At 38.3% G+C, this 59,017-nt stretch overlaps 3 pseudogenes; 1 reads left to right on the forward strand and 2 right to left on the reverse strand.

The window, feature by feature from the left end:
- LOC122423167 overlaps nt 1-1,706 on the reverse strand; it is a 5,875-nt pseudogene extending 4,169 nt beyond the window's left edge.
- A 17,930-nt stretch (nt 1,707-19,636) lies between these two features.
- LOC122423168 lies at nt 19,637-20,560 on the forward strand (annotated as a pseudogene).
- A 17,181-nt stretch (nt 20,561-37,741) lies between these two features.
- Nucleotides 37,742-38,686, reverse strand: LOC122423041 (annotated as a pseudogene).
- Nucleotides 38,687-59,017: the final 20,331 nt, after the last annotated feature.

Genomic DNA, 59,017 nt, shown 5'->3' on the forward strand with positions numbered 1-59,017 from the left:
CTAAATATCTTGAAAAATAAATTGACACTGTTGTCTTACTGATACCTATTGCTTTTCCTGCCTGTTAGAGAACTGAACATTTTAAAGAGTGTAAGAATATTAATCATACCAGCAGATAATTTCAAATTCAAGGCTGCTTCTAGAAGTCCTTCAGTACACCCATTTTTAAGTTGCCTGCTATTTAATAGTGCAAAACTCAGTGTGAGGCTGCCAGGGTTAATACCATGATGGGCGGCCTGGACCTAAGTGTTAGCTTCCCCTGAAATGGTAAGATTCCCTACCCCCATCAGGTAACCTGGAGCCAGCCAATCAATATGCGCCCAGTAAGAACAAAGGGAGAGCTGAAAAGCCCGCGAAAGTCTGTACCGATAGAATTACTTTGCAAACATGTAACCAATCTGCTTAAGCCAGCTACTAACCGCTTTTGCATATCTTATAAATCTGTGTAACAAGCTTGAGCTCGGCGCTTTCTGACTCTGCACCACTGTGATGTTTGTGGCAGAAAGCCCTGGCTCGAGACAGTAATAAACTTCCCTTTTTGCGAGTTGCATTGTCTTGGAAGCCTTCTCTCTCTTCCCGCTCGGGGATTCAGACATCGGGCATAACATTTGGGGGCTCGTCCGGGATCCCTTGACCGGGAGAAGAGAACGCTTACAGGACAAAGGGGAAGGGTAAATAATAACACCGGTGCTCAGGAAGCAGGGAGGTATCTGGCACAGAAAGAAGGCTTTTTATAAAGGGGGAGCCAGACGGCGTAAGGCCGGGGCCAGCGGACGTGCTGGGCGGCAGCCGACTCCGCGAGAAGGCTTTTTATAAAGGGGGAGCCAGACGGCGTAAGGCCGGGGCCAGCGGACGCGCTGGGAGGCAGCCGACTCCATGGGAAAAAAAGTTCCTCTCCCGACCCCGAGTCTGGTGAACAGCGGACGCCATTCGGTAAGGTGAATCTGCTACCGGGAGGCAAGAAAATTCAGGGGGCCCGAAAACCCAGCGCTGTGTCATCGGCCGACGTTTGTTTGTCCGTGTGTTTGTCTTTGGCTCTCCGTGTTTTTCTGTGTGCCGGCATTGTCTCTAGTCTCGTTCTCTTCTGGTGCATCGTTCTTTCTCACTTCTGACTTATTCTCTCTCTCTTCCTTACCGTTTATTCTTTGACCATGGGGCAGAGAGAATCTACCCCACTTTCTCTCATGACTGACCATTTTTTGGATGTCAGGGCCAGGGCCCATGACTTGTCTTTGCTAGTCAAAAAAGTAAATTAATAACTTTTTGTTCTGCAGAGTGGCCCACCTTTCAGGTTGGATGGCCTCCGGAAGGCACCTTTCAACCGTCCATCATACAGGCTGTAAAAGAAAAGATTATGGCTCCTGATCCCTGGGGCCATCCGAGTCAAGTCCCCTATGTCATGGTCTGGCAGGATCTAGTGGAAAATCCGCCTAAATGGTTAAAACCTTTTGTTTACAAACTTCCTAGTTCCTCCAGTTCACAGGTCCTGGTGATGGAGACCCCCCCGGAGGAAACCAAAAAGAAAGAGGACCCAAAACCAGTCCTTCAGGAATCATCTTATCCAAACCTGATAGATCTAGAAACGGAGATAAGGCCTCCGCCATATGTGCCCTCCTTGCAATCCCCTCCGAGGAGAGAAGCTCCCACAGGTGAACCGAGAGGATTAAGAGGGCCAACAGGAACCGACCATGAGGGGGGACCGGCATTGGGGACCCGGGGGAAAACTAAGGGAGATAGGGGTAAGCAAGACCCTGGGGACCCAGAGTTACCTTCATCCACTGTTCAGGCGCTCCCCGTCCGAGTGAGACCAACTAACCCGGATGGAGAGCGAACCTATCAGTACTGGCCCTTTTCCACGAGTGACCTGTACAATTGGAAGACCCAAAACCTCCTTTCTCAGAGAAGCCCCAAGGCCTCATTGACCTCTTAGATTCCATTTTGTTTACTCATAATCCCACCTGGGATGATTGTCAGCAGCTGCTGCAGGTGCTCTTCACCACAGAAGAACGGGAGCGAATTCTGGCAGAGGCGCGGAAACGGGTACCAGGGGTCGACGGGAGGCCAACCGCCCAGCCTCATCTTGTGGACGAGGGGTTTCCTCTGTTGCGGCCTAACTGGGATTTTGAGCGGGTGAAAGGTAGGGAGCGTCTCCGAATGTACCGCCAGACTCTAATGGCTGGCCTGCAGGCTGCAGCAAGAAAGCCGACAAATCTGGCAAAGGTAAATTTAGTAAGGCAAGAGCCCACTGAAAGCCCGGCAGCCTTCCTAGAGAGGCTGATGGAAGCTTTCAGGCAATATACACCTATGGACCCCCAGGCTGAGGAGTCATGCGCTGCAGTTTTGTTAGCGTTTGTGAATCAGGCAGCCCCAGATATTAGGAAGAAATTACAAAAGGTAGAGGGATTGGGAGAACAGACAATACAGGATTTACTGAAAGTAGCTGAAAAGGTATTTAATAATAGGGAGACCCCAGAAGAAAGGGAAGAGCGAATTCGGAGGGAGGAAAGGGAATTAGCGGAAAAGATCAGGAAAGAAAAGAGGGAACATAGGGCGAGGGAAAACCGGAAGAACCAGAAGGAGCTAGCCCAAATTCTTTTTGCGGGGTTAAAGCCTGGAACAGAATTGAGGGAACCTCGAGACCCCCGGACGGGAGAAAAAAAAAAAACTAAAAAGGCAGGCTCTAAAGAAGGATCAGTGTGCCTACTGCAAAGAACAGGGGCACTGGAAAAACGAGTGCCCTAAGAGGGACTCAAGGAGAGGAATGACCCAGAGAGAGAAAATCCCGCCTGGAACTCGAGTTCTATATGCGGGGGAAGACAGTGACTAGGGGAGTCGAGACTCGGCACCCCTCCCCGAGTCCTGGGTAACCATACATGTGGAGGGGAAACCCGTTGGCTTCATGGTAGATACTGGCGCCCAACACTCTGTTTTAAATAAAAAAACTGGGACCAATGTCTAAGAAAGCCAGCTTAGTACAAGGAGCCACGGGGACAAAAAGATATTGTTGGACCACAGAACAAAAAGTAAATCTGGGGACCCACCAGGTGTCCCATTCGTTTTTGGTGATACCAGAATGCCCAGCCCCTCTACTTAGAAGAGACTTGTTGACTAAAGTTAATGCTCAGATCCATTTTGACCCCGGGGGAATGTCAGTCACGGATGGACTTGGACAACCGATACATGTCTTGTCCCTAGCCTTAAGGGATGAATACAGACTTTTTGTGCCTAAGTCCTCAGAGACCATAGCACTAGATGTACAACCGTGGGTCCATAAATATCCCTTGGCCTGGGCAGAAACAGCAAGAATGGGACTAGCTAAACAGAGACATCCGGTCGTCATCGAGCTAAAGGCCGAAGCAATTCCTGTGAGGGTGAAACAGTACCCTATGAGCCAAGAAGCTCGGCGGGGGATCACTCCCCACATTCGACGGCTCATGGAGGCCGGAATTCTCAGGCGATGCCAATCCCCTTGGAACACCCCCTTACTGCCAGTGAAGAAGCCAGGGGGGACAGATTACAGACCTGTCCAAGACCTGCGAAAAGTCAACAAACGGGTGAGTGACATACACCCAACTGTCCCTAACCCGTATACCCTCCTGAGCAGTTTACTGCCTGAGTACACTTGGTACACTGTGCTGGACCTAAAGGATGCCTTTTTCAGCCTACCCCTGGCAGTCCAGAGCCAGGAGATATTTGCCTTTGAGTGGACTGAGGGGGAGGGCCAACGGGTGGTACAATTAACTTGGACCTGCCTCCCGCAGGGGTTCAAGAACTCCCCTACCTTGTTTAATGAGGCTCTGAGTGAGGACCTCTACGAATATCGGGCTTGCCACCCAGAGGTCATTCTGCTACAATATGTAGATGACCTTATGTTGGCTGGAACCACAGAAGAAGCTTGCAGCCGTGCCACTGGGGACCTATTACAGACCCTAGGCATCTTGGGGTATCGCGCTAGCGCAAAGAAGGCACAAATAGCCCGGCAAGAGGTCACCTATTTGGGGTATAAGATCAGGCAGGGGCAAAGGTGGCTAACCCAGGCCATGAAACAAACAATATTGCAGATACCAGAGCCCAAAAACCCCCGCCAGGTGAGAGAGTTTCTGGGGACTGTTGGATATTGCAGACTGTGGATTATGGGGTTTGCTGAGAAGGCCCGGCCCTTATATGAGGAAAGTAAAGAGACCCCAAAGTGGACTTGGACTGAGCCAATGAAACAGGCTTTCCAGACACTGAGACGGGCCCTACTAGAAGCCCCAGCCCTTGCCCTGCCTAACCCAAATAAGCCATTCCAGCTGTTTGTAGATGAAAAGCAAGAAATAAGAAAGGGGGTCTTGACTCAACAATGGGGACCATGGAAGCGGCCGGTAGCATACCTTTTGAAGCGATTAGACCCAGTGGCCGCTGGGTGGCCCCCTTGCCTTCGCATCATTGCAGCTACAGCCCTCCTCGTCCGCGACGCTGACAAGTTGACGTATGGACAGCAACTCTCGGTTTACACCCCCCACGCCATGGAAGGGGTTTTAAAGCAGCCGCCGGGTAAGTGGATCTCCAATGCCCACTTGACACACTACCAGGCCTTGCTGCTCGATGCCCCACGGGTGCGTTTTCAGACCCCTTGCTTCCTAAATCCGGCCACGCTCCTACCCAACCCAGAGAAGGAGAGCCCTCTCCATGATTGCAGTGAGATACTGGCTGAGGCCCTGGCGGCACAAAAAGACTTAACTGATGTACCCCTAAGCAACAGTGAGCTAGTATGGTTCACCGATGGGAGCAGTTATGTAAAAGATGGGCAAAGGAAGGCGGGAGCCGCCATAGTTGATGATTCAGGGCAGACGATATGGGCTGAGACACTACCCCCAAACACTTCTGCACAAAAGGCAGAATTGATTGCCCTAATACAGGCTCTGGAGCAAGCCAAAGGGAAAAGAGTCACCATTTTTACTGACAGCCGATATGCTTTCAGCACTGCCCATATTCAAGGTCCCATGTACCAAGAGAGGGGATTTCAGACAGCTGAGGGAAAAGAGGTCAAAAATCTGCCTGAGATTCGCAGGCTCTTAGAAGCTGTCCAACTACCCCGGGCAGTAGCTATAGTACATGTCCCCAGTCACCAGAAGGGAGAAGACCCTAAGGCGCGGGGCAATTGTGCTGCTGATGCGGCCGCTCGAGAAGAGGCTAGCCGGGACTATGCCGCCCCCATATTAGCCGTGGGACTTCCACCCCTGGTATGGGGACCTTGCCACCAGTTCCCGAATATTCCCTCCCTGATCTCACCTGGATCAACAAGGATACCACCCTCCAGAAGGATGACCAAGATGGATGGTACCGAGACCAAAACAACAACCTGATCTTGCCTGCCACCCTGGGTCGTCACCTGTGTGAACACCTGCACACAACTACACACTTGGGAAAAAAAAAAAAGACCCTAACACTTCTCCAGATGGCCTGCCTGAGGTTCCCTCGACAAAATGCAACTGTACGAGAGATAATTCAAGCCTGCAAAGCGTGTCAGCTGATGAGGGCAGAGAAGAAGCAGCACTCGGGAATGAGGTACCGAGGGGAAAAGCCAGGGCAACATTGGGAGATAGATTTCACCGAGGTAAGGCCAGGCAAGCATGGGTACCGCTATCTGTTGGTACTGGTAAATACCTTCTCGGGGTGGGTAGAAGCTTTCCCCACTAAGGGAGAGACAGCAATAGTGGTTGCTAAAAAGATCTTAGAGGAAATAGTGCCTAGGTATGGGCTGCCAGTGACTATGGGCTCTGATAATGGACCTGCCTTTGTGAGCCAGATTGTACAAGGGCTGGCCCAAGCTCTGGGGACGAAATGGAAGTTACATTGCGAATATAATCCCCAGAGCTCAGGACAGGTTGAGAGAATGAATCGGACCCTAAAAGAAACTTTGACAAAGTTGACAATAGAGACTGGCGGGGACTGGGTGACCCTCCTCCCTTTTGCACTCTTTCGGGCACGTAACACCCCTTATAAGCTGAATCTTACTCCTTTTGAGATTCTGTATGGAAGACCCCCTCCTGTGTATCCTATTTTCGAAGGAAAATGTCTGCCACCCCCTACTCTGGGACAATTCCAGCAAACTCTGATAGCATTAAGTAAGGTGCATAACCATGTTTAAAAATTGATTCGAGAGATACATGAGGGCCAAAACAAGAGGCCCTCCCCTCACATAATATTGGCCCAGGTGATTGGGTTTGGGTAAAACGACACCAATCTAAAGTATTAAAACCTAAATAAAAAGGCCCTTATGTTGTTCTCCTTACCACTCCTACCGCTGTCAAGGTCGACGGGATTGGACCCTGGGTTCACTGCAATCACGTGCGGCAAGCCACATCGGAAGAACAGGAAAAAGCGCGAGCAGAATGAAAGGCGAGTCCTCACCCGTCAAATCCTTTGAAACTGAAACTCGTCCGCTGGGAGGCCTCCTAATTCTCCTGCTGATGGCAGCTCTCATCGACCCAGGAGAGACCAGTCATAACCCCCATCAACCTGCTAAGATCACATGGAAACTCAACGACGGGCAAACTCATGAGCTGCTCAATGAGACCTCAGGAATCCACCCTCCAAACACCTGGTGGCCGGACCTAAACTTCGACCTCTCAAGCCTCTTCGCAAAGCAGGACGGTCTCTATGATAAGTACTATAGGGATGGGATAAAAAACCATAGGTTGGGGTTTTGGGCTTGCCTGGGCTATGTAAAAAATAACTGGAAAACCTGTGGTGGCATAGAAAGCTATTATTGCAGGAGCTGGAGTTGTGTGACCTCTTGTGATGGACCCCAGAGGTGGGATGTCGAAAACAGAGATCTAGTTAGCTTCACCTTCAAGGACCGTAGACACCAGGGGCCTCAGGTACGAGTACGATTTAACCAGGAACGGGCGAAAAAAGAAAACCGCTGGACCTCAGGACTGACTTGGGGTTTTCAGCTCCACGTAAATTGGCCCGGCCCCTACCCAGGCGAGCTTTTAATCATTAAACAGGTTATTGAGCCGGTGCAGGTACATAGTTTAGGTCCCAATCTGGTCAAAGCATTACAGGGGCACAAGGCGACCCCCAAGCCAACCCCCTTCTGACCAAGCTTGCCAGGAACATTTAACATCTCCTCTACCCCGAGCCTCAGAGGCAAACTGACAGAAACTCCTGGCCCTCTGGCTGTTACCATTAGCTCAGCAATTCAGGACCCCCTATGGGCCTTAGTGAATGCAGCCTTTACGGTCTTAAACCATACCAACCCTAATGCAACCCAGTCCTGTTGGCTTTGTTATAATCTTCACCCACCCTTTTATGAGGCCATAGGCCTCAATGTCTCTTACCACTTATCTTCAGGCCAGAACCCACCCCCATGCCGATGGGAAGAACGCAAGGTTGGCCTCACAATGAACGAAGTTTGGGGACAGGGACTCTGTTTGGGCACAGTGCCACGTGATAAAACTTCCCTCTGTGCTCGGACTATTAGTAACCTACGCTTATATGGCAAAAATTGGATTGTGCCAGAGGTTGGGGGCTGGTGGATTTGTTCACATACTGGGCTAACCCCATGTTTAAATGTGAAGGTTTTTAACCAGAGTCAAGAATTCTGTGTCCTGGTTGCTGTAATGCCAAAAATCTTATACCACTCTGAAGAGGTTATGTACTCACATTGGGACCGGGAATTGCTAAGACAAAAGAGAGAGCCAATCAGTGCGATTACCATGGCACCCTTGTTCAGTCTTGGGCTGGCAGGAGCAGGGACAGAAATAGCTTCACTATCTCTGCAAAGCCAAGGGTTTTCTTCCCTATGAGCCGCCATAGATGAAGATTTAACTCGCATAGAAGAATCAATCAGCCACTTAGAAAAATCTCTGACTTCCTTGTCTGAGGTGGTCTTGCAGAATAAGAGAGGATTAGACTTGATTTTTCTCCAACAGGGTGGGGTCTGCACAGCTCTGGGAGAAGAATGTTGTTTCTATGCAGACCATACAAGAGTGGTAAAAAAAAAAAAAAAAAAAATCTATGGCAAAAGTAAGAGAAGGGCTAGCACAACGAAAGAGGGAACGGGAGGCCCAACAGGGATGGTTTGAGTCTTAGTTTCAACGCTCCCCCTGGCTGACCACCTTAGTTTCCACCCCCCTGGGCCCGCTTATAGTGCTATTATTAACACTTACATTTGGCCCTTGTATTTTAAACCGGCTAATGTCATTTATTAAAGAACGTCTAAATACCATTCAGATTATGGTATTGAGGCAGCAATATCAGATGGTAGCCCAGGATGAAGAGAAAGATTCCTCTACAGGAACAAGAAGACAGGGGGGAATGTGAGGCTGCCAGGGTTAATACCATGACGGGCGGCCTGGACCTAAGTTTTAGCTTCCCCCGAAATGGTAAGATTCCCTACCCCCATCAGGTAACCTGGAGCCAGCCAATCAATATGCGTCCAGTAAGAACAAAGGGAGAGCTGAAAAGCCCGCGAAAGTCTGTACCGATAGAATTACTTTGCAAACATGTAACCAATCCGCTTAAGCCAGCTACTAACCGCTTTTGCATATCTTATAAATCTGTGTAACAAGCTTGAGCTCGGCGCTTTCTGACTCTGCACCACTGTGATGTTTGTGGCAGAAAGCCCTGGCTCGAGACAGTAATAAACTTCCCTTTTTGCGAGTTGCATTGTCTTGGAAGCCTTCTCTCTCTTCCCGCTTGGGGATTCGGACATCGGGCATAACACTCAGCCTCATCAGTATCCTCGACCAATTCAAAATTATAAGCTCTTTTTTTAATTAAAATTCAAATAGCTATTCATATCTCTCTCATTTTGGCAAGACATATCAAACTGTTTATAAGAGATAATAATTTTCTTTTGAAGACTGCAGATGTAGTGGTTTCAGTTGGTTATCTATCCCTGGACATCCTGAGGGTGAGAACAATGAAGAAGAGTATTTTTGCATAAACTTGTAACTGGACTTCTGGTCACTCTTACTCATGGACCCACACACCTCACAGGCAGCTCTGAGATGGCTCTGATTTGTCTGATCCTTTCATGTCTAAAATGTTGCCAAGAATTTCCTACCAAGGCATTTGTGTTCCTTTCAAAGGTATTTGCTACTCCATGGTCTGGGGGAATATCAGGTACTCACACTAGTTTGGATAATCATGACATTCAAATCTTTCTAGACAAAGTGCGAATTTCTGACAGTATTAGACTGATATTTGCTTTTATGCGCCAAACAGAAAGCAAGTGAATAAACACAAGTCCTAGGTGAATTAGGTTTTAAAGTCAGTAATGAATGTTTTGTGTATTCTTCTGGCAAAGATCCTGAAACAAACAGCAGTAGGGACAGTGTCCTCAGAGAAGTGAAGAATCTACAATGACATTTTAACAAAGAACTTTTACATAAAATAAAAATAAAATGATAAAGCTCAAGCCTATTGAAAGGTTGTTGCTGAACGATAAGACGCCGGGATTCTTGGCCACCGGAGGAGACGAATTCAATCCGAGGCCAGAGACGAGGCTGGATCACTCAGAGCTTTTGTGTAATAAAGTTTTATTAAAGTATAAAGGAGTTAGAGAAAGCTTCTGACATAGGCATCAGAAGGGGGGCAGAAAGAGCACCCCCTCCTAGTCTTTAGCTGTATGTTATATACTCACTCAAAGTCCGTTAATGAAAAGAAAGGAATGTCTGAAAATTCAGAATGGCACCAGGCCCCTCATCCATAAATTGCATTTTGTGATAATTTTGGCACCAGATAATTCATCCCAGGCCATAAAATGATTGATTTGAATCTTGTAGAAGGGCAGATTACCACACAAATAGTTTCATTTACATAGATTAGGGGAACAATATCTGAGTATAACATACTGGTTTGTCAAGTAGTTTGAGCCTTTTGGCGGAACCAACTTGAAGACAGAGTCTGGGGTACATTAACATCGCTTAAGACAAACATTTCCATAAGAAAAAAATGTATTGGCTAACTCAAGGTTTGAGAATAGTTAGTTTCAGGTGAAACCAGGTGTCATGGCAACACAGCATTTTAAGAGAAACCTCCTTTTAAATCTGTATAGAGAAGGAAAAAAAAAAATCGCTTTGTTTCCTCCTGCCGCTTAAGAGAGATAAAAATGTCTGCCCTTAAGAGATAAAAATCTTTGTTTCCTCCTGCCGCTTAAGAGAGAAAAATGCAGCCTATTTCCTCCGTTTGGAGACTCCTGGCCTTCCTGCCTGTTACCCTCTCACTATCTTTCCTTCATCTTGTTTAATAACATCTATAGTTGTTAAGTGCTGCTCTCAGGATATAATTACCCTTAACTTAATTTTACCTTTGTTGCTGTTGTTTAGTCAATAAGTCACGTACAACACTTTTGAGAGGCCCCATGGGCTGTAGCCTATCAGGCTCCTCTGTCCATGGGTTTACCCAGGCAAGAATACTAGAATGGGTTGCCATTTACTTCTCCAGGGGATCTTCCTGACCCAGGGACTGAACCCTGCATTGGCAGGTGGATTCTTTACCACTGGGCCACCAGGGATGCCCTAATTTTATCTTAAGTAATTGTTATTTATTACAAACTAGATACAAACTTATTTTATTTGTGATTATTCTCAGCAAATATTTTGGGTTTTGTTTATGCTTTTTCATTTCCCTTTTTGTAATTTTGACAAAATACATATAACACAAAATTTACCAATTCAGCTCCATTAAGGGTACATTTCAGCAGTATTAAGTACATTTCTGTTGTTCTGTATTACATATATTGTGGCTTCCATTTTGTCTGCCCTCTGATGGATAAGGATAAGAGGCTTGTATAATCAAAATGGACTACAGACCTAGATCGAAGGCCAGGCACTGTAAAACTCTTAGACGTAATCAAAGGCAGAACACTCTTTGACATAAATCACAAAAGATCATTTTTGACCCATCTCCTTGAATAATAAAAATTACAATAAAACAAAAATAAATAAATGGAATCTAATGAAACTTAAAATCCTTTGGATAATAATGAAAACCATAAATAGAACAAATATACAGCAGTCAGAATTGGAGAAAATATTTGCAAACAAAGCAACTGAGAAGGGATTGATCTCCAAAATATAGAAACAGTGCATGCAGCACCTTACGAATACAAACAAACATCCCATGCAAAAATGGCCAAAAGAGCTAAATAGACATTTCTCCAATGAAGAGATACAGAAGGTCAACAAACATACGAAAATATGCTCCCCATTGTGAACTACTATAGATGTGCAAATCAAAACTACAGTGAGGTATCACCTCACAGCAGTCAGAAAAGTGAAAGTGAAAGTCAATCAGTCGTGTCTGACTCTTTGTGACCCCATGGACTGTACAGTCCAGGGAATTCTCCAGGCCAGAATACTTGAGTGGGTAGCCTTTTCCTTTTCCAGGGGATCTTCCCAACCCAGGGATCAAATCCAGCTCTCCTGCATTGCAGGTGGATTCTTTACAGCTGAGCCACAAGGGAAGCCCAAGGATACTGGAGTGGATAGCCTATCACTCCTCCAGTGGATCATCTCAACCCAGTAATCGAACCAGGGACTTCTGCATTGCAGGTGGATTCTTTACCAACTGAGCTCTGACGTGAGTTACAATGCTCACAATAAAAAAATTCTACAAATCTTATATGCTGGAGAGAGTGTGGAGAAAACAGAATACGCCTACACTATTGGTGGGAATGCAAATTGATATAGTCACTATGGAGAACAATATGGAGGTTCCTCAAAAAGCTAAAAATAAAACTAACTTATGATCCAGCAATTCCACTCCTGGGCACATACTTGGAGAAAATCATAACTAAAGAAGATATGTGCACCTGAATGTTCACTGCACACTATTTACAACAGCCAGGGCACGGAAGTGACCCAAATGTCCATCAAGAGAGGATTGGAAAAAGAAGATATGATGTATATATACAATGGAATATTACTCAGGCCAAAAGAGAAACAAAACAGTGACATTTGCAAAGACATAGATGGACCTAGAGACTGTCATACAAAGTGAAGTATGTCAGAAAGAGAAAAACGAATGTTAATGTCACTTGTATATGGAATCTAGAAAAATGTTACAGATGAAATTATTCACAAAGCAGAAATAGAGACATAGATGTAGAACACAAATATATAGATATCACAGGAGGAAGGGGTGGTGGGATTAATTAAGATATTGGGATCAACATATATACACATTATGAATAAAATAAATAACTAATGAGAACCTACTGCATAGCACAGGGAACTCTATTCAATAACAGGAGTAGTGTGTTAAAAAGATGAATAACACTTATTCTTAAATCTGAACTAATGCTGATAATAAAAGGAAAGCATTAGCATTCAACAGAAGACACAGTCAATAGTACCCTTCAAATTAGTCCAAAACAAGAAAAAGACAAAAATCAAGCTAAGTTACAGTCTTGTTTGAAACTATGCTCTAGAAATCAGTTATTTGTGGACATTAAAAGAAAAACACAACATTGAATATGTGTGTTAACATATTAAGGGTAATACACAGCAATAAAAATGTACTTAATACTATTGTACTGTTCCTTTAAAGAAGCTGAGATAGTAAATTTTATTTTATATGTATTTTGTCAAAGTCATAAAAATAATATGAGAAAAACAAATATGTATTGAGTGTAATCACACATAATACAAACACAGGTAAATTCTTTTCAGAAGATGTCAAAAGAATGAGCAATTTCAAAAGAAAACTATGAAAATTAAAATTAAAATATTTAACTGTATTATTAAACAAAAATAAACAGTAAAATATATCATCTCATTTAAAAGTGTAACATATAAAAATAGATATGAAAAATATCATAATCAGAAAAAAATGAATTTTTTCTGAAATTCAACATGAGACTATATTTCAGGAAAATCCACAAACAAGTTGAAGACCAGTAAAAAGCTGGGGAATATAGTTACAACCCACACAACAGGCAATATGTCAATATTCACAGAAGTAATAGTAATAATGCCCACTTTTAAGGAATATAGAAAACTGAAACATATTTGTACAAAATACTTTTTGCCTCACAGTTGATAGTTTATTTAGAAAGAAACTACATACATTTATTAAAAAATTGTAGAATTATGTAACATAATATCAACTTGAGGTAGTCATTTTTTAATAGCAAAAAATTTTTGTTTAGAAATAAAGATTCAATTGTTAGAACTAATTTTAAATTATGATGGAATGTCCCAAGAGAAATATTATATAGTTTCCCAAATGATGATGTAAATTTATAATTATTGAGGTAACAAGTAGCTTATTTAAAATTTTTTATTAAGTAGTTTGAAACACGACTTGTAAATAAAAAACAATTAATAAAAATATATGTACAGAGGAGATATCTGGAATATTGTAATGTGAGATATTGAGATTCATTTTCATACTGAAGTTTAACTTTTCTATTTTGTTAATTTATTTTATATCACATATCAATTTTAGATAATAACTAGTGGTTAGTTTATAATTTTTAATAAATTGTAATTACTACATATTATAAAAATAATCAGATTAGATATATGTGTTAAAATATTAGGGATAATACATAATGATAAAGTGAAAAGAGAAAGTGCTAGTCGTTCAGTCTTTTCTGACTCTTTGCAACCCCAGGGACTTAGCCCATCAGCTAATCTGTCCATTGAATTCTTCAGGCAAGGATACTGGAATGGGTTTGCCATTCCCTTCTATAATGATAGGAATATACTTAATACTACCGAATTGTACCTTTTAGATAGTTGAGAAGGTAAATTTTATATTATATGAAACTTACAAAATTAAGAAAAATAACATGAGAAAGCATAAATAAAACCAAGAGAAATATACTGAGAATAGCAAGAAATAAAACAAAACCCATATCTAGTTTATTTTTTTTATTTTTTTTTTGTGGTAATTTTTCTCAAGTTTATTCAGACACATGCAAAATATACTTAGTGAAAAACTCCAAACATTTTTTACAGTCTTTCCATCTATGTTTATGAAAGTGAAGCCAATAATAGTAGCTATATTTCATATTTGAAACAAAACATATATGGAGAGAAAATAATTAATCACTCCAGTCTAGTTTATAATAAATAACAATTAGGGTAATTTTAAGTTAAAAGAAGCAAGGGGTAAGTGTATTCTGTGAGCAGCTATCAGCAGCTGTAGATGTTATTATTGGACAAGAGGAAAAAAAGTTAGGCTTGCACTTTATCATTTTATGTTTATTGAAAGTTCTGTGTTGAATATCACTGTGAAATCTTCAGTTCTCTGAGGACACAGGCCCCAGGTTGCACATTTCAAAATTTTTCCCAGAAGATTACACAACAGATTCATAATTGACTTTAAAACCTAATTCACCTAGGATTCATGTTTGTTTACTTGGTTTCCTGTTTGGCACAAAAAACAAATGTGAATCTTGTTATGGTCAGAAATTCTAAGTTTGCCAGAAAGGTTGAATATCATGTCTATCCAAACTGAAGAGAGTTCCTGATATTCCTCCCAACCCTGGAGTAGCAAATACCTTTCAAAGAAACACAAATGCCATGTCAGGAAAGCCTTGGCAACATGTTAGAAATGATAGTGGATAAATTAGAGTCATCTCAGAGCTGCCTGTGAGGTAAGTGTGGGTCCATGAGTAAGGATGACCAGACGTCCAGTTACAAAAGTTTATAAAAAATGCTTTTCTTCATCCTTCTAGTACTCAGGATGTCCAGGGATAAATAGCCAACTGAAACCACTACATTTCTGGTCTTTAAGAGGCAGAAAATTATTATCTCTTATAAACAGTTTGATATGTCTTGGCAATTAGAGAGATGTAAATAGTTAATAGGGGATTCCCTGGTGGCTCAGCTGGTAAAGAATCTGCCTGCAATGCAAGAGACCTGGGTTCAATCCCAGGGTTTGGAAGACTCCCTGGAGAAGGAAATGGCAACCCAGTTCATTACTCTTGCCTGGAGATTTTTATGGACAGAGGAGCCTGGTGGGCTATGGTTCATGGGGTCTCAAAGAGTCGGACACACCTGAGTGACTAACACACACACACACCACACAAATAAATAATTAATTAAATTTTGATTAAAAGAAACCTGATTTCATAATTTCAAATTGATTGAGGATACTGATGAGACTGGGGTTTGAACTAACAAATGTCAGGCAACTTAAAAATAGGTGCAATTAAAGGACTTCTAAAAGTAGTCTTGAATTGAACATAATTTCCCGATATGATTAAGATCCTTGCACTCTTTAAAACATTCTGTTCTCTAAAAGACAAGAGAAGTAAAGAGGCATCAATTAAACAATAGTGATAATTTATTTTTCAAGATATTTATGAGCAAAGACAGAGTCTGAAGTTTCTAGAGTTGTGAAAGTCACCAAATAGGTGTCTCAAGACTAAAGAAAAAAGAGACAAGTGGGTTGTATCTGCAATCCTTTTCTGTAATCTGAGTCTGTTATTCTCTTTAATTACCCTGATGATTTAATCTGTTGTTTATACTTGTTCAGTTTGTTGTTACATATGTGATGCTCACATATTTGGAAGAGACCCCAGCTCATCCTAAAACATGTTTTTAAACAGTCTGCCCTCCCCCTCTTTAATGGAATCTATAAACTCTGGGGGGTTTACTAGAGGAAATGGGCACATGAGTAGCTCCCACTTCTGAAGGAAAGGAATATATTAAAGCAATCAAGTGATGCTGTCCCAAGCCAGGTAATTGGAACTTGTAACAGAAATTATGTTTGTATCTTTAAAAAATTTATTGATGGCCTTGGTCAAAATTTGGGGAGCAAAATCATTTCAGTAGATGTTAGTGTGTTTAGCTGGTGTTGGCTGAGGAACAACCACAGAGCAGTTGTTGGTCCAAATCCAGAACTATAGCCCTGAATCTCTGGTGTTTACCATCAGGTGTTTTGAAGAAGCATGAATTGAAGACATAAAAGGAAAGCTATTTCTTTGCCAAACAGTGTTTACCTTTCGGCCTTGATGCAAGTGCTTTTTGTGTGCTGAGTGGAGAGATTCTAGTGCCGTTTAAGAGCCACCTGGTGGGCTTCCCTGGGGGTCCACTGGTTATGAGATCTCCTGGTGGGCTGCCGTCTATGGGGCTGCACAGAGGCGGACGCGACTGACACAACTTAGCAGCAGCAGCAGCAGCCGATGAAGGGACACATGTTCCATTCCTGGTCTGGGGAGATTCCACATGCCGCCATTCACCACAACTACAGAGCCCGTGATCTAGAGCCCACACTCTGCAATGAGAAGCCACCACCAGGAAAACCCTGAAACTGCAACTAGAGCGTAGCCCTCATTCACCACAACTAGAAGTATACACATAACAAGGAAGACAAAGCACAGTAAAAAATAAAACTAAAAATAATAAAGTATATAAATAAATAACAAAATAAATAAATAAAATAAGAGTCACCTAGAACATTTCATCCACCAAATGTAAAAACCAACAAGAATCCCTGGAATTAGAGTCAGGGATATGTCAAAAGTTAGAAGTGTCAGAGAAGTTATTAAATTGATCCCATATATTATACAATATAAACTGATCAAGGTCTAAGGATAAATATTATCTTGAATTAATTCTATATCTCAGAATCTGTCAGTTCTGTGGTTATTACATAAAATAAGATTTTTGACTAGGATGTGATACAAGGTGTGACAAAACCCCTAGGTCTTAAACTGTGGTTTGAGAGATTAGGAGACTGCTTAGAAGAGTCTAAACATAACACAGAGGAACAAGTCACTAAATGCCAGTTATAGATCAGGAGCAGCAAACCTGGGGAATCACGAGGAGTGGAACAGAGCAAATGGTTAGGGAAAACTACTTTCTGGACAGTAGTCTACCTAAGATGACTACAATACCTGATTCTCACAATGGTGTGCTTCTAGAGCCACGCTCCATTACTCCAAGACCAGCAAACAAAGACAAAACTTCCCCTGTATGAACCAGGGAAACCACAGAATTAAGTGAAAATACTTGCAGTGTCAGTAGACTTTCAAGACAGGGTTACACTAAGAAAATTCTAGCTTGATCTCAGTTGTTAATATAGATAAGTCAACACTAACTTTTGGTTTTAGTACAGTAAGCATGGATTAATAATAAAATATGCATATCCTCAGATATGCATATGACCACCATTATGGCAGATGGAAAAAACTAAACTAAATAAACTAAACTAAATAGCCTCTTTGAAAGTGAAAGAGGAGAGTGGAAAAAAACTGGTTTAAAACTCAACATTCCAAAAACTAAGATGAGGGCAGCTGGTCCCATCACTTCATGGCAAATAGATGGGGAAACAAAGGAAGCAGTGAGAGATTTTCTTTTGGGGGGCTTCAAAATCACTGTGGATGGTGACTGCAGCCATGAAATTAAAAGATGCTTGCTCCCTGGAAGAAAAGCTATGATCAACCTAGACAGCATATCAAAAGCAGAGACAATACTTTGCCAACAAAAGTCCATCTGGTCAAAGCTATGGTTTTTCCAGTAGTCATGTATGGATGTGAGAGTTGGACTATAAAGAAAGCTGGGTGCTAAAGAATTGACGCTTTTGATCTGTGGTGTTGGAGAAGACTCTTGAGAGTCCCTTGGACTGCATGGAGATCAAACCAGTCAATCGTAAAGGAATCAGTCCTGAATATTCACTGGAAGGACTGATGCTGAAGGTGAAACTCCAGTACTTTGACCACCTGATGCAAAGAACTGACTCACTGGAAAAGACCCGGATGCTTGGCAAGATTGACGGCAGGAGGAGAAGAGGACGACAGAGGATGAGGTGGTTGGATGGCATCACCGACTTGATGGACTTGAGTTTGAGCAAGCTCCAAGAGTTAGTGATAGGGAAGCCTGGCATGCTGCAGTCTATGGGGTCGCAAAGGGTCAGACACAATTGAGTGACTGAACTGAACACCAAACATGGAATAAGGTAGAGAGTGAACAGAGGTGCAGTTGAGGTGGCATTCCATTTTAAACATGTGTGCTTTGAATGAGTGTGAAATTGCCAGGTGATGATGTTTAGCATTGAAAGAGTGTGTTAAAGTGTGTTAGTTGCTCAGTCGTGCCCAACTCTTTGTGACCCCATGGACTGCAGCCCACCAGGTTCCCCTGTCCATGAGATTTTCCAGGCAAGGATACTGGAGTGGGTTGTCATTTCCTTCTCCAAGGGATCTTCCCAACCCAGGGATCGAACCCGGGTCTCCTGCACTGCAGGCAGATTCTTTACCCACTGAGCTACAAGGGAAGCATTGAAAGAGATCATGTCAAATATGTAACATTTTGAATTACCAAATTTTAAGTGATAAATTGACGTCAAGAGATTTCACAGTTTCCACAAGAAAGTCATAGATAAGCAGAAGAAGATGTAGGGGTGAAGTGTGAGAAACATCAATGTTATAAAGATGAGTAGGGGAAGAGGTTCTTATAAATGAGAAACCAGAATGGCAGAACAAAAACCAGGAGTATGGTTATCATGCAGAAATGCGTTTATAGCAACCTAAGTAGAAATGGTTGACAGTGACAAATTACAACAAAACTTGCAAATAATATGAGCTACACTTCGTTGAAACTTAAAGAAATAACAACTACAATTGCAAGAAATAATTGTTACAAATAACAGTTTCAGTGGAGTGCTGTGTTCAGAAACCATATTGGAAGTAGTTGAGGAGTAGGTTGGAAGTTGGATGCAGTTAGAGTAAATTATTAAAAGCTAAGGATGAAAGTTCATTTGGAGAAATTCATAGTAAAGGTCTAGGAAAGAATTTTCATTACAGGAACACTCCTCTGTAGATTAAGTATAGGTTTGGTCATGGCAGTGGAACAGAGTCCTCAAATGCTTTCACAAATGGATAAAGAAACACTTATGTGTTTTTGATATATCAAAAAAAGGAAGTTTCAAGCAGATAATTAGCCCGTGTAAAATTTCAGTTAGTGATAAAAGAAAAATTCTTAGAAAACAGGATATTCTAAAGTTCATGATTTCATTGACCCTAGGGAACAAGTTTGCTATGAGAAAAATCAATTCCAAAATAGAAAGTAAAAGCATGACACACTTTTAAAGAGATATCATGGGAAATATATGTTTTACTTGGACAATATGCTTTAACTAACCCCCCAAAAATGAAATGTGTTTTATAAATACAGGTTATCACCATTTAGCATGCTATAAAATCGATTTTGTGATATTTGTATTTATTTATTTTAAAATTGATATATATTTGATTTACACTATTATGTTAGTTTCACACATACAGCATAATGATTCAATATTTTTAGAAATTTTATACAAAACCTCAGAGATCAGGGCATGTTTGGGTTGGTATTGAAATTTTTGTTGTATATATGTTTGTATATATATTGTGCTTTGTTTGTGTGCCTATACACTGAACTACAATATAAAATGTGTATCTTAGCATATTTTGAAGTCCAGAATATTTGGGAGCTAAGCTTCTAGCCTACCACAGACATGCCAACAGGGCTTACACCATGAATCAATTAAAATACTCATTATTCAGAAAGAAGATACATATAAATGGCTTGACTTGACTTATCTAAACAAAATCTACATGTGAAATGTAAACCATTTACTTACCCTCTTCTCAGATTTTCCTTCCAACAGTTTTACAAGCAGACTGGGCAGAAGTCCAGACCCAGAAATGAGAAACCATACACCAGTGGTCAGTTTCATCCTCCTGGGATTAACAGATGACTTACAAATGCAGATTTTGATTTTCACACTTCTACTCATCACCTACATACTGAGTTTAACTGGAAACCTGATCATCATCACCCTCATATTAGTGGATTCTCATCTTAAATCTGCGGTGTACTATTTTCTCCAAAATTTTTCCTTCTTAGAAATCACAGTCACTTCTGCCTGCATTCCTAGATTCTTGCATAGTATATCAACAAGTGACAGGTCCATTACCTATAATGCTTGTGTAGCTCAACTATTTTTTACCTATGTGTTTGGAATGACAGAATGTTTTCTCTTGGCCACCATGTCCTATGATCGCTATGTAGCTATCTGCAAAACCCTGCATTATATGACCATCATGAACCACAGGTCCTGCAAAATGCTTATCTTCTCCTGTTGGAAGACGACTTTCTTGATCATATTTCCACCATTTTGCTTGGGACTGAACCTGGAATTCTGTGACTCTGTCATTGATCACTTCTTCTGTGATGTTAATCCACTTCTAAAGATCTCATGCTCAGATCCATGGTTCATTGAAGAGATGACCCTTGTTGGCTCTGTGTTGATATATATCATGACTCTCATATGTGTGGTTTTGTCTTACATGTTTATCATCAGAACAATTCTAAGATTCCTCTCTGCCCAGCAAAGGACAAAAGCCTTTTCCATCTGTTCTTCCCACTTTTTTGTGGTTTCCATCACCTATGGCAGCTGCATCTTTTCTATATCAAACCTTCATCAAAAGATGAATTGTCTATTAATCAGCGAGTAGTAAGTAATACTCACAACTTCCATTTCACCCATGTTAAACCCATTTATTTGTACTCTTAGGAACAAACAACTGAAACATGCCTTTAATGATTTAGTCAAAAGAATTTTATAGGTTTCAAAGAACTAGGAGAATGTTGATAAGATCCCTAAACAATTTTCTTATGTGTGTATCCTATTTTTTCTCTTCTTGAACTAGATTTGGTCTTCCATTCTTCACTGACCGTGATGAAGTCAACTTTCTGTGTGTGTGTGTGCCGACCACTTCAGTTGTGTTTGACTCTTTGCAACCCTACGAACTGTCCCCTCTAGGCCCCTCTGTCCTTGGGATTCTCTAGGCAAGAATACTAGAGTGGGTTGACATGTCCTCCTCAGGGAACCTTTGCGACTAAAGGATCAAACCCATATCTCTTTCATCTCCTGCATTGACAAGCGGGTTCTTTGCTACTCATGCCATTCGGGAAGCCCTTAGAATTACAAACATTAAAAAAAAAAAAAAATGAAAATTATTGTTTCAGGAAATCTAATCATAACATCACTATTAACCTTTCTTTCCCAGTGCTGAAAAGATTGCATATAATTTCTCCAAACACTGTCTACAAATTGAGAGAAATAATATTAAAAAGAAAAAAATACTATTTCTGAGTTTAACAGAGAAAAAATTCTCAAAACCTCAAAGTTTATTTTAAAGTAAAAAAAAAAAAAAAAACAAGCATAAATGCTTAGAATTTCAAAAAAGCTTTTATCAATAAAGAAGTTTAAAATCACAGGTTACATGTATCCAACCTGGGCTGGTGATCTGTTTCACCCTTGATAGTATACTTGTTTCAATGCTATTGTCACAGAACATCACACCCTCGCCTTCTCCCACAGAGTCCAAAAGTCTGGATGCGTGAGACAAGTGCTCAGGGCTGGTGCACTGGGAAGACCCAGAAGGATGGGATGGAGAGGGAGGCAGGAGGGGGGTTCAGGATTGGGAACACATGTAAATCCATGGCTGATTCATGTCAATGTATGGCAAAAACCACTACAATACTGTAAAGTAATTAGCCTCCAACTAATGAAAATGAATGAAAAAAAAAAAAAAGAATGAAAAAATAAAACCACAGGTTACATAGTCGTACAATGGATATAACTGAATATAAAAATAATTTAATGGCTGCCATGAGGACATTGATTAAAATAAAGAGAGAAATGCTGCTAAGCATGGTCATTGCTGCTAAGGATTAACTCTTGCATTGGAATTCCATAAAGGAGATCAATACTGATGTACCAATTGAAATAGGAAAGCCCAAAGAGCTGGCAGCATGTCTGAGGAGCCCCACAGGGCTAGTGTGTTAAGTCGCTTCATTCATGTCTGACTCACTGTGACACCTGGCCTGTAGCCTGCCAGGTTCCTCTGTCTGTAGGCTTTTTCAAGCAAGGATACTGGAGTGGGTTGCCACTTACTCCTCCAGGGGATCTTCCCAACCAGGAATTGTACCCACATCTCCTGTGTCTCCTGCATTGAAAGTCAGGTTCTTTATCACTAGTGCCACCTGGGAAGCCCCTAGGGCTAGAAGAGTGACAAATAGGGCTAGAAGAGTGATAAATAAATAACAAGGAAACCAAATATGTGGAAGATGGAGAAAAGATGATAATTAAAAAGTAATGTCAATTAAATTATTTGCTTTTTGAAAAGAAAAGCTTTAGTCATTTCAAGAGATCAAAATATGCATGAGGTGATAGCTCATAGAGCTCATAGACCAGCATTTAACTATTTGTTAAATTCTTCACCAACTTGAACTGCTATTGTCCATTGTATTTAAACTTCCTTTGACTTTTGCTCTCTTTGAAGTTATTTATCATATTGTGGTCCCTGTAGGCAGGCATTTTCCACACATGTCAACTTCCCAATATCAGTGTCCTCTAATTTAAATGACATTCCCACAAGGAATCTTTTGCTGACATTGTTTTAATCCCTCCTTCACCAACATGACCACCAAGCCTTGAGTTAGTCCAACTCATCCACACATCTCATCACTTATTTGCTGTTTTCATATTTCTCATCAAATTACACTTTCATGTTTGCTTGTCCTTATTTTATTCTAAGTGGTAAATGTCTTGGAAAAGTTTATCTTGTGTACCAAATTCTAGAATGCCTTAAGCCTGGCATCTACACAAATAGTAGTTACATAGTAGATCATGTTCCAACATGATGACCTGAATACTTCTGATAATGTGAATGAGAATTTTTATACGAAGATGAAAAATACAAAAGTAATATTTAGGATTAATCTGTGAACAAGAAGGAAGAAAAGTATAGTAAATGTATAATCCTGTTAAAAATGTTTATTTTTAAATTTTGGAATGAAGTAAAATAGATATCAAAATTTATTAAAAATTTATGATATTGATAAACCTGAAAACTATCCTACAGTTATTATGGTCAAAAATTACACTGGAAAAATGTGGAGAAATAAAAGTTAAAATATGTTAACTATTGCTAGCAAGTGGCACAAATAGGATTCAAAACTATTTATATTGGTTTAGAATGGAACTCTTTGTTTAAGTAACTGTATCTGCCTCTGCAGAGACACCAAGAGTGTTTCAAGGAATAGCCCAAAGAATTCCTGCCAGCATTAAAATTTAGCAAGATATATGTCATAAACAAAATACAAAGATAAAAATAAAATATAATGTATTATACACATACATTATTCATTGTATGGTAGTAATAAATGATATTAACTGTAATTTGATAAAACACCAAAAATTTGAGATTAAATTAAAAAATCAGTGTACTGATACATGGAATTGAAGAGGAAGAGAAAATGAAAAAAGAATAAAAGCAAGAGAAGAGGAAAAGAGAAAAAATGGTCTTGTACTTTGGATCTTCAACCTCATTGAGAAAAGCCTGTCTTCAGGCACTCTTCTTGCTGCTAGTCATCTATTCTCCTAAGACAGATTGCAAATGTGAAGTTAGAAGAAATTCCTGCAGGAATTTCTCAAAATCTTAGAGTGCTTGAGGGACAGGTTGTCCAAGTTCAGTCCCCTTCAGGGATCAAACATGTTTTGTGTCCTTGCAAATTTCAACCAGAAAAAGCATCTGGGTCTAGAAACCCTAATCCTACAGCTGTAGTTTAATTTCAGATTTCTGAAGTATTTAGCTTCTCTGATATTTTGATTCTGCCTATGCTATCAATTTAAATATAGGATACACACATATGCATGCATATATACATGTGCATATTTATTTAAGATTTAGTGTTTAGTGTTACACATTTCTCTCCATGTGAGAGTTGCTTAGTCTATCTACACAGTTAAGATGAAGGGTACAGTGTTTACCTTCTGAATAGTCTTCACTGATATCAATTTATATAACTGTGGTTGGTTACACTACTGATTCCTGACTTCTTTAACCAAAAGTGCAAAATCATTTTCTACACAAGCCTAGTTTATCCTCTGGGCTCACAGCTTGGTCACACACATGATGAGTACCCATATTATTTTTTTAATGATAACAGGCTGCTAACTGATATTATTAAATCACACATTTCTTCAATATGCATTCAAAACAAATTGAGAAAAGGCACTGGGGTCAAGTAAGTGCAAATAATTGTTTCACTCATGATGAATGCAGACTGAAGGATATGTCTAAGATGGTAGAACTTCCTTTACTGGCCTAATTTGTTATACCTGTGGCATTAGAAGTAGAGAACCCACTGCCAATTTAGGAGATGTAGTAGACATTGGTTTGATACCTGGGTTGGGAAGATTCCCCTGGAGTAGTAAATGGCAACCTACTCCAGTATTCTTGACTGGAGAATCCCATGGATAGAGGAGTTGGGTGGACTGTAATCCATAAGGATCACGAAGTTGGACACGACTGAGGTGACTTTGAAGCCACACACTTCTGATGTCACGGGTGAGGACACTGGGCCCTAGAGAGCTAACTCAGTGGCAGATGCAGGGAAGAGGGCAGCTTGCTTGTCTTTCAGGTCACCAGTCATGAGTGACCAACTCAATAAGCAAATACATTTTGTAGAAAGTCATTCAGTCATCTAGATTTTATTTGATTATTAGTTTTAATTTTTTATTTCATAGTGAAGTATAGACAATTAAGAATGCTGTTATAGTTTTAGGTGTACAGCAATGCCGCTCAGCCATACATATGCATGTATCCATTCTGAGCTGAGTTTCCTGTGCTATCCAATATTTTGTTGGTTGTCTGTTTTAGACTTAATGCTGTGTACATACAGGTTTTAAACCATTCTCAAATGGTATTTTTAAACACTCATAAAGGGAGAAAAGACACAATAGTTAATGGAAAAATACCCATTTTTCAGATGTCATGATTACCAACATATTAAAATTATTTTCCTCTGTCACCTTCTGATCATTTATTTTCTGACTATCATTTCACCTTATAGCATTTTACCCATAAATTCACTTCATTTTATCCACACGTTTATCAGTAGGTGTAGGGAAGGGAAAATCACTCAGTCGTGTCCAACTCTTTGTGACCCCATGGACTATCCATGGAATTCTCCAGGCCAGAATACTGGAGTGGGTAGCTGTTTCCCTCTCCAGGGGATCTTCCCAACCAACCCAGATCTCCCACGCTGGAGGTGAATTCTTTACCAGCTGAGCCACCAGGGAAGCCCAAGAATCCTGGAGTGGGTAGCCTATCCCTTCTCCAGCAGATCTTCCTGACCCAGGAATTGAACCAGGGTCTCCTGCATTGCAGGTGGATTCTTTACTAGCTAAGCTACCAGGGATGCCCTGGTATCAGTAGGTGTAGCTAACTGATAAGAAAGTGTTCTTTTACCTCCACCATGCTGTTGTCCCATGTATCAGTAAGTCAAAATAGATTCTCATATTCAGAGTGTATTCATACTTTCCTGGTTCACATAAAGTTTTTTTTTTTTTTTTTTTCACTATTAGGTGTGTGAATCAAAATCCAAAGAAAATTCTTTATCATGTTCCGTTGTTAGGTTACTTACCACATTCTAGCTATTCTTTTTTTTTTTTCCCCTCTTTTTTTGTCATTTTATTAATTTTTTTAAATTGATTTTGATTGGAGGCTAATTACTTTACAATATTGTGGTGGTTTTGGCTAGGGTCAAGTGTAGCATCTGTCTATTTTTATAATGGTGTAATTTTTTTACTTTAATTTATGGTGAAATTAAGTCATTTTCATGTAGAATGTCCTTGTTTGTTTAACTGATTGCCTCCTTACATGATCACGGAAATTATTTCTCTAGTGCTTAGTTTCTTCTCACGTATTAATTAATTAATTAATTTTGATTAGATTTAGATTTTTATTTTTATCATATATGGATGAATCTAAGCAATTCATTCTTATGTACAAAGAGCCATTTGACAGGGATATTTCTAATCAACACATCAGACAGTACTGAAAGGAGGTTCAGCTGACTTTATAAGGCTCATGAAGTCTTGCAGTATGAGTCACATAGCCTCACTTATCAACTACCTTTTGAAAAATATGAATCCAAGTTTTCATTGCTGTTAGGTTAAATGATAGTCAAAAATAAAAGATAAAAGTGTTACAGAGAAAAAATAATTTTAAAATGTTGATTTTTTAAATCAATCTTTTAAAATCTGCAAGACCACTGAACATTTTTGGTCCCAGATGGGCACAGAAGTTGGAGAACCTCTCATTCAAACACTCAAAGATTTTAAGAAGTTCCCAAAGGATCTATTTTTTTTAAACCTATTATTATATAAGGCCACATACCTAATTATTGTATTATTGTTGTTTGTTCAATTGCCAAGTTGTGTCCAACTCTTTGATACCCCATGAACTGCAGCATGCCAGGCTTCCTTGTCCTCTATCTCCCAGAGTTTGCTCAAACTCATATCCATTGAGTCGGTGATGCCATCCAACCATCTCATCCTCTGTCGCTCCCTTCTTTCCTGCCTCAATCTTTCCTAACATCAAGGTCTTTTCCAAAGAGTTGGCTCTTCGCATCAGGTGTCCAAAGTATTGAAGCTTCAACTTCAGCATCAGTCTTTCAGAGAATATTCAGGGTTGATTTCCTTTGGGATTGACTGGTTTGATCTCCTTGCTGTCCAAAGGGACTCTCAAGAGTGTTGTCCAGCATCAATTCTTTGGTGCTCAGCCTTTTTTACAGTATGACTCTCACATCTACATGACTACTAGAAAAACCATAGCTTTGACTATATGGACCTTTGTTGGCAAAGTGATGTCTTTGCTTGTCAATACACGTTTATCCTTGTCACAGATTTTATGTTACTAATCCCAATACCATAGCAACAGCCATGCGTCATTGAACACTTGCTCTTATCAGATGCTACACTGGGTACTACACACAATATAATTAATCCTAACAGCAAGGTAGGTAAGCCACTTGATAGGTCAAAAGGTCCAGAGAGTTTCAGAGAATTAAGTGGCTTCTTCACACCAGGTAGGAAATAAATTATGCAATAAGACTTTGAATATGGATCTGCTAGGTTCCAAGTCAGTCTACTGAAGCATCTCTATGACCAAAGTACAATTCTGATTTACAGGGTATATAGAGTCAGACTATAGAGGAACAGTAATTTAGATATGGGGTTAGGTAAGTAGGTGTGGAAAAGTTTCTCTAATGTGCCAGGCAGTGCTGTGCCCACTGCTTAGTGTTATTGTTTCATTGAATCCTGATATGAGTTCAAATTCCAGTTTGGTAATATTTGGAAAATATGAACTTCACATGATTGATCTTAGGATTAAGAGAAAGGAAATATTAAAGCACCTGACACCATGCACATAGCATATGCTTAAGAAATGGAAGAGAGCATCATGATCATCACCATCATCCTTCCTCTGAGGTCACACAGCTGATAAGTGGTTCAGATGGCGCTGGAGCCAGGACCTGTGCACTTCTGAAGTCTGCTTTCACCCCAGCACACTTCTCTGCCTTCAGCTTAGTTTATTTTCACCTACCAGTTGCCATGGTTCATTAACAAATCATAGAAGAAATCAAAAAAGAAATCAAAATATGTATAGAAATGAATGAAAATGAAAACACAACAACCCAAAACCTATGGGACACTGTAAAAGCAGTGCTAAGGGGAAGGTTCATAGCATTACAGGCTTACATCAAGAAACAAGAAAAAAGCCAAATAAATAACCTAACTCTACACCTAAAACAATTAGAGAAGGAAGAAATGAAGAACCCCAGGGTTAGCAGAAGGAAAGAAATCTTAAAAATTAAGGCAGAAATAAATGCAATAGAAACTAAAGAGACCATAGCAAAAATCAACAGAGCTAAAAGCTGGTTTTTTGAAAAAATAAACAAAATTGACAAACCATTAGCAAGACTCATTAAGAAACAAAGAGAGAAGAACCAAATTAACAAAATTAGAAATGAAAATGGAGAGATCACAACAGACAACACTGAAATACAAAGGATCATAAGAGACTACTACCAGCAGCTCTATGCCAATAAAATGGACAACTTGGATGAAATGGACAAATTCTTAGAAAAGTATAACTTTCCAAAACTGAACCAGGAAGAAATAGAAGATCTTAACAGACCCATCACAAGCAAGGAAATCGAAACTGTAATCAAAAAATCTTCCAGCAAACAAAAGCCCAGGACCAGATGGCTTCATAGCTGAATTCTACCAAAAATTTAGAGAAGAGCTAACACCTATCTTACTCAAACTCTTCCAGAAAATTGCAGAAGAAGGTAAACTTCCAAACTCATTCTATGAGGCCACCATCACCCTAATTCCAAAACCAGACAAAGATGCCACAAAAAAAGAAAACTACAGGCCAATATCACTGATGAACATAGATGCAAAAATCCTTAACAAAATTCTAGCAAACAGAATCCAACAACATATTAAAAAAATCATACACCACGACCAAGTGGGCTTTATCCCAGGAATGCAAGGATTCTTCAATATCCGCAAATCAATCAATGTAATACACCACATTAACAAATTGAAAGATAAAAACCATATGATTATCTCAATAGATGCAGAGAAAGCCTTTGACAAAATTCAACACTCATTTATGATTAAAACTCTCCAAAAAGCAGGAATAGAAGGAACATACCTCAACATAATAAAAGCTATATATGACAAACCCACAGCAAGCATCACCCTCAATGGTGAAAAATTGAAAGCATTTCCCCTGAAATCAGGAACAAGACAAGGGTGCCCACTCTCACCACTACTGTTCAACATAGTGTTGGAAGTTTTGGCCACAGCAATCAGAGCAGAAAAAGAAGTAAAAGGAATCCAGATAGGAAAAGAAGAAGTGAAACTCTCACTGTTTGCAGATGACATGATCCTCTACATAGAAAACCCTAAAGACTCTACCAGAAAATTACTAGAGCTAATCAACAAATATAGTAAAGTTGCAGGATATAAAATTAACACACAGAAATCCCTTGCATTCCTATATACTAACAATGAAAAAACAGAAAGAGAAATTAAGGAAACAATACCATTCACCATTGCAACAAAAAGAATAAAATACTTAGGAGTATATCTACCTAAAGAAACAAAAGACCTATACATAGAAAACTATAAAACACTGATGAAAGGAATCAAAGAGGACACAAACAGATGGAGAAACATACCGTGTTCATGGATTGGAAGAATCAATATTGTCAAAATGGCTATTCTACCCAAAGCAATCTATAGATTCAATGCAATCCCTATCAAGCTACCAACGGTATTTTTCACAGAACTAGACCAAAGAATTTCACAATTTGTATGGAAATACAAAAAACCTCGAATAGCCAAAGTAATCTTGAAAAAGAAGAATGGAACTGGAGGAATCAACCTGCCTGACTTCAGACTCTACTACAAAGCCACAGTCATCAAGACAGTGTGGTACTGGCACAAAGACAGAAATATAGACCAATGGAACAGAATAGAAAGCCCAGAGATAAATCCACGAACCTATGGACACCTTATCTTTGACAAAGGAGGCAAGGATATACAATGGAAAAAAGACAACCTCTTTAACAAGTGGTGCTGGGAAAACTGGTCAACCACTTGTAAAAGAATGAAACTAGAACACTTTCTAACACCATACACAAAAATAAACTCAAAATGGATTAAAGATCTAAATGTCAGACCAGAAACTATAAAACTCCTAGAGGAGAACATAGGCAAAACACTCTCCGACATAAATCACAGCAAGATCCTCTATGACCCACCTCCCAGAATATTGGAAATAAAAGCAAAACTAAATAAATGGGATCTAATTAAACTTAAAAGCTTTTGCACTACAAAGGAAACTATAAGTAAGGTGAAAAGACAGCCATCAGATTGGGAGAAAATAATAGCAAATGAAGAAACAGACAAAGGATTAATCTCAAAAATAACCTTTCTAAAATATATGTTGAATTTAATTTATTAAAGTTTTGTTAGGAATTTTTTCAACTGTGTTCAAGAAGGATATGGGTCTGTAGTTTTCTTTCTTTTTCTTTTTTTTTAAATAAAATCTTTGTTCTCATATCAGAGAGATACTGGCCTCACAGGATGAGTTGTAAACTATTCCCTCATCCTTAAGTTTTCTAAAAGAGTCAGTGCAGACTTGGACATTTTATAACCAAGCAGGACCTATCTGGGCCTCCCTGGAACAGACCTCCCCCCTCCCTGCCCACCATGTCTTCTGCCTACCTCTTGACTGTGGAAAAACCTTTAGCCTCCTAGGCCTTCCTTAAGTGCCAAAGAATGAATTTAACCAGAGAACCTGCGGGATCTAAATGGATTGACATTTGAAGTCTGTGCCTTAGGAGGACAGATGATCAGCACCAAGAAGTTTCTGGAGGCAGGTTTTTCTCAATGACATTGAAGATACAAATTACAAGGCCATTTTTTTTTTTCTTTTTTCCTTTTCTCTTGCGTGTACTACTTTGTTCCTTTTCTCTTGCTCTTTAATTCTATACATTGGTACTCTCAGTTCAGTTCAGTCACTCTGTTGTGTCTATTTGCAGCCCCATGGACGGCAGAACGCCAGGCTTCCCTGTCCATCACCAACTCCCAGAGCTTGCTCAAACTCATGTGCATCAAGTTGGTGATGCCATCCAACCATCTCATCCTCTATCATCTCTAAGGGCTCCCCCTGCCTTCAATCTTTCCCAGCATCAGGGCCTTTCCCACTGAGTCAGTTCTTTGCATCAGGTGACCAAAGTATTGGAGTTTCACCTTCAGCATCAGTCCTTCCAATGAATATTCAGGACTAATTTCCTTTGGGATTACTGGTTTGATCCCCATGCAGTCCAAGGGACTCTCAAGAGTCTTCTCCAACACCACAGTACAAAAGCATCAATCCTTTGGCATCCAGCCTTCTTTATGGTTCATCTCTCATATCCATACATGATTACTGGAAAAACCATAGCTTTGACTAGGTGGACCTTTGTTTGCAAAGTAATGTCTCTGTTTTCTCATATGCTGTCTAGGTTGGTCATAGCTTTTCTTCCAAGGAGCAAGCGTCTTTTAATTTCATGTCTGCAGTCACCATCCACAGTGATTTTGGAGCCCAAGAAAATAAAGACTGCCACTGTTTGAATTGTTTCCCCATCTATTTACCATGAAGTGATGGGACAGGATGCCTTGATCTTCATTTTTTGAATGTTGAGTTTTAAACCAGCTTTCCCCACTCTTTTCTTTCACTTTCATCAAGAGGCTCTTTAGTTCCTCTTCTACCATAATGGTGGTGTCATCTGCATATCTGAGGTTATTGATATTTCTCCCAGAAATCTCGATTACAGCTTGTGTTTCATCCAGTCTGACATTTTGCATGACATACTCGGCATACAAATTAAATAATCAGGGTGATGGTACTCTAATTTTTATTTAATCTTGCAGTTTTTATTGTATTTTTCCAATTACAATAATATCATTTAGGTTCTCGCAAGATGGCAGAGTAGAAGGACCTAAGCTCATCATCTTCTGTGAGAACTCCAAAATTACAACTCACTGCTGAACAATGATAGGAGAATGTTGGATCTCACCAACAAAATATACCCCACGTCCAAGGACAAAGGATAAGCCCCAGCAAGATGATAGGAGGGTTGAAATCTTGTTTAGAGTCAAATCCCATACCTGCCAGAGATGCTTAGAGGGCTCAAACAAAACCTTGTGTGCATCAGGAAGAGGGTGTTTGCTATGACCAGTGCGTCCATCACTGAGGAAGGCTTTTTTGTCTCTCCTTGCTATTCTTTGGAACTTCCTCAGTGATCAAAGAAAGATATGAAACTGAAAGATGAACTACCTAGGTTGGTGGGTGCCCAATATACAACTAGAGAAAAGTGGAGAAATAACTCCAGAAAAAATGAAGAGATGGAGCCAAAGTGAAAACAATGCCCATTTGTGGATGTGAATGGTGATGGAACTAAAGCCTGATACTGTAAAGAGCAATATTGCATAAGAACCTGAAATATTAGGTCCATGAATCAAGGTAAATTGGAAGTGGTCAAACAGGAGATGGAAAGAGTGTATATTTTAGGAATCAGTGCACTAAAATGGATTGCAATGGGCAAATTTAACTCAGATGACCATTATATCTATTACTGTGGGCAAAAATCCTTTAGAAGAAATAGAGTAGTCCTCACAGTCAACAAAAGAGTTCTAAATGCAGTACCTGGGTACAATCTCAAAAAACAACAGAATGATCTCTGTTCATTTCCAAGACACGCCATTCAATATCACAGAAACCCAAGTCTATGCCCCAACCAGCGATGCTGAAGAAGCTGAACGGTTCTATGAAGACCTACAAGATCTTCTAGAACTAACACCCCCCAAAAATGTTCTTTTCATCATGGGGGACTGGAATTCAAAAGTAGGAAGTTAAGAGATAGCTGGAGTAACAAGAAAATTTGGCCTTGGAGTACAAAATGAAGTAGGGCAAAGGCTAACAGAGTTTTGAAAAGAGAACGCACTGGTCATGGCAAACACCCTCTTCCAACAACACAAAAGACGACTCTACACGGACATCAGCAGATGATCAATATCAATATCAGATTGATTATATTTTTTTGCAGCCAATGATGGAGAAGCTCTATACAGTCAGCAAACAAGACTGGGAGCTGACTGTGGCTCAGATCATGAACTCCTTATCGCCAAATTCAGACTTAAGTCAAAGAAAGTAGGGAAAACCACTAGACCATTCAGGTATGACCTAAATCAAATCCGTCATGATTATATAGTGGAAGTGACAAATAGATTCAAAGGATTAGATCTGATAGACAGAATGCCTGAAGAACTATGGATGGAGTTTTGTGACATCATACAGGAGGCCGTGATCAAGACCATCCCCAAGAAATAGAAATGTGAAAAGGCAAAGGTTGCCTGAGGAGACCTTACAAATAGCTGAAAAAAGAGAGAAGTGAAAGTCAAAGGAGAAAATAAAAGATATACCCGTTTGAATGCAGAGTTCCAAAGAATAGCAAGGAGAGATAAGAAGGCCATCTTCAGTGATTAGTGCAAAGAAATAGAGGAAAATTATAGAATGGGAAAAGCTAGAGATCTCTTCAAGAAAATTAGAGATACAAAGGGAACATTTCATGCAAAGATGTGCTCAATAAAGGACAGAAATGGTATGGACCTAACAGAAGTAAAATATATTAAGAAGAGGTGACAAGAATACACAGAGGACCTGTACAAAAAAAGATCTTCGTAACCAGCTAACCACTATGTTGTGATCACTCACATAGAGTCAGACATCCTGGAATGTGAATTCAAGTGGGCCTTAGGAAGTATCACTATGAACAAAGTTAGTGGAGGTGATGGAATTCCAGTTGAGCTATTTCAAATCCTACAAGATGATGTTGTGAAAGTGCTGCTTTTTTTCACTCAATAATGCCAGCAAATTTTAAAAACTGTGGCAGTGGCCACAGGACTAGAAAAGGTCAGTTTTCATTCCAATCCTAAAGAAGGGCAATGCCAAAGAATGTTCATACTATCCCACATTTGCACTCATCTCACATGCTAGCAAAGTAATGCTCAAAATTCTCCAAGCCAGGATTCAACAGTACATGAACTGTGAACTTCCAGATGTTCAAGTTGGATTTAGAAAGTAAGAGGAACCAGAGATCAAATTGCCAACTTTTGCTGAATCATTGAAGAAGCAAGAAAATTCCAGAAAACCATCTACAGCTGCTTTATTGACTATGCCAAATCCTCTGACTGTTGTAGATCACAACAAATTGTGAAAAATCCTTCAAGAGATGGGAATACCAGACCACCTAACCTACCTCCTGAGAAATCTGTATGCAGGTCAAGAAGAGACAGTTAGAACTGGACATGGAACAACAGATTGGTTCCAAATTGGGAAAGGAGTACATCAAGGCTGTATGCTGTCACCCTGTTTACTTATCTTACATGCAGAGTATATCATGCAATATGTCAGGCTGATTGAACCACAAGCTGGAATCAATATTGCTGGGAGAAATATCAATAACCTCAGATATGGCGATGATATCACCCTTATGGTAGAAAGCAAAGAGGAACTAAAGAGTCTCTTGATTAAAGTGAACAAGAAGAGTGAAAAAGCAGGCTTAAAGCTCAACATTCAGAAAACTAAGATCATGGCATACGGTCCCATCACTTCATGGCAAGTAGATTGGGAAACAATCAAAACAGTGACAGACTTTATTTTGAGGGGCTCCAAAATCACTGCAGATGGTGACTGAAACCATGAAATTAAAAGATGCTTGCTCTTTGGAAGAAAAGCTATGGTAAACCTAGACAGCATATTTAAAAGCAGAGACATTACTTTGCCAACAATGGTGCATCTAGTCAGAGCTATGGTTTTTCCAGTAGTCATGTATGGATGTGACAATTGGACTATAAAGAAAGCTGAGCACCAAGGAATTGCTGCTTTTGAACTGTGGTGTTGGAGAAGATTCTTGAGAGTCCCTTGGCCTGCAAGGATATCCAACTAGTTAATCCTAAGGAAATTAGTCCTGAATATTCATTGGAAGAATTAATGTTGAAGGTGAGACTCCAATACTTTGGCCACCAGATGTGAAGAACTAATTCACTGGAAAAGACCCTGATGCTGGGAAAGATTGAAAACAGGAGGTTAAGGGGGTCACAGAGGATGAGATGGTTGGATGGCATGACCGATTTGATGGACATGAGTTTGAGCAAGCTATGGGAACTGGTGATGGACAGGGAAGTCTAGCATGCTGCAGTCCATGGGGTCGCAAAGAGTTGGACACAACGGAGCTACTGAACTGAGCTGACTATATATCATTTATTATTACCATAGAATTATTAACATATGTGTATAAATACTTTGTGCTCAGTTGCTCAGTCATGTACACTTTGCAACCCCACAGGTTCTAGCCTCCCAGGTTTCTCTGTCCATGGGATTCTCCAGGAAAGAATAGTGGAGCAGGTTGCCATTTTCTTCTCCAGGGGATCTTCCTGACCCCGGGATCAGTCCCGTGTCTACTGAGTCTCCTGGGTCTCCTGCATTGGCAGGGAGACACTTTACCACTGAGCCATTTTGGGGAGCCCAACATTTTAATTTTATCTTTGTACTTTGCTTATGACACATGTTGCTCAATTTTAGTACTGGTGATTATTCTTTGGGCTCTTCCTTGAAACTCTCTTGATGCCTCTGCTGAGGCAGGTACAGTTACTTGATAAAATAGCTCCACTGAAAATCAATAAAAAATAGTTTTGGATCCTAGTTATGTCACTTGCTAGTGATAGTCTACTTATTTTAACTTTTATTTCTCCATATTTTCCAGTGCAAATTATGATTAAAATTTGTGGGGTAATTTTCAGGTGTATCAGTATTATGAATTTTTACTATCAATTTTTAATAAATTTTGGCTAATATTCTATTTCATTACAAACTTCAAAAGTAAACATTTTAAACAGGATTGTACTTTCACCATGCCATTGTTTCCCCTTGTTCATGGATTAAACCCTAATGTTACTTTTGTATTTTTCATGTTCCTATAAAATTTCTCATTTTGCATTATCAGAAGTATTCAAATCACCATGTCAGAAGATTATCTATTGCATAACCAATATTTGTCTATGTGCCAGGAATAAGAGAGAATAGAATTTGACACATGGGATAAACTCCTCCAAGGCATTTACCACTTAGAGTAGAGTGAGAATAAGCAAACATGAAAGTGTAGTTTGAGAAGAGATATAAGAGCAGAAGATAAGTGATGACAGGTTTGGATGAGTAAGACTAATCCAGTCTTGATGGTCATGTTGATGGAAGAGGAATAAGACAATATCAGCAAAAAATTTCTTGTGGAAATGTCATTTAAGAGGGAGGACGCTGGAATTGTGTAGCTGGAAAGGGTGGAAAATTCCTGCCCTCAGGTGCCGTAGTAAATAAAGTCAAGTAAGAAGGCAAAGGTCAAAGGACATTAAAGTAGGGTGATTCTGAAAGTTCAAGATGGTGAAGAATTTAACAAGTAATTAAATGATGTTCTTTTCTTGAGAGCTGTAATTGGGTGCATATTTTGAACTCTTGGAATGACTAAGTTTTCATTTTCAAAAATAAATCATTTTATTGATATTAGTATGTACATTTTCCCCATCTCCTGCATATTTCTGTTGCTGCTTATTTATTTATCTAGCCTTATGGGAGTCTTTAGACTTTTTGCTTTGTCTTTATGATTTAACATTTCAGTAGGTACAATAGTGTCAATCTCTTTTATGCCATTTCAATGCAGGTTTTAATCCTTAGCAGGAATTACAAAGGCATTTCTCTCTTTAATCTGTTTTATTGGCAATTTAAAAATAACTTTTATATTGATTAGATGCATTCAGTAAATACAATAAATATGTAAATTGTGACCTTAAGGCTTCCTTATTGGTAAAAGTTTTTTTGAAATTCTAAATCTTTGTATTTATTTCTTATTTTAAAATATTGCTTTAAAATTTTGAGAATTTTTTTCCTGTTACCAGTGAAAATAGTATTCTTTCTTTTTAATATTATTTCTTTCCTAATTTGAGTATTTTTTTGAAAAATTATATGTAATATTTTCAGCAATGTGAAAGAATGTTTGAGAGTGAGGACTTCCTTAGATTTTTCTTTATTTTCTCCATAACGTTTGTAATTCTCAAAGACTTTGATTTATAAGGGGGCTATTGTTGTTCAGTCACCAAGTCATGTCTGACACTTTGCGACCCCATGGACTGCAGCAACCTAGGCTTCCCTGTCGCTCACCATTTCCCAGAGTTTGCCTAAGTTCATGTACATTGAATTAGTGATGCTATTCTACCATCTCATCCTCTGTGGCTCTCTTCTCTTTCTGCCTTCAATCTTTCCCAGCATCAGGGTCTTTTCCAATGAATCAGCTGTATACATCAGGTAGTAGAAGTGTTGGGGCTTCAGCTTCAGCATTAGTCCTTCCAAAGAGTATTGAGGGTTGATTTCCTATAAGATTGACTGGTTTAATATCCTTGCAGTCCAAGGGACTCTCAAGAGTTCTCCAGCACCGCAATTAGAGACCATCAATTCTTTAGTGCTCTGCCTTCTTTATTGTCCAGCTCTCACATCTGTCATTGACAACTGGAAAGACCATTGCCTTGACTATATGGATCTTTGTAAGCACAGTGCACTCTTTGCTTTTTAACACACTGTCTGGGTTTGTCATGATCTTAACTTTTTTTTTTTTTTAATTGAATTTTAAGCTGGCTTTTTCACTCTCCTTAACCCTCATCAAGAGGCTCTTTAGTTCCTCTTTGCTTTCTGCCATTAGAGTGGTGTTATCTGCGTATCTGAGGTTGTTGATATTTCTCCCAGCAATCTTGATTCCAGCTTGTAACTCATCCAGCCTGGCATTTCACATGATGTGCTCTATGTATAAGTTAAATAAACAGGGTGACAATAAACAGCCTTGTTGTACTCTTTTCTCAATCCTGAACCAGTCAGTTGTTCCATACAAGGTTCTGACTGTTGCTTCTTGACCTGCAAACAGATTTTTCAGGAGACGGGTAAGCTGCTCTGGAATTCCCATCTCTTTAAGAATTTTCCATAGCTTGTTATGACCACACAGTCAAAGACTTTAGTGTAGTCAATGAAATAGAGATAGATGCTTTTCTGGAATTTGCTTTCTTTATGATCCAGCAAATGTTGGCAATTTGATCTCCACTTCCTGTCCCTTTTCTAAACCCAGCTCAAACATCTGGAATTTCTATAGAGAAGGGAAATATAGAAATGACTGAATCAAAATGGAAGGCCAGATCTCACTTAGGAAGAGACAATAGAGTATATACACATAAGAAAATTGTTTAGGAAAAAAAAAAAAGAAAATCGTTTAGGGAACCTGACTTCAACATTCTCTTAGTTCTTTGAGACCAGTAGAATTATTTTGACTAAATCACTAAACGCTTGTTTCACTTGTTTTTTCCTCAGAGTATAAATAAAGGGGTTTAACATGGGGGAAATGGAATTCGTAAGTATTACTACTTCCCTATTAATAGTCATTTCATCTTTTGATGATGGTTTGATATAGACAAAGATGCAGTTGCCATAGGTGATAGAAACCACAATAAAGTGGGAAGAGCAGGTGATAAAAGCTTTTGTCTTTTGCTGAGCAGAGGGGAATCTTAGAACTGTTCTGGTGATACATATGTAGGACAGACCAACACATGTAAGAGTCGTGATAAATATCAACACACAGCAAACAAGAGTTATCTCTTCCATGAACCATGGATCTGAGCTTGAAATCTTCAGGAGTGGATAAACGTCACAAAAAAAGTGATCAATGACAGAGTCACAGAATTCCAGTTTCAGTCCCAAGCAAAACGGTAGAAAAACAATTAAGAAAGTGGTTATCCAACAGCAGAAGATAAGCATTTTGCAGAATCTGTGGCTCATGATGGTCACGTAATCCAGGAGTTTGCAGATGGCTACACAGTGATCATAGGACATGGTGGCCAGGAGAAAAAAAATCTGTTACACCAAACATATATGTAAAAAACAGCTGGGACAGGCAAGCATTATAAGTAATGGTCCTGTCTCCTGTTAATATACTATACAAGAATCTAGGAATGCAGGCAGAAATGAATGAGATTTCTAAGAAGGAAAAATTTTGGAGAAAAAATGCATTGCAGTTTTAAGGTGAGAATCCACTTATATGGATTATATGAGGGTTATGATGACCAGGTGTCCAATTATATTCAACACGTATGTGATGAGTAGAAACATAAAAGTCAAAATCTGCATTTGTAGGTTATCTGTTAATCCCTGGAGGATGAAACTGACTACTGATGTGAGGTTTCTCATTTCTGGGTCCTGACTTATGTACAGTCTTCCTGTAAAACTGAGGGAGGTACAATCTGAGAAAACAAAATTTTTTACAGTAGCTTTTATTTAGAAAAGCTAAACAATATTTCTTACATGTATTATCTGTTACCCGATAAGTGAGTATTTTTAACTAATTCATGTGTAAGCTCTGTTGATATACCCCTTGATAGGTTAGAAACTTGGCATTCAAACATTTTTGACCACAAAATATGGTGAGATATGCATTTTATATTGTAATTTACTGTACATGCAAACATACACAAAATATATACTTACACAGCTTTGCAACAAGAATTTTAGGAAAATACTAACCCTCAGATGCCCTGTTTACTGATCAGTTCAGTTCAGTCGCTCAGTCCTATCTGACTATTTGCGACCCCATGAACCGCAGCACGCCACGCCTTCCTGTCCATCACCAACTCCCAGAGTTTACTCAGACTCATGTCCATCGAGTTGGTGATGCCATCCAGCAATCTCATCCTCTGTCGTCCCCTTCTCCTCCTGCCCCCAATCCCTCCCAGCAGCAGGGTCTTTTCTAATGAGTCAAGTCTCCACATGAGGTGGCCAAAGTACTGGAGTTTCATCTTCAGCATCAGTCCTTCCAATGAACACCCAGGACTGATCTCCTTTAGGATGGACTGGTTGGATCTCCTTGCAGTCTAAGGGACTCTCAAGAGTCTTCTCCAACATCACACTTCAAAAGCATCAATTTTTCGGTGCTCAGCTTTCTTCACAGTCCAACTCTCACATCCATACATGACCACTGGGAAAACCATAGCCTTGATTAGACGGACCTTTGTTGGCAAAGTAATGTCTCTGCTTTTTAATATGCTATCTAGGTTGGTCATAACTTTTCTTCCAAGGAGCAAGCGTCTTTCAATTTCATGGATGCAATCACCATCTGCAGTGATTTTGGAGCTCAAAAACATAAATTCTGACACTGTTTCCACTGTTTCTTCATCTATTTCCCATGAATTGATGGGGCCAGATGCCATGATCTTAGTCTTCCGAAATGTTGAGCTTTAAGCCAACTTTTTCACTCTCCTCTTTCACTTTCATCAAGAGGCTTTTTAGTTCCTCTTCACTTTCTGCCATAAGGGTGGTGTCATCCGCATATCTGAGGGTACTGATATTTCTCCTGGCAATCTTGATTCCAGCTTGTGCTTCTTCCAGCCCAGGGTTTCTCATGATGTACTCTGCATATAAGTTAAATAAACAGGGTGACAACATATAGCCTTGACATACTCCTTTTCCTATTTGGAACCAGTCTGTTGTTCCATGTCCAGTTCTAACTGTTGCTTCCTGACCTGCATATAAGTTTCTCAAGAGGCAGGTCAGGTGGTCTGGTATGACCATCTCTTTCAGATTTTTCCATAGTTTATTGTGATTCACACGGTCAAAGGCTTTGGCATAGTCAACAAGCAGAAATAGATGTTTTTGTGGAACTCTCTTGCTTTTATGATGATCCAGCTGGTGTTGGCAATTTGATCTCTGATCCCTCCACCTTTTCTAAAACTTGCTTGACCATCTGGAAGTTCATGGTTCACGTATTGCTGAAGCCTTGCTTGGAGAATTTTGAGCATTACTTTACTATCGTGTGAGATGAGTGCAGTTGTGCAGTAGTTTGAGCATTCTTTGGCAGTGCTTTTCTTTGGGATTGGAATGAAAACTGACCTCAGATGCCCTGTTTTCTGATATTATACATATAATCTATAAAAATATCAACCACTATGATGTATATCTGAAACTAATATCAACTATACTACAATTTTTAAAATAGTAAGTGCAAATATGTTCACATTGATTTTATAGTCTGCTGAATGGTCATAACCTGTGTTTGAATAAAAGACATTTCATTTTTTATGGTTTCTTTAAATAATACTCTCCAAGTAATATTTAATTTTTCCATGATATTTTTTAAATGAACACTATCCTTTCAGCATACAATTCAGAATAGATCTTTTATAGCCCATTTTTTCCCCTAGGAAAAATGAAATAATTAATTTTAGGATATTCTGTTTTCTAAGAACATGTCACATATCACTAACTGAAATTTTGCACAGTTTAATTATCTGCTTGAAGGGTTTCTTTTCCCCTGGATAAGTTGAAAACAAATGACAGTTCTGTATCAATTTGCCAAAGCAGTTGAGGATTCTATTCCACTGCTATGACAAACCTATACTTAATCTACAAAGTACGGTTCATATATTGAAAATTCCTTTCTGAGGTCTTTCTTATGACTTTCTACAGTTGTTTATACCTTTAAGTGATTGTCACTGATTTCCCACTTTGGTGTACAACACAGAGAGTATTTTGACACATACTGAATTCACTAAATGAAAATATGTTTTGTATACAGCTGAAGAATATTATTCTTAATGTGTATCATTCAGTCTGATGTATATCTGCCTGAAATACTCAGACTCCTTTTGATCAAGTCACTTATGTTATAATCATCTCTGTAAGTATTAAATACATTCTCCAGTCTGACTACCGTCCTTAGATTATAATAAATTTCTGTAACTCCATCCATATTTTCAACCTTCTCAGTTGCTTCTCATAAGGCTTCTGAACATACCACTCCACTGAAACATCATATGGCAATTTTCGCTGTTATTTCCTTGAGTTTCAATTAAGTGTAGCCCTTTTTATTTGCACGTTTTGTTGCAATTGATCAAATTGGTCCATCACTCCTGCTGTTTATGTTGTTCTAGAGGCATTTTTTGTACAATATCCACACTCCTGGTTTTTGTTCTGCCCTTCTGGTTTCTCCTTTATAAGAACCTCTTCTTCTATTCATCTTTATAAAACGGATATTGCTCACACTTTGCAACTACACCATCTTCTCTGCTTATCTAGGAGTTTTTTTCTTGAAATTGTTGAAATTCTGTGACATCAATTTATCATTTAAAGAAAAGGGAGCCTATTATACAGAGTGAAGTATGTCAGAAAGAGAAAGACAAACACTGTATGTTAATGCATATATATGGAATGTAGAAAGGTGGTAACAATGATCCTACATGCAGGGTAGGAAAGGAGACACAGATGTAAAGAACAGATTTTTGGACTCAGTGGGAGAAGGCGAGGGTGGGATAATTTGAGAGAATAGCACTGAAACATGTACATTACCATATGTAAAAGAGATGACCAGTGCAAATTGGATGCATGAAGCAGGGCATTGAAAGCCAGTGCTCTGGGACAACCCACAGAGGTAAGGTGGGGAGGGAGGTGGGGAGGTTCAGGATGGTTGGACACATGTACTTATTTTCGATGTGTGGCAAAAAACCACCACAACATTGTAATTATCCTCCAATTAAAATACATTAATTAAAATTTTATAATTATAAAACATTGAATATTTAATATTACATCTTTCAGTGTTAATCATCTTCATCTGACAATTTCCCACTCTCTTTAAGCACACATGTTCACAGTGGAATACCTTTTCCACCGCATCTCTGTTCACTTCTTGCCTTACTCCTTGTTCTGTTCTCTGTTCTAAAACCAAAAGCTAAGGTGGATTGATCTATATTAACAACTGAGATGAAGCTAGAATTTTATTAGCCCAACCCTATCTTGAAACTCTGTTGATATTGCAGGTATATTTTCACTTAACTCCACTGTTTCCCTGACCCAGACACAAGGAAATTCTATTTCTTTGTTTGGTGGTCTCCGAGTTATGGAGAGTGGCTCTAGAAACACACCACGTGAGAGTCAGGTATTGTAGTCATCTTAGGTGGACTATCTCTGGAAAGTATTTTCATCAAACCATTTGTGCTTTTCTCTCCTGGTGAATCCATCTGTTTGCTCTCTCTGACTTATATCTGGCATTTGTTGACTTGTTCCTCCATTTCCTGTTTAGACTTTTGGAGGAGTCTCCTAACCTCCAAAACCACAGTAAAAATGATGTGTTTTGCCACACACTATGTTCACACTGTATTCAAAATCCCATTGAATGCAATAACCACAGAACTGAAGGATTCTGACATATAGAAATAAATGTGGATAACACTTACCCTTAAGGACTTCCCTGAAGACTCAGCAGTAAAGAATGCACCTGCAATGCAGGAGATGCTGGTTCAGTCCCTGGGTGGGGAAGACTCCTTGGAGAAGGGAATGGCAACCCACTCTAGTACTCTTACCTGGGAAATCCCATGGACAGAGAAGCCTGCTGTGCTGCAGTCCATGGGGCTGCAAAAGAATCAGACACAACTTTGCAACTAAACAACAGTTACCTTTAGACCTAGACCAATTTCTATTCCATAATAAATGGAATCAATTTTAAAAGTAAGCTGACATCTCTTACTTTTGCCATATCCCTGCTTCTAATTGCAGGGATTTTTGTTGGCTTTTGTATTTGGTGGAGGAAACATTCTAGGTAACTTTCAAATCACACTATAACCTCTTCACTCAGCATGTACACAACACCTGCATTAAGGTCAAGAGTACTACATGACATTGATTTGCCTGGCAGAGATTATTTTCCTTTATGCCTTCTATTCATGCTTCATTGATACACCCAAGAGAAATATATTAACACCAGAGATTAAGGGCTATAGTTCTGGATTTGGGCCAATAGCTGCTCTGTGGTTGTTCCTCAGCCAACACCAACTGAGCACACACTAACACCGACTGAGACAATTTCTCCAAATTTTGTTCAAGGCAATCAATAATTTTTTTTTGAGAAAACATAATTTCCCTTAGAAATACCAGTTATCTGGCTATGCTTTGGTGTCAGTTTATTGCTGTAACATATTCCCTTCGTATAGAACTGGAAGCTGCTCATGGTCCATTTCCTATATTAAACCTCCCAGAGTTTATAGGCTCCATTAAAGAGAAAGAAGATTGTGTTTGAAAACATGTTTTAGGATGAGCTGGGGCACGTTCCAAATATGTGAGTGTCACATATGTAACAATAAGCTAAACAAATATTAACAACAAATATTAAACTAAACAAATATTAACAAATATTACCACCTGGTAAAGAGTCTGCCTGCAATGCAGGAGGCCTGAGTTCGAGCTTTGAGTTGGGAATGGCAACCCACTCCAGTATTCTTGCCTGGAAAACTCCATGGATGTGGACAAAGGAGCCTGGCAGGCTACAGTCCATGGGGTCACAGAGTCGGACACCACTGAGCGACTAACCCAAGTACCAACAACAAGTCAAATCATTGGAATAATTAAATAGAAACACCAGACTTAAGATACAGAAAAGAATTGCAATTACGGCCCACCTACTTCTCTTTTCTTCAACCTTCAGCCCTCTAGTTGGTGCCTTACATGACTCTGGAAACTTCAGGCACTGTCGTTGCCCTTAAATATCTTGGAAAATGAATTGACATTGTTTGTCTGACTACCTGTGTACTTCTCTTACCTTTTAGAGAACTAAACATTTTAAACAGCACAAGGATCTTAATGATATTAGCAGATAATACACAACTGAAGGCTGCTTCTATAAGTCCTTCATTTCACGTATTTTTAAGTCACCTGTTATTTATGAGTGCAAAATCCAGCATCATCAGTATGCTGGATCATTCAAATTTATAAACTCTTGCTTCTTTTAATAACAATTCAACTAACTGTTCACATCTCTGTAACTATGCCAAGACATATCAAACTATTTATAAGAGATAATTTTTGTCTCTCAAATATCACAGATGTGGCAGATTCAGTTGGTTGTTAATCCCTACACATCTTGAGAGATGAAGGTAAAGGAGACTATGTTTGCCCAAGCTTGTACATGGACTTCTGGTCACTCTTACTCAAGGACCTACACTCACCTTACAGGCAGTTCTGAGATGACACTGATTTATCTGATCTTTTCATGTCTAACATGTTGCCAAGACTTTCCTACCAAGGCATTTGTGCTCCTTTGAAAGGTATTTGCTACTCCAAGGTCTGGGGAAATATAAGGAACTCTCTCTAGTTTGGATAGTCACAATATTCAAACCTTCCCAGACTATGTGAAAATTTCTGTCGGTTACAAATTCAGTGATTGTTTTATGTGCCAAACAAGAAACCAAGTGAATAAGCACGAGTCCTAAGTGAATTAAGATTTAAATTCACTTATGAATCTTTTATGTAATCTTCTGGCAAAAGTCCTGAAATATGCAGCCATGGGGACAGTGTCCTCAGAGAACTAAAGATTCCACAATGACATTCAGCACAGAACTTTTACATGAAATAAAAATAAAATGATAAAAGGCAAACTTATCTTTACTTCCTTTTGTTCAATAACATCTATATCTGCTACTGGCTGCTCACAGAATAAAATTACACCTTACTCCTTCCAACTTAAGTTTACCTTTAATAATTACTGCTTATTATTAATATAAACAGGCTTCCCAGGTTGCTTAGTGGTTTAAGAATCTGATTGCCAATGCAGAAGACACAGGAGATGCCGGTTTGACCCCTGGGTCCAGACAATAGATTCCCTGAAGGAGGAAATGGCAACCTACTCCAGTTTTCTTGCCTGGAAAATCCCATGGACAGAGGAGCCTGGGAGTCCATAGAGTCACAAAGAATTGAACGGGACTGAGCGGCTGAGCACAGACACGCAGATAAAAGTTTAGGAGCTTCCCCGGTGGTGCTGGTGTTAAAGAGTCCGCTTGCCAGTGCGTGAGAGTAAGGTTCAAGGGGTTTGATCCCTGGATCCGGAATAGTCACTGGACTAGGAAATGGCAACCCACTACCATATTCTTGCCTGGAAAATTTCAAGGACAGAGGAGTCTGGTGAGCTACATACAGCCCATGGGAGTGCAAAGAGCCAGACATGATTGAGCAAGCATAGGCACAAGATTTTTAATGTGATTACTCTCAGTAATTTGGGGGGATTTTGTTTATACTTTCTCACACTATTTTAAAAAATTTTAGTAAGTTACAGATAACAAAATAATCCTTCTCAACTCTTTAAAAGGTACAACTCATATTACTAAGTACATTCCTATTGGTATATATTTCTCTTAATACTTTAACACATACATCTAATGCTGTTTTTTTCTTATAATATTTAGTGCTTACTATTTATTATAAGTTATAAAGTAATTTCTAGTTATTATCCAAAATTTTTATTTATTATAAAATTAAATTAACCAAAATAGAAAAGTTAAAGGAGAAGGCAATGGCACCCCACTCCAGTACTCTTGCCTGGAAAATCCCATGGACGGAGGAGCCTGGTAGGCTACAGTCCACGGGGTCTCGAAGACTCGGACACGACTGAGCGACTTCACTTTCACTTTTCACTTTCATGCACTGGAGAAGCAAATGCAACCCACTCCAGTGTTCTTGCCTGGAGAATCCCAGGAACGTGAGCCCAGGGATGGGGTCACACAGAGTTGGACATGACTGACGTAACTTAGCAGCAGCAGCAGAAAAGTTAAAACTTAAATATAACAACCAATATCAATAGCTCAGATCACAGTTTTCCTGAAATTTCTTATGCAAATAAGAATAGTCACATTAACTGTTCTATTTCAAAACGTACAACTTTCTTTCCATTTTGTTTTTCAAACTATTTTATAATAAAAACTTTTAAATAAACTACTTTTCAACTCAATAATTATAAATTTACATTATCAGTTGGGGAACTATGTAATATTACCTTTAGAACATTCCATCATAATCTGAAATCAATTCTAACAATTGAAACTTTGTGGTTCCTAAAAAAAACTTTTTACTATTAAAAAAATAGTAAGCTCACTGCCTCAGCTGGTATGATGTTATATAATTCTACAGATTTTTAATAAATTTTATGTAGTTTCTAAGTAAACTTTAAGATGTGATGCAAAATACATTTTTGTACAAATATCTTTGTCTATTTACAACATTCCCTAGAGGTGAGCATTATTGCTATTTCTTCTATGTGTAATAACAACTTGACTATTAATGTGTGTTACAAATATTTCCCCACTTCTTACTGTTCTTTATCTGTGTTTACAGTTTTTACTTAAATAGAATCTCATGTTACATTTCTGGAAAAGTTTATGTTTTTCTGATTAAGATATATTTTTTCAAATCTTCATCCTTTATATTTTTAAAATGAGATAGTGTCATATTTTTCAACTTAAAAAAATTAATCATAAAGTTAAATGCTTTAATTTTGACTTTCCTAGTTTTCTTTTAAAATTGCTCATTATGTTTGAAATCTTCTGAAGAATATTTACCTGTGGTCTTGTATTATGTCTGCTTCTCTCAATATATGTTTTCTTTATATTTTTCCATTTTATTTTTATAACTTTGATAAAATATATATAACATAAAATTCACCATGTCAGCTACATGAAAGGTACAGTTTAGAAGTATTAAGTACATTTCTGTTGCTGTATATTCCCCTTAGTACTCTAAGACACAAATCAATGCTGTTCTTTTCTTGCAATCTCCATGAATACTTGATGTGAAGATCCTAGTTCCTAACAAGGCGAGTCGCTCAACCTGATGTTTGTCATTCTGCCTCTTGTTGGACTACTTTACAGCCTACTCTTGACTAGTGTCTTGTGCCGAATAGTAATACTTTCTTTTTATTAACCATATTATTTCAGATTTAATAAAAAGTATCATTCATCTTTGTAATATTCTACTCCTGTTAGCACACAGGTATTTTCCTTTCTTGGATAGCTGCATTTTTCCTTCTTGCCAGGGTATACCATTTAGGAATTCTATTGATTATCATTAAAGTTACACACTTTGAGTCCTATCATTTCTTAAATTGTATTGATCAAAGTCTCATACTTAGATGGTTCTTTTCCCATGTGTATAATTTTTTATTGGAAACAATTTTCTGGAGAAATTTCTTCTTCTTTTACTAAAACCTTCCGTGATGAACGTATTTTGTATATTGATACATTAATAGAATACAATACAATACAGCAGATTGATAATCATTCTTCGGTGTTTAGGATTTTTATGTATACTATTTTTTTCTAAACTAATTTTTATTGGACTGTAGTTGCTTTACATTGCTGCGTTAGTTTCTACACACAACAAAATGAATCAGCAGTACGTATCCGCGTTTTGAACTTTCCATCCATCTCAGCGCAGCGCAGTGAGCAGAGTCCCCTGAGCCGTAGGGCGCGTGCTCATTAGTTATCCATTCTGCACACGGGTCAGTCTCAGTCTCTCCATTCATCCCACGCCTTCTTCCCTCTTTAGTGTCCAGACGTTTGCTTGCTACATCTGGGTCTTTATTTCTGTTTTGCAAATAAGTTCATCTGTACCATATTTCTAGATTCCACATATAAGTGATATTATACAATATTTGCTTTTCTCTTTCTGACTTACTTCACTCTGTATGACAGTCTCTCGGTCCTTCTATGTCTCTGCAAATGCACTTCTTCGTTCCTTTATATGGCTGAGTAATTTTCCACTGTATAAATCTACCACATCTGTATTTTTAATCCATTACTCTATTGATGGATATTTAGGTAGCTTCCATGTATTGGCTATTGTAAACAGTGCTGCAGTGAATGTTTAGATACATGTATCTTTTTGAATTATGTTTTTTTCTAGGTATATGCCCAGTAGTGGTATTGCTGGGTCATATGGTAGATAATGTTTAGATTTTTGAGGTACCTCCATACTTTTCTTTGGGTTGGCTGTATCATGTCACATCACCATTAGATTTCTTATAGGTTTTTGATGATGATCATTCTGACCAGCATGGGATGATACCACAATGTAGTTTTGATTTGCATTTCTCTAATAATTAGTGATATTGCACATCTTTTTGTGTGCTTGTTTGCCATCTGTATGTCTTTTTTGGAGAAATATCTTTAGGTCTTCTGCATGTTTTTGGATTTGGTTGCTTTTTTTTTTTTAATTTTTAATTTTGCTGCATGCACTGTTTGTATATTTTGGAGATTAATCCTCTGTCAGTTGCTTTGTTTGAAATATTTTACCCCATTCTGAAGGTTGTCTTTTTGTTTTGTTCATGTTTTTTGTTGCTGTGCAAAAGCTTTTAAGTTTCATTAAATCCAGTTTGTTTATTTTTGTTATACTATAATTTTCATTACTCTAGGAAAAAAATCTTACTTTGATCTACATTAAACAGCATCCTACCTATGTTTTCCTCTAAGAGTTTCATAGTGTCTGGCCTTATATATAAGTCTTTCATTCATTTTGAGTTTATTTTTGTGTATAGTATTAGTTTCCCTGGTGGCTCAGGTGGTAAAGAATCCACCTGCAATAGTGGAGACCCAGGTTTGATCCCTGATTGGGAAGATCTCCTGCAGAAGGAAATGACAACCCACTCCAGTATTCTTGCCTGGGAAATCTCACCAACAGAGGAGTCTGGTGGCCTACAGTTCATGGGATCACAAGAGTCAGACATGATTTAGCGACTAAACAACCACCACCATAGCATTAGTAAGTGTTCTAATTTCATTCTTTTACCTGTAGCTGTCCACTTTTCCAGTGGAGAGTTCCAGAGAATAGCATGGAGAGATGAGAAAGACTTCTGAAGTGAATAATGCAAAGAAATGGAGGAAAACAACAGAATGGGAAAGACTGGAGATCGCCTCAAGAATATTAGAGATACCAAGGAGTATTTCAAGCAAGGGTGGTCACAATAAAGGTCAGAAACAGCAAGAACCTAACAGAAGCAGAAGAGATTAAGAAGAGGCAGCAAGAATACACAGAAGAACTATACAAAAAAGGTCTTAATGACACAGGTAACCATGATAGTGTGTGGTCACTCAGCTAGAACCAGACATCCTGGAGTGTGAAGTCAAGTGGGACTTAGGAAGCACTACTATGAACAAAACTAGTGGAGGTGATGGAATTCCAGCTGAGCTATTTAAAATCCTAAAAGATGATGCTGTTAAAAGTGATGCACTCAATATGTCAGCAAATTTGGAAAACTCAGCCACAAACTAGAAAAGGGCAGTTTTCACTCCAATTCCAACGAATGATAATGTCAAATAATGTTTGGAGTGTTAGTTGCTCAGCTGTGTCTGACTCTTTGCAACTCTGTAGATTGTTCCCTGCCAGGTTTCTCTGTCTATGGAATTCTAAAGACAAGAATACTAGAGTGGGATCCATTTTCTTCTCCAGGGGATCTTCCTGACCCAGAGATTGAATCTGGCTCTCCTGCATTGGAGGCAGATTCTTTACTATCTGAGCCACCAGGGAAGCCCCTAGGAATATTCAAAATACCATACAAATGCACTGATTTCACGTGCTAGCAAGATATTGCTCAAAATCCTTTAAGCTAGGCTTTAGCAGTACATGAACAGACAACTTCCAAATGTACAAGCTGAATTTAGGAATGACAGGGGAACCAGAGATCAAACCGCCATCATTCATTGGGTCATAGAGAAAGAAAAGGAATTTCAGAAAATCATTTAAACTTCTGCTTCATTGACTATGCTGAAGTCTTTGACCTTGGGGATCACAACAAACTGTGGAAAACTCTTAAAGAGATGGGAATACCAGACCACCTTATCTGTCTCCTGAGAAACCTGTATGCAAGACAAGAAGCAACAGTTATTACTGGACATGGAACAATGGACTGGTTCATAATTGAGAAAAGATTATGTCACACTGCTGTTTAATTTATATGCAGAGTACCTCATGTGAAATGGCAGACTGGATGACTCACAAGTAGGAATCAAGATGCCAGGAGAAATATCAGCAAACTCAAATGTGTAGAAGATACTGTTCTAATGGCAGAAAGTGAAGAGAAACTAAAGAGCCTCTTCATGAGGCTGAAAGAGGTGAGTGAAAATGATGGCTTCATTCAGCATTCAAAAAACTAAGATCCTGGCTCTGGTTCCACCACTTTATGGCAAATAGATGGGGGAAAAGTGGAAGCAGTGACAGATTTCATTTTCTTGGGCTCTGAAATCACTGTGGACAGTGACTGTAGCCACGAAATTTTAAAAAAAAAAAAAAAAAACTTGCTCCTTGATAGAAAAGCTATGACAAATCTAGACAGTGTATTAAGTAGAAAAGACATCACATTGCCGATAAAGGTCCATATAGTTGAAGCTATGTAGTCATGTACAAATAGTACATGTACAACAGTAGTGAAAACTAGACCATAAAGAAGGCTAGGCACTGAAGAATTGATGATTTCAAACTGTGGTGCTAGAGTGCCTTGGACGGCAAGAACTAGTCAACCCTAAAGGAAATCAACATTGAATAGTCATTGGAAGGATTGACAAATGACTGTAAAGAAGCTGAGATGGGAAATTTTATGTTATATGTATTTTATCAAAATTATAAAAACTGAGAAAGTGTAAACAAAATCAGGTATGTATTGAGGATAACCACACATAATACAAAAACATAGATAAATCCTGCTCAGAAGATGTCAAACAGAATGAGCAACTTTGAAAGAAAACTATGAAAGTAAAAATATTTAGCTTTGTTATTAAACAAAAATAATTTGAAAAATGCAACAGCATCTCACTTCAAAACTATAAAGTATGAGGAATAGATAGGAAGAAATATAAGTCTTAATCAGAAAAATATAATAATTTTTTTCTGAGCTGTAACATGAGATTCTATTTCAGGAAAATCCATAAGCACAATTAAAGATGAATAAATAGAATTATTTGCAATACATGTAAGTCAAGTTGTGAATATATGCAAAAATAATAACAATGCTGCTCATTTTTAGAGAATATAGTAAGTAGACAAAGATATTTGTACAAAAATGAATTTTTCATCTCAGTTTATAGTTTATGTAGAAAGACTACATAAATTTATTTTAAAATTATGTAGAATTATATGACATCATGTCAGTTTCAGGCAGTCATGTCTTGAAAATATTTTTTAAGGAACTATAAAGTATCAATTATTATAATTGATTTCAGATTATGATAGAATGCTCTAAAGGGAATGCTACACAGTTCCTTAAATGATGATGTAAATTTACAATTATTGAGATGAAAAATAGTTTATTTAAGATTTTGTATAAAATATTTTGGAAAGCAAATCATATTTCACATTTTGAAATGTACAAATTAATATGAATATTTCTACATAGGAAAATTTCTGGAAAATTGTAATCTGAGCTATTAAGATTGATTTTCATATTTAAGTATAAATTTTGTTTTTATTAATTTAACTCTATAATAAATAGCAATTTTGGATAATAACTAGAAATTGCTTTACAGTTTGTAACAAATAGCAAGCACTAGATGTTATAAGAAAAATGCAAAGTTAGATATATATGTCAAAGTATTTAGGGAAATATATATTGATAGAAAAGTACTTAATAGCAGTAGCATGAACTGATATTAAGTAGTTGAGATGGTGAATTTCATGTTATATTCAATTTACCAAAATTATAAAAAAGAACATGATAAAGTGTAAACAAAATCCTAAAGAATTATTGAGGGTAATTACAAATAAAATAAAACTGATGTCATTTATGAAATGAAGTTGCTCAGTCGTGTCCGACACTTTGCGACCCCATGGACTGTAGCCTATCACGCTCGTCCTCCATGGGATTTTCCAGGCAAGAGTACTGAAGTGATGTCATTTATAATAAATAGCAATTTCTTGATTTCTTAAAATTAAGTTAGAAGTAAAGTGTAATTGTATTCTATGAGCAGCTATTAGCAGGTATAGATATTATTGAGCAAGAGTAAAGAAATGTAGGCTTTATCTTTTCATTTCCATTTTATGTAAAAATTCTGTGTTGCAGGTTACTGTGGAATCTTCAGTTCTCTGAGGACACTGTCCCCATGGCTGCATATTTCAGGATTCTTGCCAGAAGATTGTTTCAAAGATTCATAGGTGACTTGAAAACCTAATTCATGATGGCATCACTGACTTGATGGACACGAGTTTGAGTAAGCTCTGGGAGTTGGTGATGGACAGGGGAGCCTGGCATGCTGCAGTCCATGGGCTCGCAAAGAGTTGGACACGACTGAGTGACTGAACTGAACAGAAAACCTAATTCACCTAGGACACATCTTTGTTTACTTGATTTCCTGTTTTGCATATAAACAAACATGAATCTTTTTACTGTCAGAAATTCTCAGTTTGCCAGGAAGATTTGAATATCATGTCTATCCAAACTGGAGAAAGTTCCTCATATCCCCCGGACTCTGGAGTGGAAATACCTTTCAAAAGAACACAAATGAATATCTTGGCAGGAAAGTCTTGGCAACATGTTAGAAATGAAAGGATCAGATAAATGACAGTCATCTCAGAGCTGCCTGTAAGGTGGGTGTGGGTCCATGAGTAAGAGTGACCAGAGGTCCAGTTACAAGTTCATGCAGGATTATTCTTCATTCTCCTAATCCTCAGGATGTCCAGGGATAAATAACCAACTGAAACCACTGCATCTCTGGTCTTTAAGAGACAGAAAATGATTATCTCATAAACAGTTTGGTATATCTTGGCAAAACTAAAGAGACATAAATAGGTAATTAAATTTTGATTAAAAAATCAAGGATCCATAATTTTAAATTGATCAAGGATACTGATGGGACTGGATTTTGCATTAAAAAATAGCAGGAAACTTAAAAACAGGTGAAATGAAAGACTTCTAGAAGTAACCTTGAAGTGGACATTATCTGCTGATTTGATTAAAATCCTTACACTCTTTAAATGTTCAGGTCTCTAAAATGTAAGAAAATTAACAAGAAGTCAGACAACAGTGTCAGTTACTTTTTCAAAATATTTTGGAGCAAGGACAGGGCCTGAAGTCTCCAACTAGATATCTGAAGACTGAAGAAAATAGAGAAAGGTGGCAGGATCTGCAATCCTTTTATAAATTATCTTGAATCTGTTATCCATATATTATAATGATTTAACCTATTGCTAATATTGGTTTGGTTTATTGTTAAATGTGTGATACTCAGATATGTGGAAGAGTCCCCAGCTCATCCTAAAAGATGTTTTCAAACAGAGTGAGTCTTGTCTCTTTAATGGAGCCAGTAAACTCCGGGAGGTTTATTGGGGAAAATGAGCACATGAGTAGCTCCAGCTTTTGCAGAAAAGGAATATGTTAAAGCAATCAAGTAACACTGTCACAAGCCAGCTAATCAGAATTTCTAACAGAAATTATGCTTTTATTTAAAACAAATTATTGATGGCCTTGAACAAAATTTGGGAAGTGAAATCATTTCAGTAGGTGTTACTGTGTTTAGTTGGTGTTGGCTGAGAAACAACCACAGAGCAGTTGTTGGTCCAAATCCAGGATTGCAGTCAATCTCTGGGGTTAACATATATCTGTCAGGTGTTTTTAAGAAGCATAAATTGAAGCAAAAAGGAAAGTCATCCTCTGCCAAACACAGTGGTAACTTTCGGTTTTAATCCAAGTGTTGTGTGTGTGCTGAGTGGAGAGGTTATAGGGTCATTTAAGAGACACCTCGTGGACTTGCCTGGTGGTCCAGCAGCTATGAGTCTTCCTTCCAGGGAAGGGACATGTGTTCCATCCCTGGTCCAGGGAGATCCCACGTGCCCCAGGCAACAAAGCCCATCACAACCACTGAGCCCATGGCCTAGAGCCCATGCTCTGCAGTGAGAAGCCTGGGACCAAAACTAGGGAGTAAACATCACTCGCCGCAGCTAAAGAAAGTGTGCACAAAGCAAGAGGACCTGGCTTAGCCAAAAATATAAATAAATAAATTACTTGATAAATTAATAAAAAAGAATACCCACCTAGAACATTTCCTTCACCAGATGTAAAAGCCAACAAGAATCCCTGGTGTCAGAGTCAGGGATATGGCAAATGTTAAAAGTACCAGAGTAGTTATAAAATTGATTCCACATATTATGCAATATAAATTGACCTAGGTCTAAGGGTAAATACTATCTCAAGTTAATTCTATATCTCAGAATCTGTATGTTCTGTGGGTATTACATTAAATGAGATATCGAATAGAATGTAAGCATAGGGTGTGACAAAATGCACAGATCTTAGAGTGGTTTGAGAGATTAGGAGACTCCTTGGAAGAGTCTAAACAGAAAATGGAGGGGGAAGTCACTAAATGCCAGATATGGGTCAGAAGCAGAAAGCAGATGGGATTCCTGAAAAAGTAAAAGGCACAAATGGCTAGATAAAAGTACTTTCCAGACAGGTAGTCCACCTAAGATGACTCTCCTATCTCATTCTCACGATGCTGTGTTTCTAGAGTCACTCTCCATGACTCCAAGATCTTCAAACAAAGAAACAGAACTTCTCTATGTTTAAGTCAGGGAAACAGTGGAATTAAGTAAAAATACCTGCAGTGTCAATAGAGTTTTGAGATAGGCTTACTCTAAAAAAAAAAAAAAAATTCTAGCTTGATTGCAGTTGTTAATATAGGGCAATCAATGATGGATTTTGGTTTTAGTACAGCGAGCAAGGTGTAAGACGGGAGTGAACAGACATGCAGTTGAGATACCATTCCATTGTGACCCCATGAACTGTAGCCTGCCAAGCTCCTATGTCTGTGGAATTCTCCAGATGAGAATACAGGAATGGTGGCCCTTCCCTTTTCTAGGGGATCTTTCCCAGTTGAAGGATTGAACCCAAGTCTCCTGCATTGCAGGCTGATTCTTTACCAGCTCAGCTACCATGGAAGCCCTTTCAAACAATCAATGATGACTCTTGATTTTAGTACAGTGAACAAGGAATAAGGCAGAAATGAACAGATATGCAGTTGAGTTGCCATTCCATGTGAAATGTGCCCCTAGAGGGAGTATTAAATTGTTGTGATGATGTTTAACATTAACAAAGATTGTATCAAATATGAAATGTTTGATAATTATCAAATTTTACATGATAAATTGATATCATGGAATTTCAACAATTTCCAGAGGAAAGCAGAGATGATGATGTCAAAGTGAGGTGTGAGAAATATCAATTTTATAAGATAAATATGGGAAGAGGTTCTTACAAGGATGAAACCAGAAGGGCAGAACAAAAACCATAAGTGTGGATATGGTGTGAACAATGTGTCTAGAACAACATATGTATAGGATATGATTCACAGTGACAAATGTGACAAAATGTGAAAATAAAATAAGCTAAACTTCACTGAAACTTAAAGAAATAACAGCTACAATTGCCAAGTGCAGTTTCAGTGCAGTGCTGTATTCAGAAGCCGTGTTGAAAGCAGTTGAGATGTAGATTGGAAGTTTAGATGCAGTTAGACTAAATTATTAGAAGCTAAGGAAGAAGTCTATTTGGAGAAATTCATGGGAAAGGCTTAGGAAAGAATTTTCAATACAGGAACTGTCCTCTGTAGATTAGGTTTGGCCATGGCAAATTTTATATCCTGTTTTCTTAGAATTACAGTAAAACGGAGTCCTCAACTGCTTTTGCAAATGGATATAGAAAGCCTTATGTGTTTTTAAAATATCAAGGAGATAGAAACTTCATGGGCATAATTAACTTGTGTAAAATATCAGTTCATGATAAAAAAAAAAATTAAGAAAACAGGCTATCCTAAAGTTCATGATTTCATTGCTCCTAGGGGACAAGTTTGCTATGAGAAAAATTAATTCCAAAGTATAAATTGAAATCATAGCATACTTTAAAAAATACTATGGAAAATGTATGGTTTACTTGGACAGTATTATTTAAAGAGTCCCCCCAAATGAATTTTTTTTTTATAATTATAGGTTATGACCATTTAGCATGCTGTAAAAATGATTTGGTAATATTTCTATTTATTTATTTTTAAATTGATGTATATTTGATTTATAGCATTATATTAATGTCAGTATACAGCAGAGTGATTCAATATTTTTATAGATTTTACAGAAAACCTCAGAGATTCAGGGCATGTTAGGGTTAGTATTTCAATGAAATTTTTGTTACAGATTTAATTTTGTCCATATATTTGTGTTTTGTTTGTGTGCCTATACACTGAACTACAATGTAAAATGTATATTTTAGCATATATTTCATGGTCAAAATGTTTGCGAGCCAAGTTTCTAACCTATCAAAGAATATGTCAACAGAGCTTACAACATGAATTAGTTAAAAATACTCATTATCAAATGAAAGAAGATACATGTAAATGGCATTGTTTACCTTATTTAAACAAAATCTACAGGTAAAATATAAAATATTTTCTTACCTTCTTTTCAGATCTTCCTTCCAACCATTTTACAGGCAGACTGGGGGGAAGTCAGGACCTAGAAATGAGAAACCCCACCTCAGTAATCAGTTTCATCCTCCTGGGATTAACAGATGACCTACAAATGCAGATTTTGATTTTTCTATTTCTTTTCATCACCCACATGTTGAGTATAATTGGAAACCTGATCATCATCACCCTCATATTAGTGGATTCTCATCTTAAAATAGTGATGTGCCTTTTTCTCCAAAACTTTTCCTTCTTAGAAATCTCATTCACTTCTGCCTGCACTCCTAGATTCTTGTATAGTGTGTCAGCAGGTGACAGGTCCATTATGTATGATGCTTGTGTAGCCCAACTATTCTTAACATGTATGTTTGGAATAACAGAACAGCTTCAATTTCAGTGCATGTAATTGGGTTGTTCATAATTTCTATTTCTTCCTGGTTCAGTCTTGGAAGATTGAACTTTTCCAAGAATCTGTCCATTTCTTCCAGGTTATCCATTTTATAGCCTTATAGTTGTTCATAATAGTCTCTTATAACCCTTTGTATTTCTGCATTGTCTGTTGTAACCTCTCCTTTTTCATTTCTCATTTTGTTGATTTGATTCTTCTGTCTTTTTTTCTTCATGAGTCTGGCTAAGGGTTTGTCAATTTTGTTTATCTTCTCAAAGAATAAGCTTTTAGTTTTATTACTCTTTACTATTGTTTCTTTCATTTCTTTTTCATTTACTTTTGCTCAGATCTTTAGGATTTCTTTCCTTCTACTAATTTTAGGGGCTTTTTTTGTTTGTTTGTTTGTTCTTCTTTTTCCAGTTGCTTTAGGTGTAAAATTAGGCTGTCTGTTTGATCTTTTTGTTTCCTGAGGTAGGATTGTATTACTATAAACTTACTTCTTGGAACTGCTTTTGCTGCATCCCATAGGTTTTGAGTTGACATATTTTCATTGTCATTTATTTCTAGAATTTTTTTTTATTTCGCTTTTCATTTCTTCAGTAATCTGTTGGTTATTCAGAAATGTGTTGTTTAATCTCCATGTGTTTGTGTTTCTTAAAGTTTTTTTTTTTTTTTTCTTGTAATTGATATCTAGTCTCATAGTGTTGTGGTCAGAGAAGATGCTTGATATGATTTCAACTTTCTTAAATTTACTGAGGTTTGATTTGTGACCCTAGATGTGGTCTATCCTGGAGAATGTTTCATGTGCACTTGAGAAGAAAGTGTGTTCTGCATTTGGATGGAATGTCAGTGAGATTCATCTTGAGATTCATTGCATCAAAATGTATCATTTAAGACTTGTGTTTCCTTATTAATTTTCTGTTTTGATGATCTGTCCACTGGTGTCAGTGGGGGTATTAAAGTCTCCTACTATTATTGTGTTACTGTCAATTTCTCCTTTTATGTCTGGTACTGTTTGTCTTATGTATTGAGGTGCTCCTATGTTGGGTGCATACATGCTTACAATTGTCATGTCTTCCTCTTGGTTGGATTCCTTGACCATTATGTAGTGTCCTTCCTTATCTCTTATAATCTTCTTTATTTTAAGGTTTGATTTGTCTGATATGAGGATTGCTACTCCAGCTTTCTTTTGCTTCCCATTTGCATGGAATATATTTTTCCATTCTCTCAGTTTAAGTCTATATGTGTCTTGAGGTCTGAAGCGGGTATCTTGTAGACAAGGTATATATGGGTCTTGTGTTTGTAGACATTCAGTCAGTCTTTGTCTTTTGGTTAGAGCATTTAATCTATTTACATTTAAAGTAATTATTGATATATATGTTTTTATTGCCATTTTCTAATTGTTGGGGGTTGATTTTGTAGATGTTTTTCCTTCTCTTCTATTTCTTGACTATATAAGTCCCTTTAACATTTGTTGTAAAGCTGGTTTGGTGGTACTTAATTCTCTTTACTTTTGCTTGTCTGAAAAACTTTTTATTTCTCCATTATTTTTGAATGAGATCCTTGCTGGATATAATAATCTTGGTTGTAGATTTTCCCCTTTCAGTGCTTTAAATATATCCTGCAATTCCCTTCTGGCCTGCAGAATTTCTGCTGAAAGATCATCTGTGAAGTGTATGGGATTTCCCTTGTATGTTATTCATTGCTTCTCCCTTGCTGCTTTTAATGTTCTTTCTTTGTGTTTAGTCTTTGTAAGTTTGATTAGCATCTTTGCATGTTTCAAGAAAATTAGAGATACCAAGGGAACATTTCATGCAAAGATGGGCTCAATAAAGGACAGAAATGGTAGGGACCTAACAAAAGCAGAAGATATTAAGAAGAGGTGGCAAG

This window comes from Cervus canadensis, chromosome 21, assembly GCF_019320065.1.
Source record: "Cervus canadensis isolate Bull #8, Minnesota chromosome 21, ASM1932006v1, whole genome shotgun sequence".
NCBI classification, from domain to species: Eukaryota; Metazoa; Chordata; class Mammalia; order Artiodactyla; family Cervidae; genus Cervus; species Cervus canadensis.